This window comes from Trichosurus vulpecula, chromosome 9 (assembly GCF_011100635.1).
Source record: "Trichosurus vulpecula isolate mTriVul1 chromosome 9, mTriVul1.pri, whole genome shotgun sequence".
NCBI classification, from domain to species: Eukaryota; Metazoa; Chordata; class Mammalia; order Diprotodontia; family Phalangeridae; genus Trichosurus; species Trichosurus vulpecula.
The window spans coordinates 14,472,781-14,539,269 of NC_050581.1; the positions used below are offsets into that span (position 1 = coordinate 14,472,781).

The window sequence follows — 66,489 nt, forward strand, 5'->3', positions numbered from 1 at the left end:
TTTTTTTTGCGGGGGTGGGGGTGGGGGGGTGGGGGTGGGGAAGGCAGGGCAATTGAGGTTAAATGACTTGCCCAAGGTCACACGGCTAGTGTGTCCAGTATCTGAGGTCAAATTGGAACTCAGGTCTTCCTGATTCCAGGGCTGGTGCTTCTACTCACTGAGCCACCTAGCTGCCCCTGGGGCCTTTAATTAAAATCATTTCTTGCTATTTCTATGGTTGAGATTAACAGGTACTCTTGCTACAGGTCAATGTCTTCCTTACCCAGTGTGTACTCAGAGAATGAAAGATGATTACTCTAAGTTTAATTAATGCAAAAATTAAATCCAAGAAAGCCCAGAGTTCCCACTAATAGTTTAAAACTAGTAATCAAAGCTTTAGTCCATATTTTTCCCATGTCTACCCTTAAGGGTTCTTTTGAAAAAAGTTTTGCAGGCACATCCTTCTCCAATTTCTCTGAACAAGATCAGATTTTATCTCCATTCTACAGAGGCATGTGTCAGAAGTGTCAGAGCTCTTTTCCCACCCTATGCTGCAGCATAGGGGAAAACCATTTTCAAGCTCAGGGGTGCACAGAGATGAACAATGTTGGGGCACATAGCTGCCCTGTATTGCTGACTTCTCATCAGTGAGGCTCTCTCTTTCAACTACCTCAGTAACCATCTCTTGATTCATTCCTATTTTTCACATCTTTGTTCTTAGTGGTTCACTCTTGTGGTATGACTATACAAGGTCTTCTCCCACACGTGCCTTTTGGCCTCTGTGTCTTCACACTCCCTCTTCATTACTCTAAGGAGAGGGGAGTAAGGTGAGAGCCATCTGGACTGGCTGGAGCTGGGCAGCAGAGCTGTGCTATCTGAAACAGGTTTATAGGGGATGGGGGGCTGCTGAGACATGACTTGCCCAAGGCCATGCCTCTCCATCCGCATGACAGTAAATTGTTAATGGCTACTCCAACAGATTTACTATCTTTTATCTTCAAGGGCTAGAACCTGAAGTAAAGAGACCCACAGATCCTGTTAAGATTTCAGATCAACTAAACTGTCGTGCCCTCATTGACTAAAACTGCAAGCAGTCTGAGCTGGGCCTGTAATTTTTACACTTGTCCCCCTGCAAAACACTCCCAGGGAGGCCCAGCCTATCAGCCACACCGAGCTTGAAGCACACTGCACACACTGGTGGCATTTACAAACACCACAAAAACATTTATTGAAAAAGACCAGTGGAGACTGCAGGGTTCAAACTGATTTGTATTAAGTTATAAAGGTCAAGCTCCATCATCTAAGCTGCATCTGCCCTGAGAGGGGTTTAAGAGCAATAAGGCACTACAGCAAGTCCTCCATTACCTAAGTCAGGGCTGTCCAATGCTGTCCACGGCCCTCCTACTAACACAGAAATTTACATAAATGTTCTAGTAAAGGAAGCCAAGCTACTGCTGCGCTCTCACTAAAGTCACCAAGCAACAGCGGAATGTTGTCATCCCAAGCCTCCCCTGAAAGGGGTGTGGCTGTCTGGCGTTAAGCAGAAGGGCCTTGACTTCATGTTTCTGACTTGAGCAGGCCATTAGTCCAGTTCATTTTGATTCCATAAAGGAGAACAGGGCCAGAGTAAAACACCCAAGAAACCCATTGTTTCCTATTGATGCTGGTGTAAAGAATTTCTGCTGGGTATGTTTTGGAGTTTATGGCACAAGTATCCAATGTGTATGGTTTTAAAACCACCAAATTTTGTGAGCAATCTACCCCATGTCATTCCGTAGTCACACACAGGGACTGATCACCTCCTACTCATCAGAAAGTTGCTGGGAACAGTGTTTTCTCTTTCAAATTACAGCTCCATAGAGCTTCAAACTCCATAGAGTCTGAAGCCCAACTCCTCCCAGGGACTGAGTCCAAGGGGCTCCTGCAGGCCAAAATCTCTACTGGACCAAGCTAAAGAAAGCTTCCTGAATTAGGATTTGGGGGTGGATGAGGTTTTGAGGCAGAGAAGCCAAAGCAGCAGTCACCTGGACACCCCCAGAGTCCAGTGGCAGCCTAGAGAGGAGTACAGTCTAAGCAGCTGCAAGCAGGAGGAAAGGTTAGACCGGCAGTGTCTCTGTTGACATATATTCACTAGAGCTGGATGTGAGGATCTTAATCAAAGAGCTGCTACTATCTGAAGTGTTTCCACAGAAGTTAGGTAAAGCTGGAATACGGACAGTAGACTACCATCTGCTTCAGAATTTTCTGAAAGTGTCGGCATCTCTCACTCAGCTCTCCTTGAGAGAGATAGGAAAATCATGAAGAAAGCATCCCACACCTCCCTCGGCCTAACTCAGCAGTCCCAAACCCCATATGCCTTCAAGGAGGAAATCTCAACAGAATGAGTAAGTTGGCCCTACAGTAAAGTGCATGGCCTCATGCTTAGCCTGGAGGGCTGGGCAAGGCCTAGTAAGGCTGTCTTTAGAGAAGATCTGTCCATGGCTGGGAACACAAAAGAGGGCCAAGGCAGAACCTGTTTGGAGAACTCACGTCCTCGTACTAAGCCTTAAATCAGACTTGCACAAATTGGCAGTAGATGGGGCCAAAATTAAAATAAGCTAAACTTCTTTGGGGCAGCTTAGAGTAGAGACAGATGGTGGTTGGCTGCTACAGGTCATGTGACCAATCCTAGGGACCAAGGAGTGGACCTGTAATTTCGTACAAGGTAGATGGAATTTTCTCCACCAATACAGGTCAGTGCTTTCTCTGAGCTCAGTCTGAGCAAGCTGCCAGAACGCACAGAAGAGTGCACGGTGGCAACCCTACATTTTTCACAGGCTGCCAGAAATCCTTTGGTGGGCCACAAGTGGCCTACAGGCTGTATGTTGTGCAGGCCTGCCTTAGAAAGAATCACAAGGTGAGGCTCCCCTCCCCACTCCCCCTTCCAAGGGCAAAGGAGTGAAGACACACCAAGGAAGTGGGATTAATGCTATCAAAAGTGTAATGAGTTAGGCTTCTCAAGTTCTGGTTCCTAATTGTTCCTTATTTGTAAGGAACACAGAGGATGGCATTTTAATGTCATCTAAACTCTCGAGTCTCAGAACAAGGCACCTGGAGAAAGATTTGGGATGAATTCTGTCTCCACAAGAGGAGGAAACTGCATTTCTGGCCTATGCATAAGTCAGTTTGGAGAACATGTGGAAAAGTAGAGATTTCTCGCATTTTTAATTTCTTCAGTTGGTTTCTTAGGGAGGAAGAAGAAAAACCAGGGAAAAGAAGACACTGTCTGCTGAGGAGTTCATGCTTCCCTCTTGTATCTCAGCTCATAAAACCGGTCCTTAATGGTCTGTTCATTCTCAGGCCTTGCCTGCCCCAGCCAGATCACCTCCGCATCTAGGACATTCTCCTTCACCTTCTGCTTTGATAAAGACACCAGGCCAGGCCAGTCTTGACTCGTGGGCCCAGTCAGCAGCACGTAAGAGGCATGGTGGTTCTGCTCAAACAACACTATGGTGGGGGAGACACAAGGGGTCGAGGGTCTCTCTCGGGTCCCTAGAATACCAGCCCTCCCACCAACCCTGCACCAAAATACCGATGTTTTCACCCTGGAAAGCCCACCATCCTAGGCTGTCACCAATTAAAACCAAAGGGGAGATGAGATGAGCATCCAGGCTCCTCGAGTAAGGGTTTTTACTTACTATTAAAGGCCACAATGTTTTTGGTAACATTGGTAAATTCCAAAAAGATATCAGGAAAAGTGGGGTGGAACATATACAGGTTTTTCCGTGAGTCAACAGTTTCCTACAGAAAACAAAAACCAAAAACCACGGACAGTTAATGAGCTTGGTGTACATCCTAGTAGGCTCTAGACTTCTTGACAACTCTTGTGCCCCGCCCCCACCCCCCAAGAGATTAGATAATTTAGTCAGAAAAAACCTTAAAGATCATCAGCCCTTTGATTTTGCAGAAGAAGAGACAGAGTTGGGACTTGAACCCAGGTCCTCCAACTCCAAAGCTCAGGTTCAGCACAGTCTCTCTTCATACCGTCTGGTTACTACTGCTCCAGAAGAAGAAAGCGGAACGTCGGTCAGCTGTCTTTACCGTAGCTGACTTGGGAGTCCCTGCAAATGCGATCAGGGGGTAGCTCCAGAGGATGGCTCCCGAGGCAGCATCCACAATCAAGATCTGAAGGAAGAGGGAGACATGCTGGGGAAGGGCTCAAGGTGCAGCTGCCGACTGGCTTCTACTTGGGGATTTTACTGGCCTGTCCCACCAACTGCCTGTATGGAGCATGTTAGAGACCGCATTTCCTTTTATCGATTAAGTGTCTACTAAGTGCAGAGCCCTGCAGCAGATAAAACGTTTGGATAATATTTATCTCCATTTTACACAACAATCCTGGGACGGAGGGTGCTATCATCATCATCATCATCATCTCCATTTTACAGTTGAAAAAACTGTGGCAGAAAGAGATGGAGTGACTTGCCCATGGGTAGGAAGTGCCTGAGGCTAGATTTGAACACAAGCCCAGTGCTTTATCCCCGTGCCACTTAGTAGCTAGCTGCCTGCCATTAGTTAAGACACAGCCTCCAGCCCTCATCTGGTTTAACATGTATAAAGAGGATACAACACATTCACAAATAATATTAAATAACATGGTAATTCAAGGAGTGGACCTGTGATTTCATACAAAGTAGATGGAATTTCCTCCACTAATACAGGTCAGTGCCTTCTCTGTGCTTAATCTGAGCAAGCTGCCAGAGGAGCACCGAGATGTTCAACGATTTCTCAAGGTCACACAGTTGTCTATGCCCCAGGTGGGTCCTGAACCAAGGTCCTCCAGGCTTTGAGGCTGCTACTCTGGGATGCCTTTCAGTAAGGCAGTGAATTAGAGAGTTAGGAACAAAGGGACAGAGAAGGAGAAAGGAGAAGAAAGCTTCCTGGAAGAAGCAGCATTTAGAAAAGTGGGCTTTAAATGATGGGCAGAAATTCCACAGGAGAATATGGGGAAGAGGGCTTTCTGCGCAAAGGCCAGGCATGGCAAAGCAAAGGTTATATTTAGAGAAGAGATCATAAAAAGCAATGATCTGAATGCCAGGCTGGGAAGGGCCAGGCCAAGGAGGTTCTATTTTATACAATGAGCAACAGAGAACCACTAATGGTCTTCTGAAGAATTCTCCAGCCTCAGCCCTGCATCACCAATGGCCTACTGGACATTTCAAAGTCAACATGGCCACAACTAACCTGGACCTAGAATCAGGAAGACCAGAGTTTAAATGCCATCTCAGACACAGCCGTATGACCTTGGCCAAGTCACTTAACCTGCCTGCCTGCGATTCCTCATCTGTAAAATGAGGATAAAAATGGCAAACTACCTACCCAAAGTTGTTGTGAGGATAACATGAGATGTTTGTAAAGTGCTTTGCAATTCTTAAAGCATTATATAAATGCTGCTTTGGGGCATTTTCCTCCCTATTATCTCCAGAATCAATTATAAAATCTTTGGGGAGGCTTTTACAGCCCTTGGTAGCCTGGCCCCTTTCCACCTTTCCAGTCTTCCTACACCTCACTACCCCCTCCACATACTCTGTGATTGATGACTCCGGCTACCTTGTCATCATTCCCAGAGCATGCTCCTCTCCCAACTCTGGGCACTTTCAGGGACTGACCCTCTCCCATTCCCAGAATGTTCTCCCCCCTCATCTTCATCTCCCACCTTCCCCGAGGTTTCGGCTAAAGTCCCACCTTCTTCCCCATTTCTGTGGAAGGTACTACAATTCCTCTAGTATCCCAGGTCCATAATCTTGGCGTGACCCATGACTGCTCACTCTCAGTCACTGGACATATCCAATCAGTTGTCTTGTCTTTTCTGCCCCCACACCACCCCTCTGCATCTGGTCCTTCCCTTTATTTATACACCACCCTTACCTAGATGATTATAACAGCTTCCTAGCTGGTCTGCCCAATCCACATATCTCTCTACCCAAGTCTATTTTACATGCTGCTACCAAAATGATGAATTACCCAACTCAACAAATTCCACGGGCCCCCTACTGCTTCTGGAAGCAGACACAAAGTCCTCTGTTCAGCCTGAGAGGCCCTTCACTACCTGGCTTCAATCTATGGACATCACTCCCTCTCCTCTCTCTGTAATGCGGCCAGTGTTCCTTCTCTCGGTCCTTCCCTCCCATGCCATGGATCTCTCCTGCCTCCATGTCTTTGTTCCAGCTCATCCCATGCCTCCATCACCTCAGAGAACCAGGCTCTTCTTCCTTCAAGATGGGTCTGAAGGTGGTTATCCTCTAAACAAAGCCTTTCCTGATTCCCCCAAACTTCTAGTGCCCCCTCCCTTCCAAACAAGCCTGTATTTAATGACTTAGTATTTATTCCATATATATTTATGTATATACACAGAGGCAATGTGCTGTAGTGCATAAAGTACCAACTATGAGGCCAGGAGTACCTTGGAGTTGAATCCCACCTTTGATACATGATGCCCAGGTGACTGTGGGCAAATCACTTAATCTCTTACTTCCCTGGGCACCTCTCTAAGATGGTGAGTTTCAGAGAAGTTCTACCATCTGAAATGGTAGAGAGAGTATCTTATACCAATAAGAACACAGGTCCAATTCCTATATCACTACACTTCCATTTTTTGTTGCTGTTTAGTCATTTTCAGTCATGTCTAACTGTACTGGAGTGATGTGCCATTGCCTTCTCCAGCTCATTTTACATATGAGGAAACTGAGGCAAACAGGGTTAAATGATTTACCCAGGGTCCCACAGCTAGTAAGTGTGTACTTATTATTTCTTCATTAAAAGGACACAGCTTGCTAGTAGATATTGTTTAATTCTTTGCATTTGTAAAGAGAGACCTTATGGTACTTGCCATCCACTCCTGTGTCTTAGTCCTCTGGTTTCTCCAGCTTGGCAGCATGAAAGACAGAAGAATCCCCATACCACCTGACTTCCGTGGATGTGCAAATGCTGATTTGGCAGCACTGACAGTCACTGAGACACATGAGCCAGCCAGAGGAAAGTACTTCTAACAGAGTTGGCTATCTCTCTGCCACTCTTTATGCTCATCCCAAGAGGCAAGGTACCGTAAATCCTATCTTCCCTGACCCTGGCTGGCCAGCTTTTTGCCCTTTCTGCCTGGCACCCTCCTCCCTTCACCACTCAGGCCCCTCTTACCCCAGAAGCAAGTCTCTTACTCCTTATCCAAGGAATATACTGGGTCCCAGCACACTCTGGTTGCCCAAATTTATCTGCCTCAAGCTTCAGAGAAAGACAGGACTGAGCAAGGGAGTTCATTCAAACCTTTCTTTGGACACCGGCTCCATTTTCAAGGACTATAGCAGTTGCACCTGGTTTGTAGTAGCCAAGGACTGGTTTTCTGGAAGATAAGAGAAGATTTCCTAAAGAAAGTCACCAGAGTAACATTCCAGAACAGGCACAGTAGCTGACTCTTACGGCCAGCCTGTACTGTACGCAGACAGCAATTTAAAACAAATTCAATGAAGGTCACAGCTTTCCCTGCAGAGGCAGTTCCCTGGGAAAGGCAGTGCAAGGCTCTTCATCATTCCGAGGCAAATAGTATATCCCTGCGGCGGCAGCAGATTTAATGGACAGTGTTCCTCCTTCCCCACTGTGAGCAGCACAGTCCAATGGAAGAAAGGGCGGTGGTTTAGAAGATCCAGGTTCAATCCCAGCACTGCCACTTCCTAGCTGGGTGATCTGTGGCCTACCACTGAACAAGTCTCCTTTCTCTTCTATAAAATGGAATAATACCTTACAGTCGGACTGTTTGGATAAATTAGCTAAAAATGTTTGTACACAGAAGTGCTGAATAAACAAAAGTTGACACTGTTATTGTATAAGGTCTCCTCTTAATAATCTAAACTGCCCCTCTGTCCAGGATGGAAGAAAATAAGCACACTTATTAAGCGCTTACTATGTATGTGCTTGGCACTGAGCTAAGCTTTAAAATTATCTCATCTGATTCTTGCAATAACCCTAGGAGGTAGGTGCTATTATCCCAGCATCATCATCATCATGCCCACTTTACAGCTGAGGAAATGGAAGCAGACAGAGATCAAGTGGCTTGCCCAGTGTGACCCAGCTAGTAAGCACTGAACTTGGATGTCCCTGTCTCCAAGCCCATCACTCTATCCACTGCACCACCCTGATGCCCTTGTTTCAGAGACCAATGATACCTCACAATTTCAGATACGTTGAGGGTCCACTTCGAAATTAGTTTCTGCCCATCAAGCAGCTCACATGCATCTGATTTCACAAGGAGTATGTCTTCCCCTGTATCTCCAGGTACTTTCATTAGGTAACGGATGGTTTCCATGCTAAGTATAAATGCAGAGAAAAGGACCAATAAGACAACAGAGTGAAGGTTTCTTGGGAGGAAAAATACATTAGTTCTGTAACTAGATCAAAATGTTTCCAATTCTGACAAAACTGAATTATGAAAGGCAAGGGATAAGAGGGACTGGCCAACCAGAGACAAGTCGAAATTTGGCTCTTCTGTGTTTGCTCCTGGAGGTGATTGTCTATATTATCTCTAATCATATAATTACCTACTTATTTTAGTTATTCCTCTTCTAAACCATTTGGAACACTGTCCTCCTTTCTTTAAAAATTTTGTTTTATTCTTAACTTTAGAAATAAATCAAGCATTTCCATAACACAGAATAGAAAAAAAAGATGGTTGCACATGTGTACAACTTACTATTTCTTTTAAATATAAAATAAAATGATTATGTAACTTTTTTCCCCCTTTACCCCCCCCCACCTCCCTTGAGAGGTCACCTGGCCACCATTAGACACAAATACAGGCGCGCGCGCGCGCACACACACACACACACGCACGCACGCACGCACGCATGCAAACCCACACCCACCCCTATTTAGCAGTTCTTTTTCTGGATGCAGATTGTGTCTTCCTTCTTAGGTCCTTTGTAGTTAACTTGGGTATTTACTCAAACAGTCAAATTGGGGTATTTAATCAAAATGACTTAAGTCACTCAAAGCTATTCTTAAAACAACATTACTGTTACTGTATACAACATTCTCTTGGTTCTGCTCATTTTGCTCTTCATTATTTCCTGCAAGTCTATCCATGTTTTCCTAAGATCATCAAGCTTGTCATTTCTTGTAGCACAGTAGTATTCCATCACGATCACATACCACAACTTGTTCAGCCATTCCCCAATGGATAGGCATCCCCGAAATTTCCCGTTCTTTGCCACCACAAAGAGAGCTGTTATAAATACTTTAGAACATATAAGTCCTTTTCCTTTTTCCCTAATCATCTTTGGAAAGAGACCTAGTAGTGGCATTTCTGAGTCAAAAGGTACAGGCCCCAAGAGTTATTAAACTGTGCTCTTTTTTAAAAAAATTAATTTATTACATTGCTACGTATGGGACTCACTATGGGCAGAAGGCTTTCCTCATCCATTGGGAAAATATAGCCAATAGGTAAATGGGCATAGTGAACTTTTTCTCATGAGCACATCTATTCTGTAAAGTAAGGTAGATTTGTGTATTTTTGGTTCCACAAAACAAGTAATTTCTGGATACTTTCTCATTTACTTAGAACACAATAAATGTATTTTAAAATACTTAACATATTAGTTGGAAATTAGATCTTATTTCAATTTCAATTCTTGAAGGATTTAATTTCTCTCTGGATTAAACTCTTTTCTATAAGATGCGGTCAAATTATCCATGCAAAGAGAGATATAACGTTTAATTTGAAATTCTTCTGAGCCGAGATTAACACCTCATAGAATGATTCCAGACAAATCTCTGTTAACTACTTCTTATTAGTATGAGGTAAGGGAAAAGAGTGCTGGATTTGGAGTCAGGAGGAGGATGACCTAGATTTTGAAACCCATACCAATTACCTCTGTGACCCTGGGGAGAAGTTCACCCGACCTTGCTGGGCTGCAGTTCTGACCCGCAAATACTGCCTTGCCAGTTCATTTTGGAAAAGAAAAACAACTTGCTTTTATACAGAAAACAAGGTACTTCTCCCCTTCACTATTCTTCTCTATATTCCTTTCCCTCTTCAACTACTATTTTCAATCAATAAGCATTTATTAAGTACCTACTACATGACAGATCCAGCACAGGATCTGATCACAGAACTCCACATTCCAGACCTTTCCAGGCTCAGCATGGGATTTACCCTGTAGACAAGCTCTGAATGCTGAGGTTGGAGGCTCTTCCCACTTGTTGGGCTTCTCTCCATCCTTCCCTCAACACTGCTTTGCTTCTCATTCTATGTCTCTTCCTTCAGTACTCTCTGCTCATTTTTTCCAAAATCTATAATGCCCTCTGTCTCTGTACCCCACCTCTCCAGCTGGGTGTGACCTTTCACACAATTTCACAGCATTTTACACTCCTCTTATTCATATTAGATTTATACATGATCATGCCTTATCACATCTATGAGGCTGTAAGTTCTTGATCACTGGGAACGCATCTTTTGTATTTTCCTTTGTGCCTAGTACTACGTACACTAGGCATTTAGTATTTACTACCTGGGCAATTCCTCCTTATTCTTGTCTTCTGATTTCTATCACTACTTTTGTTTGTTCTTTATTCCTTAAGCCTTGAATATGAGACATAACACCAAACCTCTTCCCTTTAAACTGCTTCACGGTCTTTCAAGCTTTTACACAGGCCTCCATATACACTGGAATATAGCAACATTTTTTGTGGTAACAAAGAAATGAAAACAAAGGAGATGCCCATCAACTGGGAAATGACTAAACACTCTATGGTACATGGAGATACCATAAAGTAGGAGTTAATCTTTTTTGGGTCATGGACCCTACCCTTTTGGCAATTTAGTGAAGTCTATGGACAACAGCTCAGAATCATGTTTTTAAATGAATAAAATAAACTACAAAGGATTTCAAGGGAAATCAATCATATATGTGTGTGTGTGTGTGTGTATATATACACACACACACACACACACATATATATCTATGCAATCAAAAAATCCAAATTCATGGACCCCCAGGTTAAGAACCCCTAATGTAATGGAATATGATTATGCTGTAAAAAAAATAAATATGATGACTCTAGAAGATTTATTTGAACTGGTAGGAAAAGAGAAAAAAACAACCAAACATTCAAAATTAAATGTTGTGGAATTGTAATGCCCAAGTTTGACCCTCAAGAAGGTCTATGAGAAGGAACTTTCTTTCTTTGAGGAGGGAGAGACTTGGGGTATGGAACACTTTATTATAAGGTCAGACTTTTTTGATGTGCTAGTTAGTTTTGCTGAACTGTTTTTTTTCTTTTAACCAGTCATAACAGATTGCTATTTGGGAATATGAGGGAGAAAATATATTGGGAAATACAGGTGATATAAAATAAAAGCTACCAGCAATAATTTATTTTATAAACATCTGCATGAGTCAATTACTGTTTTCAGCAAGGACTATCAACCATACTATGGAGTGCAAGAAAATGTGACTGTGTACAAAATGAACCTGAGAGAACCTGAGAGAAGGAGGCATTCTGTGGGTAACATTGTCAATCATTATCTTCCAGTAAGGATCTTCCTCAAATATGTTTATTTCTCCAGTCATTTCCTCATAAAGATCCTTCAGAGGATATCCATAGAGGGAAGATGCTGTGTTAAGACAAAAATGAATCAAAAGTCTGGGTGTAAGCAGTGGCTCACAGGATCCGCGGCTAAGGAATGCCAATCTTCTACAAAAGCTCATGTACCAAAATCTTAATGGCCTTTGAGTTGGGAAGCACAACATGTGTTCTAGACAATATGGAACAGTGAGAATAACTCTGGACTTAGGAGTCAGAAGGCCTGGGTTGGAGTCAGGGCTTTTATACTCATTAGAAGTATGATTGTGAGCAATGTATTTTTTCTTCAAGTCAATTTCTTCCTCTATGAAATGGTGATAGTTACCCATTTTGATGGGCTATTGCAAGACAAGTATTTTGTATTAATAGGAACTATTATTATTATCTCTCCAAGCATCTTTAAAAGAATTTTTATAGAACTTGCATCAGAAGAACCCAGCGGATCTTTCTGAGAAATGGTCAGAAGACCAGCAAAGATGGCAGAATAAGAAGTCATATGGCTGAGCTCTCCCTGACAACTGAATGGGAAATCCAGAAAAAACTTAAAAACAAAAATAATTTTAAGTCCCCATTTTTCCAGCCCAGGTTGTCACTCGGAAACAGGCAGAGAAGTCTGCGGATGGGGATGGGGAAGCCAGGAATGGCCAAGGAGTATTACAGCCTAGATCCTGGAGGAAGGCCTGCATGTGACTGTGCACTAGGGCAAGAAGGAATAGAACTAGGATCCAGGGCAGATTGAGGAGAGAACCTATATCCAGGGGTGGCATTCCAGGATAAGCAGTTACAGGATCTAGGCTGTATACTGAGTGTGGAGCAAGTACAAAAAGCAAGGAGTAGCTAAATGACTCTGGATCTTAGATCCAGTGTGAAGCCTTGAATAACGAGGTCAGTAAACCCAAACCAAAGGGGAGTCTGCAGTTCTGTCACTGAACGCAAAGAGGTTTCCAGTTGGCTGATGATACAATTTAGCAGGGAACTCCAACCAAGGCAGGCCCATAGCTGAATGGTTATACTCAAGCCAATGTAAGAATTTGCAGAACTTAGAAAAGGGGCCAAGCATTCAGACTTTACTCTGAATCAGACCATTTTGGGAGTCTCAAAGTTAGATGGTCCCTAGCCTAATCTATTCTTGAGATCCTGGAATAACATAATACCCAATAACCTAAGAAAGCAGCTGTAAGACCAAACAGACACAAAACAGGATTTAGGACAGCCCAGCCATTCCCTTCAGAAGCACAAAGAACCTGGCCCTAAGGCAAACTCCAAAGTTAGACTGGAAGAATAAGCAAACAAAAAAGGGAAATCTCACCATAAAGAACTATCATGGTGACAGGGATGCTGAAGACACAAATCCAGAAGAAGAGTGATTCCAAAACATCTACAAGCAAGTCTCAAAGGAAAACACAGCTTAGATACAAGTTTAGCTAGAATTCCTGGAAGAGATGAAGCAAGAGTTTGAAAAAGACCTAAAAATGATTGTATAAATACAATGAGTATACTAGAGGAAACAACTGGAAAAGAAATGGGAGCTATCGAAGAAATAATCGGAAAGACAATTAGCAGCTTGGCAAAAGAAGTGTAAACCCTTACCCAAACAAGAGACTTCTTGAAAATCAGAATGGACCAAACAGAAGTAAATGACTCCATAAAGCAACAAGAAATATTAAAACAAGGCAAAAAGACTGAAAAAATAGAAGGCATAAAGGTGTCTTATATCAGAAACAACCTGGAAAACAGAACAAGGAGAGGCAATTTAAGAATCACTGGACTGCTTAAAAGCCATGACCACAAAAGACTGCATATCATATTTAAAAGAAAAACAACACAAAAGAAAATTGCTTAGAGCTAGAGAGCAAAGTAAGACCAGAGAGAGAATTCACTGTTCACCTCTTCAGAGAAACATAAAAATGAAAATTCTAAGGAACATCACTGCCAAAATCTAGAGCTTCCAGGTCAAAGAAAAAAATACTGCAAACAGCCAGAAAGAAAGGATTCAAGTATTGTACCAAGGAGCCAACAGTCAGGATCATACAGAATCAGCAGCCCCGCTATGAAGTAACAGAGATTGGAATATTCCAGAAAACAAAGAATCTAGGCTTATAACCAAGAATAATTTACTCAGTAAAACTGAGTATAATCATACAAGGGAAAAAATAGACCATTAATGAAATCGAGCATTCCTGATGAAGAGATCAGAGCTGTGTAGAAATTTTGAAATACACACAGGAGTCAAGAGAAGCATAAAAGGGTAAACACGAACAAGTAATAAAGGACTAAGCAAGGATGAACTGACTACATTCTGTTTAAGGTCACATAGCTAGTACATGTGTCAAGTGTCTGAAGCTGAATTTGAACTCAGGTCCTCCTGACGTGCTCTACTCACTGTGCCACCTAGCTGCCCCGAATTGATTACATTCTAATCAGAGAAGATAGATAAGGTTTTCCTGAGAGCCTTACTGTCATCAGGGATTGTAGACAAAATTTAACAAGACAAGGGCCTGGGAATGGTTTTTGTAATGTTTTAATGATCTTAAAATAAGAAAGGAAAGGGAGGGGAAAAGGAATACACTGAAGGGGAAAAGGGGAGAAAAAAGGTGAGGAAAATTAACTGACATAATTTGGGTGTACAAGTAAAGAGACTATACAAATGAGGAGGATGGGGTGAGGGAAGCCAGTGATACTCAAGCCACATTTTCATCTAAACTGGTCAGAGGAAGGGAAGAGAACACACACAGAGTTGGCTGTTGAAATACATGTCACCCAACATGGAACAGGAAGGAAAGGAGAGAAGGGAGAGGGGAGGGTAAAAAGGAGGACAGATTAAGTGAAGGATTAGTTCTAAGCTAAACAAACTTTAACTAAAGAAGGGTATCTCCAAACTTAGAGGATAGGGTTTTAAAGGGAAAGAAAGAGAAGAACCTGTGACTGCCCTCTGAAAAAGGGAAAAAGAAGAAGGGACCAGGGAGCAAAAGCAGAATGTAACAAACCTAGAACTCTGGCATTGAGAACTTGCCTTCTCTTACTTCTTTATAAAGGGGAAGAGGGAAACCGATCAACGCAACAACTAACCAACCAGAGGAATCAGGATGAAACATCCTACGTCCTGATGGAGAGGTGTTAGATTTAATATACAGAATAAGACACTGCCAATGTGGGAATTTGTTTTGCTCAACTATGCATATTTCCTAAGAGAGATTTCTTTTTCTTTTTCTCAATGGGGAAAGAAGGGAGAGAACATAAATGCTTGTTAATCAAAAAATAAATTTTTAAAGAGAGGTCGAGTAGAAAGAAAAAAAAATACCAGAATGAAAAATAATGTAGTAGGCTCCAGTGTTCGTGATATGCATGATATAACCAACTTCTCCTTCTAGATTTAGGTGGCTTATGGAAGCAACTTGGTCACCAGTAGTGCTTGAATAGAGGCAACTTTTAATCTGGAAAACAAAAGAAGCCCCGCCCCCCCCAAAATATCAAGATGTTGCAATCACTCTTGTGCCACTGAAAACCTCCACAGTGGCTACAGCGCTGGGTCTGGAGTTAGGAAGACCCACGTTCAAATCCAACTTCAGAACTTAGCATTGTGAAATAAACTGCAGGTTTGGAAAACCTTTCTTATTTAAATGAGTTCCACCTTATAATGATTTCCCATAGAGTCCTGAAACAGAAATGGAATTAGGCTAAAAAAAATAAAAACCTTGAAATTAGCCACCTTGGTAGTTGTGTAAATGCTTTGGCAAAGGAAGGGAGCATGTTTCAAAGACAGTTACCCAGCAAAATTTGAAAGAAGAAAGGAAAAAGGACTATCAGTCTTTACCCCCTGCAGAGCCAGACAACCTCCCCCTCCCCCTGCTGTCTATGAGCAAAACCCTGAGCCTTAACTCAACAATCTGTAACTAAAGGAAGACAAAAGAAAGTGGAAGAAAAACACAAATGAGAAAATAAAGGAAGGTGTGTGTGGAGGAATAGAGAAACCAGAAATTTCCAGCTGGTTTTGACTAAAGGCCACAGAAATAGAATAGAAATAATATTTGTAAAGTGCTTAGCACAGCGCCTGACACATACCAAGCACTATATAAATGCCAGCTGTATTATTATTATAATATAAACTTACTCTAGAGCTGTAGGCCTGTGGGTGCCAAACTCAAAGGAGTCAGGACGTAGTTTACTGGTAGAGTAGTAAGAAACAATTACCTCTGGAAAAGGAAGTAGTTAAAGGGAAGGCAAGGGGGGAGCCCCGCAGCATAGAGATAATGTTTTCCATCACAGAAAAAGTATCTCATTGCTTGGAAGACTATCCTTTCTCTCCCACCACAAAGGATGAAAGAAAAAATTTGTACCTTGCTCCCCGATTTGATGAAAAGTAGCAGGTCTTGAATTCCATCACCAGTCACATCAGGTACTTTCAGGAAGGGACTCAGTATTGAGTCATTAACTCCAAAGTGCCAAGGCAGATGCCACAGTATTTCTCCTTAAGAGGAAAAAATGTATTAAAGGTAAGCAATGGCTTTAAAAATCAACTCTTACTTCAAAAATCAATAATCTAAGAGACCCTAAGATTTCTTAGTAGAGACTTCACAGCACTAGTAAATACTTGTTAAATTGAACTTAATTTCAGAACTCACTGGTCCCAATTTCGGTAACAAATGATGCCTTATATTGGTATAGTACTTCACACTTTACAAAAGGGCTTTTGCAAACATTAATTCTCATCTGAAACTTACAACAGTCAGTCAGGTGTTTCTTAAGCACCTACTCTGTGCCAGGCACCGTGCTGGAGCTGGTGATATGAAGGAAAGCAAAACACAGTTATTGCCCTCAAGGAGCTACCAGTCAACTGGGGGAAACAACATGCAAACTGCTATTTACCAACAAGCTAGACAGAAAGGGAAGGCACCAACACAAAGTGGGGTTGGGAAAGCTGCTTGAAGAAGCTGGATTTCAGCTGGCACTTGAAGGAAGTCAAGAAAAGCCAGAAGGCAGAGAAGAGGGAGGAGATTTTCAGGCATGGGGGACAGCCAGTAAAAAGGCTTAGAAAGCCAGGAGGTGGAGCGTTGTGTGTGAGGAACGGCAAGGAGGGCAGTGTTACTGCCTCACAGAAGAATAAGCAAGTGAGCAAGATGTAAGAAGACTGAAAAGGAAGGCACGGTCTAGGATGAATGCCAAATGAGACTTTATATTTGACCCTAGAAGTGATAAGGAGTAGAGAGAGAGAGAGAGACAGAGACAGAGGGAGAGAGAGATGGAGAGAGAGAGAGAGAGAGAGAAAGAGAGAGAGAGCATATGCTCAAGAGCATGTCTGTGTGTGTAGTGTGTGTAGTGAATAGAGAGCCGGCCTTGGACTCCAGAAGAGCACATATTCTGGAAGTGTGACCCCAAACAAGTCATTTACCCTCTCAGTGCCCCAGACCACTCTCAGTTGGAGAGAAGATGCCAATCTGCATTAGGAGACAACGTTTCCTTGCCTTGAATGAAATTTGGTCAGCTGTCCCACAAGTTTTCTAAGTGTTCTTTGTCTTTTAGGGGAGGGGGGAGGGAGAGAGAGAGAGACAGAGTGCATACGCTCAAGAGCATGTCTGTGTGTGTACAAAAGTCAGACTCTACTTTGGGAGGACCACTTTGACAGCTAAATGGAGGATAGACTGCAGTGGGGAGAGACTTGCAACAGGAAGACCAGCCAGAAGCCTCTTGTGCCAGTCTAGGAAGGAGGTTGTGTGGATGGTAACAGTGTCAGAGGAGAGAAGGGTAATAAAGGAGAGACAACACAAAGCACCTGGTAATAGGTGAGGAGGGTGAGGAAAACATCTTGGTTTCTAGCTTAGGTGACTTTGGAGGGAAAGAGAAGAAGTTCTGTTTTGGACATGGGTATAAGATATCTATAGGACACCCACTTCTAGATGTCCAATAGTTAATTGGACATACAAGAATGGAGGTTAATAAAGAGGTTAGGATGGCATAAGTAAATCTGAGAATCATCAGGATGGAGATGACAGAGCTCTGTGGGACACCCAGGGCTGACCTACGGCATGACCTAGATGAAGGTATGCCAAAGGAGACTGAGAAGGAGCATTCAGACAGGGAGAGAAGAAGCAGGAGGGAGTAGTGGCTGATTGGAGATGGTGGAGAGTGGGTATCGGAGAGCTCCTGCCAGATCCTCCATTTAAGGAGGGGGCTCAGGACAGCCATTTCATAACCTCCCAATCATCCTGCCTCTGCCTCAGTACGCTTTCTCTCTCCCTGATCTCGTTTCCCCCATCCCTGCCACTTTTTGCTTCTTTTTTATGTGCTGTCTTCCCCCGTCAGATTGTGAGCTCTTTGAGGACAGGGACTGTTTTTTGCTTTTCTTTGCAAACCCAGAGTTAGCATAGGGCCTAGCACATAGTAGGCCCTCAAATGTTTACTGACTGAGTGTATGATCATCAGATAAACAGGGAAAATAATACACATACTTCTACTTTATACAGTTGTGGAGAAAGTGTTGTGTAAACTCTAAGGAATTATTTAAGTGTGAGCTATAATTATTATTCCTGGTGTTTTGCGGACAAAAAGTTGGAGGTATAACCATTTGGATCTACTGAATTTCTCAGGACAAAAATCCCGACATAAAAACTCTTATTCTAATCCTAAATATCCTTACCCACACACAGCTTCCCTTTCTCACCCCATAAGATTTCTTCATTCCCTGAAATCATTTCTACTTCTTGTTCTTTTCTTCCTTCATATTCGGTAAGCTACAACGAACAGGGGAAGTTCTGAACCAGTTATTCACACATGGAATATTTAGGAGCCTGAAAACATGCTCATCTAACTCTATCCTAAAGGGCCAAGGAGTTTATAACCTCAGCTTTAGGTTTATTTAGCTGACTTCCCCAAAATCAGAATGATAAATGCTCTCCAATACTTTATCAACTGTTGTTTTAAATAGTCAACCTCAAACCATTCTTACTTATTTCACACTTGCTAATAAGCTATTCCTATCCCATATTTTAGAGGTACAAAGTCAATTTCCTTTCCATGTTTTTCTGGACTTAAGTGTCTATTTTATAGGATCCATCCATAATCTGAGGAGGGGGCTCACTCAGCCAAGTTTTAGCATAGGGGTCAGTGGCCTAGCATCCCTGCCAAAGGTGCTTGATGCCTAAGCTTGTATAAAGAAGTACACAATGTCACACATGTGAGAGAAGAGCCTACCTTACTACTCTTTTTCTCCTTCCCACTTCTACCAAAGCTGAGATTTCCTTGGGACTATCTATGATTTATTCTACCAACAGGCATAACCAAGAACTAAGACAACCCAAAAAAATGTCTGCTGTAGAGCTTCACCCTGCAGGCTGGGTAGGATCACTTTGAGGCCATCATGAAAAAGAAAAAAAAAAGAAACCCACTGTGCCAATGGCTTCTCCTTCACAAACCAAGGGCAACTCATCCAGGGAGCAACATCACTCCTTTGCACCTGGGTTTAGATTCTAGAAAGAATATATTCTTGGCATACAACATCTTAAGTTAGGTTGAACAAATGAAGTCATAGCATGCTTCTTTTAAGAGGGCGTTGATTCCTTTTTAGAGATTTAATTACAAATATACAACATTATAAAATCTTTAAGATGAAAATGTTGTCATTTCGGTCTTTTTCTCTCCTCTGATTCTAGATCAGCGTTTCTTAAACTAAACTGGGGGTTGCGATCCCATGTGGGGTTGTGAAAAATTTAGCAACAGTAAAAGGTTTGTGAATGCACAACCACCAAAAATTAATTAAAAATCAAATGCTCTGAGGTGTTTCTGGCAGCGTGTAGCCTTGATTCGGAACACAGAGCATGCTTACTTTGCACTGTGCATGCCCTCAAGCCATACAAACCCTATGAATGCTGCCAGAATGTGAAAAGGGTTTGTGAAAATGTGAACTAGTTTAAGAAGCCCTGGTCTAGAAGATGCCCAACATCGTAGGTACCTAATAAAGTTGATTGAACTGTCAGATTTTGACTCCATTGGATGCAATCCTCTCATGCCATCCTCATACTTCCCTAACAGACTATGAAAATTTAAGAGAAAATATAAATATGCTGTGTTGGTAAGCAAAATGGGCTCTTAGCACTTAGTTGGCTTTGGTCCTTTGAGTAATTCAGTGTATTTCATTGAGCCTTAATAGGTGCTAAGCCCCAGGCCCAAAACTCTATTAGGTGTAAAACCTATGTGGGTGTGGATTGGTAACTAAGGTGGGGCCCAAGGTGGGACTAACTCAGGGGAGGGCCTAGTTTACAAATGAGTTTGAGTGATAGGTTTGGGACATCAGAGGCTCTTAGATCACGTGGGTTTGAGTTACCTCTTTGTGACGATTTTAGATCACATGGGTGAGTCGCATGTGTGACTCACCCCTGACCCTGAAAAAGATATAAAACCAGGGGTTGGTTTCCTCTTCTTTGGAGCTCTTACCCACAGCAATGGTGGCGCAAGTGACTCTGGGCCAGCCCTCGTTATGAGCTCCCAGGCTGAACCTAGATGTTGGTAACTATGAATCTGTATTTGGTCTGTCTGTCGATGTTTGTAATTTGTTTAGGGCTCTTACTCGAGATGGTGTTGATGCGGAGACTCCGGGCAGCTGTAGCTAAGAAGCCCTCCAGCTCGTAAACCTGGATGCTGAGACTTTGTTAAACTCTGGTAACTAAGTATTGGGATTTGAATCAGACAAGTTCTGTCTGTTGATGTTCGTACTTTGTATTTTGCTCTGAAGTTCAGGGTGCTGATCTTTTCCCCTGTACTAAGTGAATGATATTTGTATGCTGGATTAACGTAAGCTTGTCAACCCCTTCACGTAGCTTTCCTTAGTTAAGCAGATTGAAAGAACCTGTGCTTTTGCAGCGTGCTGGTAGCATTCTTGCTGTAGGGGTTGTGTTGGTCTTTCACCCCCACAGCAGCTGCTAGCCAGATTGTTGAAACATGTGCTCCACCTGTTTCTCCTACCTATGGAAGAATCAACTGCAAGGAAAGAATTCTGTTTCCCCACAATGAAGCAGGTTGAGGGTGGCCCATTCCTCATCTGTTGATTAAAACACTCCATGTAGGCAACGTCCTGAGCAACAGGCCTCTCCCAGAGCAGGCTGCCATTGGCACCGGACACAGCAGCAAGAAAGGCACATGGGGAGGAAAAGCCTAGGAGAGAGGAAACCCAAAGTCACTGTTTGCATACACACTCTTGTTTGTTACTTGGTCCATTTGTTAGAAAGAGCAAAATAATCATGTCTTAATATACCCACTCACCCCCACCTCCTTCTGATTGCTCTTTTTAAAGTGGAGTCTTTACAGGATTTAAACTCCCGTCACATTAAACTCATGCATTTTTTTCCCCTTGAGCTTTCATTCATAGGGAACATTCCTAGATTCTGACCTTGCTTCTTTTTTTTCTCTCTGAACCCTGTCCATCAGCAATTTCATCCAAAGGATTTAGAGCTAGAAGGGACTCTAAAAATTAATCTATTCTAGTTCTCTAATTTTACAGGAGGAATCTGAAGTTCAAAGAACACTACATGGCCATCACAAGGTCAACACTGCTGGTGTATATCCAAGCCAGGATTCAAATTCCAGTCTTGTGACTAGAGGAGTTGTGTTCTTTCTATTACACCATGCTGTCTCTGTGTGCCACATGGCTTCACTTCCATGCAAATTACTCCTAAGTCTGTATCTCTGGACCCATGTTATTTCTTGAACACCGGTCACAAATTTCCAACCATACATTTCCACTTAGATATTAAGATTTTGAGGTTCTGACATTTCCATCTTCCCCACGATGGCAGTCACCCAGGCTAATAATATGAATAGTGGCTAACATGTATATAGTGCTTATTATGTGCCAGGCACTGTGCTAAGTGCTTTACAATATATTATATAAGAATACAATATCCCCCCAATTACATGTTAAAACAATTTTTTAACATTTTTAAAAAAAATTTAAAGTTTAAGTTCCAAATTCTATCCTTCCTTTCCTCCCTTCCCTACTCCCTGAGATGGTAAGCAATCAGATATAGGTTATACATGTGCAGTCATGTAAAACATTTCCATATTAATCATTTTGCACAAGAAGATGCAAATAAAACAAAAAGAATGAAAGTAAAAAACAGTGCTTTACAATTATTGTCTCATTTGATGCTCACAACAACCCTTCTTGGGTTTTTTTACATATGAAGAAACTGAGGCAGAGGTGCAGTGACTTCCCCAGGGTCACACAGCTATTGATTGTCTGAGGACAGAATCAGCAGGCACCTTGGACTCCTCCTTTTTCCTTGACACTAATCTTCACCAAGTCCAACAGATTTCTACACAGGCAGCCTGGCCAAGTGGACAGAGAGCTAGCCTCAGAGTAAGGAAGACTCGAGTTCCACTTGCATGGCTGAGGGAGCTTCCTGTCCCAATGAGATCACAGGTGATGTCCCCAGCCCTATCTCTGAATAGATGCCACCTTTCCTTTGTCTTTTCATCTGCCTCATCAACCCCATTCCTATGTCTGTATAACAACAATGTTGCTAGCAGCTGCTGTGGGAGTGTAAGACCAACAAGACCAGCACATAGAAGGGCTGCCAGCACAGATTCTTTGATCTGCTTTTCTAAAGAAAGCAACTTTAAGGGGTTAGCAATCTCACTTTAATTAAACATACATATATACCATTCACTTAAGTTCAGGAGGAAAGCCAGCACCCTGAACTTCAGAGCAAATACAAACAGAAAAACAGATCAACAGACAGATTTCTGTCTGACAAAATGACAATATACATAGATACCAGAGAAGCACCAACATCTGGGTTTTTCAAAGGGGGGAGGGGGCGCTGCTTCAACAGCTTGCTCAGAGTCTTGTCACCAACACTCTTTCAATAAGTGTGCTCCCAAAGGCAAAACACCAACCTCAGATCTTATATCTGAGGGTCTCAGGGTCAAAGGGCATCACAACCACAGGACTCAAACTCAAGTGAACTAGGCCTTCCCTTGACATAAGCATGTCACTGAAGACTTCCTATTCGATCAGATTCCTTAGTGCTGAAAAGCACTTCCAAAACAAAGACAACAAAAAGTTCACTTTGCTTGCCATTACATTTGAAAGGCAAGACTCATCAAAGGTATTTGATTATCTTAACATTCTAAAAGAGAAAACAAAAAAATTCCACCCTAATTACCACAATAGTCTGCCACTCTAGTTCAGGTCTTTGCTCCTTCCAACCTGAGCTGCCACAAAAGCCTCCTAACAGGTCTTCCTACTCCAAATCATGCTATCATTCCAAAATTATATTTTAGGCAATGTCTCTCCTTTATTCAAAAACCTTCAAGGGCTCTTTATACTACATTATGCCCAAATTTAAATCCTGTTACACTTGTGAGAAACACAGTTTTGGGAATCACTGGACTCCCCCAAATTGTGAGAAAATGCGGTTTTGGGGATCACTGGACTTCCTAGGCAGGGCCAAAGTCCTGAGCAAGAACCCTGTGATAATCCCTAAGGAAGGCTGTGCAGATCACAGGACTCCCAGAGGAAGGCCAAGTGGTAGCCCCCTTAATCTGTGGGGATCACAGGGCCTCCTAGGGGTCAGACCCGAAGGAGGACCAAGTGATGGCCCCTTAGAACGTCGGTAAGATCACAAGGCTCCCGAGACAGGGCCGGAAGTCCCAAGTGATGTCCCCTTAAGAAGGCTGTGCAGACCACAGGGTTCCCCACAGAAATCCCGAGTGGCCACCCTCTTAACACCGCAGTTGGGATCACAGAACCCTCCAAGGCAGGAACAGGAAGTAAGCCCAAGATGAGTTTCTGCTGCTCATTGCTTTCCCTTCCTTAACCTTAGGAAAATCCATGTGATTTGCCCATTCTTACCCAAAGAACTCAGGACCAGAGTGGGCAGAGGAAGGTATTTTATTGAGCTCCTCGAGAGAGCGGGTATAGTGCTCACTGAAACACTCACACTTATACAGCTGCAGGAGCAGAGGTAACCATTCCCTCCACTCCTGCTAGAGTTATGGTTAGTTTACAATCTTTATTTTTTACATAGTTCTCCTAGGTTATACAGTTTATGTAGGTACGATAATAAGGAAAAAGTAAAGTTAATTAGATTTTCCTTGCCTTAGTTTAGGATTAAACTACATTCTTTTACTTCCCCTACTTTCCCTCTTTAACATATGCAAATTATGCGAATCAGTAGGCCTGGATTCTTGACCAAGACCAGACCCTAGATAAGCTTGAACTGGTTCAAGCAGTTTGGCCTCTCTAATTCCCCTGACTGCCTTCTCAAAAAAAGCATGCACATGCATACAAGCCTCTGACCTCTCACCTGACCGACCTTGAGGCCTGGTTTCTTCTAAAGCTGGGGTGGGGGTGGGGGGGAAGTACACCTTTAGTTCTGTAGAAACAAAACTCCTCCTCCCATTTCTTACACACTTACACAGTCTAGGATTCCAGCTCCCCCACCCCGTATTTGAACATCAGTATATTTTTCTAGCTCTCCCAAATATATACTTTTGGTTCCAGGCAAACCTTATGTAAAATTGCCCCAACCAAAACAATTTCTCACATTTTTATGATCATAACCAAGCCCCATACTAAAGCTGTAGTTCTTCACTGTAATATCCTTCACCCAATCCCCTGAAACCAGATGACATCAGGCCCGTTCCAGTCTAAACTTATATTCCCTCCATTTCCACATAAAACTGGTCTGGGGGTTCTTAACTTTTTTTGGTAGCCATGGACCCCTTTGGCAGTTTGATGAAGCCTAGCCCCCCCCAACCTTCTCAGAATGTTTTTAAAATTACAAAATAAAATGCATAGGATAACAAAGGAAACCAATTATATTGAAATATAAAATTATCAATTTTTTTGAAGTTTACAGATTCCAGGTTAAGAATTCCTTTACTAAACCAAACTTCTTAAGGTCAGACAAATCTCTCAATTATTTTTATGTCCTCAGCCACAGTACCTAGTATAGTGAAATACACCTAGTACAGGTGTCTAAACTTGTGGCTTGCAAAACTCCCAACTGCAGTGAGAGCTAGGTTAAAATGTAATTGAGTAATACCTAAAAAAGAAATAAAAATAAGCATATACACATAAACATGCATTTTTATTTTACAAATAAATTTTACAAATAAAAATACAACGTAACATAGATAATGTTAATTTGTGATTTTGTAAGTCAATAAGTGGAGCAGCACTCCATTTCTATTTGAGTTTGATATTACTGATCTACACACCTTAGACACTTAACAAACACTTGTCAAATGAACATATCATATATGCCTCCTCATTTTCCAGGCTTATGTCTTCAACTGATCAGCAGAAACTGCCCCAGAATCATTACCTACAAATTCAGCCAACCTATATACTCAGTGCCAAACACTTACTCTCTCAACCAATGTTTCTGCCAGAAAAAGGAAAGGAATTTTTGTATCTGATTATTCAGAATAGTGCCTGAGAAGGCACTGCAGGTTCTCTTCCTTCTTCCTACCAACAAGCAAAATTACCTTCATCTGTGCAGGATATGTTAAAACTGCTGCTGCTGTTGCTGTCTTTATAAAGAAAAAAAATATCTTGAATGGTGTCTTCATTTATATCTTTAAATGCCATGAAGTCATAGGTTACTGAAAAAGAAAAACAAGTATCAACAGCCACTCTTGGGTGAGCAGAGCACTGGTGAGGCCTTCAGTGATCACTGGATTCATCCCCTCTTTATTTTATAGATGAGAACTTGGAAGCCCACCCCAGGGAGCCCAAGTGACTTGCCCACAGCCATCATCTGAGGAGTAAGTAATAAGTCAATTTGAATGAGGACTAGGTAATTATATTCCCCATTAGAATAACTATATGTCCCTTCTAAATGTATTGTTGCCCTTCTGTTTATTTTTTTAACATTTAATTTTTCCCTTTTTTGTCATTTTCATTCCCCATTAACTCTTTCCTTCCCCTGGCCAAACAATTAAGTCTTGCCAAGCAAAACAAATGTGTACGTTAGCTATGCCTGAAAATGTAGGTCTCATTTCACACCTCTAGTCTATCATCCCTCTGCCCAGAGGTGGGAAGAATGCTCCATCATTAGTCTTCTACAGCCATGGCTAGTCATTTGAATTAAGCAGAATTCTTATGTCTTTCAAAGTTTGTTTTTCTTGATAAAAATTGTAGTTATTGTTTTTTAAACAGTATTTTGTTTTTTCCAATGACATGTAAAGACAATTTCTAATATTCATTTTCATAAAATTTTGAGTTCCAAATTTTCTCTCTCCTTCCCCTCCTCCCTTCCCTAGATGGTAAGCAATTTGACTTACATTATTTATGTGCAATCATGTAAAACATATTTCCATATTAGTCATGTTGTGAAAGAGGAAACAGAACAAAAAGAAAAAAACATGGAAAAATAAAGTAAAAATAGTATGCTTCAAAAAATTGTAATTATTGTAAAAATGATTCTCCTGTTTCTGCTGCTCACTTCACTCTGCACTGGTTCATATAAGTCTCCCTATGTTTTTTGAATCCATCCCTTTCATCAGTTTTAACAATACAATAATATTTCACTAATTCACATATCATAATTAGTTCAGTCATTCCCCAACTGATTAGACATCCACTTTGTTTCCAGTTCTTTAACAAAACAAAGAGTTCTGCGACAAATATTTTTGTCCCATTATGGGTCCTTTCTGTTTGCATGCGACTTCCATGGCTACTGCTTTAGCCACATCACATGCAATAACTGGTCAAGGAAAGAACAGTTCTAGTAAGAACATAACAAAGAACTTTTGGTAAATAGGGAATGCCATCACTGCAGCAAAGACTTTTCTCCCTACTGCCAGGCCCCCTTTCTACCCTTTTCATTTCCTTTCACTTTGGGATGGAACATGGAGCAAAGGGGAAGGAAGAAAAGCTCGGAAATGGTAAATCTCTGTGTTAACTATATGAAGGGGGACAGATGACTATAGATGGAATTATTAGTCAGTTCTCTAACTTTTCTGTTCCATATTTAGCACTTCCCCTAGATGAGTAGAGGGCATTTTATTCCTCTTAGGAAAAAAAAATGTAAACTATTTCCTTTCTCTTCTCTTTAACAGAGGGACCCAATGGACACTGGAATGAATTTAAAGGTGAACAAAGCCAGCTCTAATTGTGAAGTACCTAAAACCCCCAAACTGACGAGAGGTTTATTCCTGAAGTTGCTCAGCTCCATTTCTTGACCATGAATGACGATCTTCTAGAGTTCAGTAATAACTCACATTTGTACAGCATGTAAGAAGCCCTCTCAAGACTGAGCACAAAGAAGCATTCTCAAAATTATTCAGATTCATATCCACTCAAATAGTAGCACATGCTCCTGTTTTCCTGAGCATTATGAAAGAAATGGAATGTCCTGAAAAGATCGACTCAGTCGCTGTATTCAATAGTCAATTTAAGGAAGCTGGAAGCTTGCAGTTTCAGTGAGGGAGGAGTAGAACATCATTTATGCTCTCTATATTTGCAGATTTAAGGGCTATTGGTGGCACCTTGGTCAAACAGTTTGTAAAACAAAATTTACTGAGAATCGTTCACTTTTTTCTTTTTCTTAATTTTTATTTCTCAACCTTCACTTTCATAAGATGTTGAGTTCTAAATTTTCTCCCCTCCTTCCCCTACCTCCTCCCCAAGACGGCATGCAATCTGATATAGGCTATACACGTACAATCATATTAAACATATTTCCACATTGGTCAATCATTCATGCTTTTTTTATGGCAGGCTTCATGTCTACTAGCCCATTTGTGAATAAATAAAAGAGGCCAACTGTATTCATCTTAGCACCTGGCTATTTACAAAATGGAGAGCAGACCAGTCAAATTTAGGAGTGGGGTGATTATTTCTCATTTCTTCCTTGCAATGGCTTTTTTTTTTTTTAACAGCTTCTTGCAACTACAAGGAAGCGATAGCAACAACTCAGGACCCATGTTCTGGGCCATTCATTCCTACAAAGAAAAAAAGCGTAATTCCACCAACTCCATATACACAATATAAGATAAGGGGTTGCTTGGCTCTTCATAGTAAAGTCTAGTGGAAGGCAGAGCAAGGCACAAATGAACATACTTACAACCGACTTACCTGCTGTGTTAAAATTTATTTCCCACATTTTTTCTGATATAGGCCGATCTGGACATGGGATGATGAATGAAATGATGAATACCGCAAAAAGGCTGGTAAATAACAGAAAGAAAAAAACAATTGTGCGGCAGTGGGCAAACCGAGAGTGATGAGGCGCTTTCTTAAAAGATCTGTCCTTTTCAGTTCTGTTTTCCAAACTTCCCCGAGGCTTTCTGTCATCATGCTTCAAAGGGTGGATCTCAGCTTCTAATTCTTTGTCCATCATGTGGGCATTATACAGCTCCACTCCTGGTTATGACCATTAATAAATCAGAATTAGTCATATCATCAACCAGCAAAGGGCTTCGCATACAATCTTTTGGATTACTAAGATTTGGGCCCATTTAGGAACAAAGCTCTTTTCTTAGATCCACAAACTCAAAGGTATTAGTTGAAAGAGCATCAGTCCTAAAAGGTTCCATCTGGAAGGTTTTAATATTGATTTCAAATGACACAAAGGCTGGAGCTGAACCAGAGGCTCTAAAAAAACTCTCTGTCACCATTATGACATTTCTGTCCTATTCAACAGATTGAGCAAACTCCACAAAATTAAAAAACAAAAACCAAACCCACCCAAATAATAACAAACTGATCCTAGTCTCATGGTCTTGGCATGTACGCCCAGTAAGGGGATGGCACGGAACGGGTTATTCAAAACCTCCCAGGCACACCTACCAAAACTAAGAACGGGAGAGGAAATGAAACAAAGTTCATCCAATATTTGAGAGAACCAGAAATTTTCAAGCTTAAGGTGCAGGGGATGGGGGTGTGCAAGGGAGGAGTCAAAGAAGAGAGAGAGGAGCAGTGGTTCACATTTATAGCCCTTTACAGTCGTAAGGACATCTAGGTGGCACAATGGATAAAAGCACAGGGCCAGGAGTCAGGAAGACCTCAGTTCAAATATGGCCTCAGACACTAGCTGTGTGACCTTGGGCAAGTCATTTAACCCTGTTTGCTTCAGTATTCTCTTCTGCAAAATGAGCTGGAGAAGGAAATGGCAGACCATTCCAGCATCTCTGCCAAGAAAACCCCAAACGGGGTCGCAAAGAGCTGGACACAACTAAAGTGACTGAACAACAATAAAACAAACTAGAGTTGTGAAGCATTTCATAACATACATTATCTTATTTCGGAGAACTTCAGAAATTGAAAGGTGCTTCACAGTCCACAAATTGTACCCAGAGAGAAATCCCCTTTAACAGCATTGCTGACAAGCTATCATCCAGACTCTGTCTAAAGACTTCCAGTAACAGAAGCCAGAAGTCTACAAGGCAGCTTATTCTAAAACTTTTGGATGGCTCTATTTGGAAGTTTTTCTTAATATTAAATCAAAATTGCCTTCTCTGCAGCTTTCACTAAATGTTGCTCATTTCACTTTCTTCTATCTCAGACTCCTATAACTGCAGTGATATGAAGAATATACATCTAGCTACATTTAGTGAGCATCTCTCCACTCTCTATTAGGTACTCCAAAACTTAAGAGTGTCTCTTATGCTGTGATTCTCAAGACAAGGGAAGTAGGCTGCAAATATACCCCATTTATAGAGAAGGAAACCAAGGTCAAAGAAGCTAACTCCAAGATCATACTAGTAAATGATAGTCAGAACTTGAACATAGGTCTTTTACTCCAAGTACGATGCTCTATCTACCAGACTCCGTTACTGAAAAAACAAAAACCCAAGAACAAATCCCTTTATAAAATTTAATACTAATAATTAATGAATAAATTTAAAACAAGTCAAGTTTTGGAAAAATGGCCATGCAGTGTATCTTCTCGGACATAAGGAATCCAGGAAGTGAACCTAAAAATAAAACATATAGTTTGGTCTTTTATGTTGATTCACTGATGGTGGAGCTGTAAATTAATCTAAATTATTTTGGAAAACAATTATGCAAAAAAAAGTTACAAAGTTGTAACTGTGATCTAGTGATACTATTAATGGGTTTATATCCCAAGAAGGTCATTGACATTAAGAAAAGTCTCATCTGTACAAAAACATTCATAGCAAGGTCTCAGAATAGAAAATGCAACATGCCTCCCTCCTTACAATGGAGTGTTGGGGAAAAAAGAAGGGAGAGTACTGGGGTAGAATGTTACATACATTGTCAGACTGAGTCCTGTAATGAATGTTTTTGCTGAATTGTTTTTCTTTGTCACTATGGAGGATTCAATGTAGTGGAGAAGAGATTTCTTCCTCCCTGATATAAAGACAAACAGCATTGTTACATGTTATTTAAAAGAAGAAAAAAAAATCATAGCAGCATATGCATAAGCAGAAAGTTGGAAATAAGGTATAAATGCCCAAAGACTGGGAAATGGCCAAGTTGTGGCATCTGAGTGTAATGAAAAATCATACTATAAAGAATTAATATTATGAATTAAAAGAATGATGGAAACATTTGTTTGAAATGATGCAGAAGAAAGCACATCCAAAAGAATATATACAATGTCTACAACTATATAAATTAAGACAATTCTACATAGCAATAAAACTCACATCAAAGAGGTAGAGGAGAGCAGATAGAGCTCTGGACTTGGGGAATTGAGGATATCTCTGTGCAAATTCCAACCCAGACACTCATTAGCTGTGTGACCCTTGGCAGTCACGTAAAAAAGGTGCCTCCATTTCCTGTACAATGAGGAAGCTGGACTTGATGGCATCTAAAGCTCCCTCCGCTTCTGAAGCTATGTTCCTATAAAAATGGACTATGTTAGCACTAAGACACTGAAGCTGAAAGGGATGGGTATGCTTTAAGGAACGGTAAACCATTAAATTGAAATGTTCTATCAGTAGGAATCACTCTCAGATGCTGTTTTGCCTAACAGTTTCCCAAGATTGTACTTTACAGAGGATTAACTCGGAGCTTTGTGATGTATGTATGATGTGAGAAACCAAGAAATTTATGAATAAATAAACAAGTTTGGCCTTCTTTTATCCTCTGGTGTTGAAGTTTCATAGAAACATAAGTTTATGGAACAGGCAATGGAATGGAAGAGGCAGATGAGGAGAGGCATTAATGTGATGGAACCAGGGAAATCTTTTGGTGAAGCCAATCCAAGTAGAACTGGAATTAAGCCTAACAGCTCAAAGTATGTGTGTTCAACTGGCCTACTTACCATTCTCATATGTACAGGGCTTCTCTCCTGTCTCTGTACCTTGAAATCCTTCCCTTCCCTTTTACAGACCAGCTCAAATACTTTCTCTGACAGAGGCCTTTCCTCATTTCCCAAATATGCTGCCTCCACATTTACTTTGTACATACTATTTTGCATTTACTTATCTGCATAAGTTATTCCCCTCCCTCCCCCAGAATGCAAGTTCCTTGAGGGCAGGGACTTTTCATTTTTGTCTTTGACATGCCTATTGCTTATTGAATACTAGTTGAACTGAATCAAATACTCTCTACTGTTAAAATGGGCTACAGAATTCTGGGGGGAAGAGAGAAGAATTTCCCAACTATAGGCCAGTGGAACTAAATTTGATTCCTGGCAAAACTCTGGAGCATATTACTAAAGGGATGGTGATGGTCATCATAAAAAGCCAGAAGAGTTTCAGCAAGAACAGACCATCCTAGACTAATACCAGTTCTTTTTTTGACAGTACTCCTAGATTCCTTTTGACAGATCCCCCTAGATCAAGGGACTATACTATATAGTTTACCTCTATTTTGGTAAAATATTTGAGAAGTTTTTCACCCTACTTGCACAGAAAAAATAGAGAAATGTGGGCTAGGCAATATTATGTACAATTAGGTAGAGAGGGAAATTTTTCAACGGCCAGAACCAAAGTACAGTCCTTAATCATCTGCTGTTGTGATGGGTAAAAGATGAAATGACTGAGGAACAAAGTTTGTTTTTCTGAGCATTTCAATTTACTAAGCAATGCTTGCCAACTGCCTAACAAACTATAACCAGACCTCCTAAACTTAGACCCAGGCCTTGAATACAGGGAGAGATAGACTTTAATACATTAAGAATCAAATAATGCCAATTAAAAGAAAATACTAATTGGAGGTGATATTGGGGACTTTCCAAGTGGAGAGGAGGAGAGTGAACAGGTGAACAGGTGAAATTCCCTGAATTCAGAAAAAGAGGTATCCCACTCCCCCCAAGTGTCTGTAAACAAAGGAACATGGAAACAATTGATCAGCACAGGGCCAGTTTTCAGATAAGACATGCAGGTTGCTTGAGATGTACGATTGTGAGAAAACATCTTGCATCATCTTTGGATCTGACTGGGTTTCTGGTCAGCATAACCTAGGTCCTCAGTTAAGGGTCTCTACACAGCAGGTGGAGGTGGTCCAGTTTCCCAGAAACCCAGGACTAGGTTCAAACAACACAATATGGTTTCTTCCCAATTCCCACAATGGAATAGCTATCTCACAAGACAGAAATTGGACTAGACCCGTAAGTGAATAGAAATGAAGCTAGCTCCAGAATTGGGCCATAAGATGGAGTCAGTATAGTTTCCTCAGTTTCCACAATTAACCACTTGCTGTCCTAATCCCCTCAATGTCAACTTGGAAGGAGGTCTCCAATGGAATGCCCAAAGTATCTATGCTTGGCCCATGCTATTTGACATTTTTATCAGTTATCTGGATAGAGGAAGAGATGGCATGCTTATAAAATTTGCAAGTGACACAGAGGAACAGGTAGGATTAAAACAATCTTGATAGGCTCAAATTGGCCTAAGCCTGCTTAAATGAATCTCAGATCTCACTGGTATAAGTACTTTCTCCAGCGAAACAATCTCAACCCATCCATGCCCTTTCTGTGACTAAGGTCAAATTCAATGGGGATAAATGTAAGGTTTTACACGCAAAAAAAAAAAAAAAAACCACCCTAAGTACAAAATAGTGAAAAAGTCTTGCTAAACAGTAGTTTGCTGGAACAGAAATGGAGGAGAAAGTGGGAAAGAGCTTAGCAAACTTCCTGAGTCAACAGTTTGATATGGCAGCTGTGAAAACTAACATCATCTTGGTCTTCATTAATAGAGACATGGTGTCTACCAGAACTATGAAGATGATAGTACTGCTGTACTCTGGCCTAATCAGATCAATGATTGATTTTGTGCATCATATTTTAGAAAGGACAGTGATAGTGCTGATGAATATCCAGGGGAAGGCAAAGAGAGTGGTAAAAGACATGGTTCATGACATAAAAGGGTTGACTGGTTGAAGAAACTAGAGATGTTTAGCCTAGAGAAGAAAAGACTGAGAGAGACAGAACTGCTATCTTCAAGTATTTGAAGGGTCTGTTGCATTGCAAGAGGACTGATTTATTTTGCTTGGCTTTAGTGGACAAAACTAGGAATAGTGGAAGGAATTGCAGGGAGGCAAATATAGACTTGATACATATAAGGAAAATTCTGACAATGAGTGCTATCCACAAGAAGAATGGGAGGTAGGGGGTTCCCCTGTCCCAGAGGTCCTCAAGCTAACGACCACAGGATTTGTCAGGTATGTTGTAGAATAGATTCTTATCAAGTACAGGTTGATCAAAGAGGCCTCTGAAGTCCCTTCCAACTCTTGGATTCTGTCAAATACTTTTGACTACACCAAAGTGAATGAAATGAATGAGAGGAAAATTAAAAAAAAAATGAATCCCCCCACACAATGTACAGAGACCTCATTAACCCTTCCAATCTCACATCTAAGGTGACAACTCTGCAGCAAGACTGTCCAGGAGAAAGTAACTGAAGGAAAAACTACCGACAGTGTTCCAAAACAGAGTGGCCTTTGTGGGGTCTATGGGGGTCAGTGCTTACAAAAGGGCAGGAACCTGGGAAATGTCTGAATTGTGAAAAATAACAAATTTGGGGGGGAGAGGGAAGTCTTTTCAAAATGGAGTGAAAGAAAATGTTCATTTTTTATGTTATCCTTGAGGAATGTCCAGACACACCCTTCCTGTAAGCACACAAACAGTTCAATTCACTCGACATTTATTGGCACCAATGGATGTATGTAAAGTAGTATACTAGAAATACAAAGCAGCGCTGTCCCTTTCCAGTCCTTAAAGAGTTACAGTCAAAAGGAGGAATGACACATACACATGATTCAAACTACAATGTTCCTGAAGTCCAAAGAAGGATACAAAGTACTTCAAGAAAATTTGAGGAAGAGAACACTTTCAGCTGGAGGGATTAGGGGTGAAGGTAAAATCAGGGAAGGTTTTGGGGAAGACAGTGGCCTAGAAGAGAGACTTCAACAGGGGAGGTATAGAATGAATGATCTTAGTGTGGAAAATAGACTGTGCTAATAGCAAAGGTGGGAGAGTGCTGGACAAGGCCAGAGGACAGCTAGAGTCTAGTCTGGCTGGAACATAAAGGTATATGAAGGGCAGCAATGTGAAATAATGTGAGAATTAGGCCATGGAGGATTTTAACTACCAAATGAAGACATCTAAATATTCCAGCAGACGAATGATATAGTAGGAATTATGAATTAAGAACTTTTTACCAGGAGGATTAGAAAGGGAGAGAGTGAAGACAGGGTGACCAGTTAAAAAATTATTACGATAGCCTAGGAGAAGAGAGGGCCTGAATTATGACAATCTGATAGGACAAGAAGACAGATGCTAGTATAAAAGGATTTGTAGAGGACTTGGTAGCTTACTGAATGTGTTTAATGCCACAGCAAGTTTAAAAGGAGGCAATATGGTTTACAAAGGAAATCGAGCTTGATTTGGAATCATAAGACATGAAGTCAAATCCCAGATCTTCTATCCTTACTCCCTTGTATAACACAGTCACTGCACCTCTATGGGCCTTATTTTCCTCATCTGTAAAATGAGTGGTTTGGACTAGATCTAAGCTCTAAATCTGTGATCCTATGGCTTTAAAGTTTCTAATCTGAGTGATTAGGAAGACTGGTGCCATCAGAAATAGACAAGTTAAGAAGGGGGTAGGTTTTGGAGAATATGGTGAATTACAGTTTGGATAGGGTGAATTTAAGGTGCAAAGGGGTCAGATGTTCAACAGGCAGTTGGAGATGTGGAACACTGATCAACGGAGTACATGAGTAGGATACATAGATTTTTGGACTAATAATTGAACTGACAGAAGTGGAGGAAGATCAGGAGAAAAACTGTAGAACAGTACAGAGCTTTAGGAGATGCTCACATCTGGTGGCCAGCACGAAGACAAAGCACTGGCAAATGAAAACAAAGAAAAGAATGGTCAGACAGATAGCAGTTGAACCAGGAGAGAACAGTATCATGGAAGCCAAGGGAGAGGGGAGATATAATGGGTACTACAAAATATCCTTTCTTCCTTGGCCTCACTTATGAGGATCTTTCCTTAAACAGCTCTAAGGTAATTTGAATCATGTAGCCCAGCTGCATCTAGTAGAGGGAGATGGAAATAGAAAAATAGGAAGGAAGGAAGGAAGGAAGGAAGGAAGGAAGGACTGCCTCTATACATTCAGAGACCAAGCTAGGGATTGATGACTGACTATCTGGGAAATTAGAGGAGAGAAAAAGCAAACCACAGTGACTCACTGTAACCCTGTACTGGCTTGAAAATACTCATTTAAACACCGCAATTAGGCATTTTAAAAGCTATTTTATATCAGGTACTCAAGATACAAAGACAAAACAAATAGTTCCTGCCCTCATGAAGGTTACATTCTAAGAGGAGAAAACAATTGCACATGTAGGTTTATACAAGATACATACAAAGTAGATATAAAATATGTTTGTGCATATTATGTATGTATATATGTATGTATCTGTATGTATGTGTGCGTGTATGGAGAAGCCATACCATGTTAAGCCTCTGTTTCCTCATCTGTACAATGAGAATATTATACAGTCTACCCTCCAAAGCCATTGAGAAGAATGCACTTTAAAAAAAAACCATTTAAATGAAACATAAATGTGCACTATTGTTATCCCATTGTCATAAGCAACAGAATGAAGGGCGTTTTAAAAAGACTGTTTTATTGAAATGATTGTGATCCTAAAAAATGAGACAACACTCCTGCCCTTCGAAGCGTTACAACCAAATAGGCTGTATGTGGCTGCACTAGCTACAGCAGTGGATCTTTACTATGAAGTCAAACAAGGTTCTCTTTAGAAATAATACTGAACATTTACTATTTTAAATCCATAAGCACTGGTGTAGGCCGGTGTTGGTGATTATGTAAAATGACAGTAGAGAGTAGTGGGGAAAGCACTGAACTGGCCTTGGAATCATGAAAGCTGGAGTTGAGCACTTGGACAGCAGCCAAATCACTTAACTTTTCTGTGCCTAAGTGAAGTTGTAAAATGGGAAGGATACACACCGTGGCTGATTCTCCCTCCCTCCCAAGGATTGTGAGGAAGTCACATGACAAGTTGCAAAGTACAATAAATGTATTCTATTTGACTAATGACATTCTTGTTGTTAATAAAGCTTTAAATGATACCTCATTTTATCAGTGTAAGTCCTTTTTCCACTGATGGCAGCCTGCTCATTATTACTGACAATAAAAGTCAATATTGTAAACGAGCTATTAAGAAATGTTAAAGGATCATAAGATCAGAAGTAGAAAGGAAGAAAGTCACAACGATAAGGCCAAAAATGAGTGAAAAAACTAGATTTAAATCAGTCAGGAAAAAAGCTTTGCTAGTTTTTTTTAATGCAAATGAAAATAATTTTAAGGCAACATTAAACCTTATTAAAAGTAGGAATACTGAAAACAATGATACCTCATTATTTGGGTGGTGTGGTAATCAGTTACATATGCATTGCTAGGCAGACTGTAAATTTAGTCTTTATGAAGGACATAAAAATTTCTAACAGCAGCTACAAAACTGTTTATACTTTTTATATAACTGTTTATACTATATACTTATATATACCAAGGAAATAACCCAAGGAAGGCTAAATGGCGCAATGGACAGGGTGCCAGGCCTGGAGTCAGGAAGACTCATCTCTCTCAGTTCAATCATGGCCTCAGACACTAACTAAACCTGGTCAAGTCACTAACCCTGTTTGCCTTAGTTCCTCATCTGTAAAATGAGCTGGAGAAGGAAATGAAAAACCATTCCAAGTATCTTTGCCAAGAAAACCCCAAATGGGGTCACGAAGATTTGGACACCACAAACAACTGAACAAAAAACACGTAGCTATTTATAGTATCAAAAAAAGTTGCAAACTCAAATGACTATATTAACTGACTAAGTGAACCACAGTATCTTTTGAAAAAATTATCAGTTATCTTAAGATGATAGAATATCACTGGGCTGGTAAAAATGAAATTTGTGGACTATTGTCTATCCATAGAAATATCTATGTGAACTTATATTTGGCGAAAAACTCAAAATACAATAGTATATATATACAATTCTGATTACAGCTAATGTAAAAATATTTGACTAGACATTAAAAGACTAGAAAAGACTTTGCTTGTAGGATTGTACACCATGTTCAGTATCTAATTAAATTTATAAATAGTATTCACAACTAAAATTACAGCAGTGAAATAACAGAGACTATCTGCCAGCAAAATTAAAATTCTTTACCACTTCCACAACCCATTTCCCAGACATCAGAGTATCTTATATTAATCTATATCCACAGCCACCACCTTAGTCAAGGCCCTCATCACTTCTTATCTGGACTATTTAGTACAATACTTTTTTTTCCTTTCCCTTTAAAAAAAAAGTTTTATTTTGTCTTTTTTTAAATATTATTTCTTCCCTTCCAAGAGAGCCAGCCTCTATAACAATATTTTTTAAAAAAGAAAGAGGAAAAAGATCAGCGTAACTGATCAAAACACTGAAAAAGCCTGAAAACAGGCAATGTGTAACACTTGTGGACTTTCCAACCTCTCTCTGTAGGTAGGAATGCATTCTCACAACTCTTCTGAGCTATGCTGCTTCTTTGCCATTTCTGCAGGAGCCTCTTAACTAGGCATCCCACTCAAAGATGTCAAAATGATTTTCCTACAGTACGAATCTGACCACTTCACTCCCCTACTCAATAAACTTCAAAGTTTGCTATTGCATCTGGGAGATCAAATAGAAGCTTCTATGTTTAACTAAAGTTCTTTACATTCTGGCCCGTATCCAGCTTTTTCCAACCTTAGTAAAACATCATCCCTTTCTTTCCTTCTACAGAACAATCTGGCCTCCTTGCTGTTTCTAACACTGGCTATGGAATGAGACATCACTTCTGAAATGACTACCTATTCATGACCTTGGGCAGCAACTCACTAAACCTCAAAGGAGTTTAGTTTACTTGTCTGTAAAATTATGGGGTTGGAGGTCTGCTTTCTGCTTTGGATCTATGATCCTATGAGCTAGGAGGCTGGTCAGTTCAGATGTTACATAGTGAGTGGTTTGAAGAGAATCATGTTCCTCAATGCTCCCTCAAAAAATATCAAAGAGAAATACCAAAGAAGAAAAAAACTTAACAACACAAGAAAATAAAAATAAATCAGGAGATTAACTAAATGAAATTAGAGCTATAATTCAATTAAACAATACTGTCAAAGGACAGAATCAGATAAAATACCAGAAGTAATGCAAATGCAAAAAGAAATAAGGCCACATATCCCCAAGAGATGTCCTTAACTTCATGGAATGTGTCCTTTAATACCAATAAGGCCAAATAAAACCTTTAAGTAAAATATATATATATATATATGTGTGTACAATATATAAACATAATATAAAAACTGAAAGAATAGAATCAACCAACAATAGACCTGATTATAGCAGAAAAAAATTAAAAGCAAAGATGACCAACTATAGGGACTACAGCCCCACCTCTCCCCGCCCCCCTGCAAATTATCTAAACATGCATAATCGACTGATTGGTCCTAGCTTAGAGGATAGGAAAAGTCGAGATGTAGCAATCTCGGAAAATTTAAAAAAAACAGAAATAGTCTAAAGCCAATATTCTAGGAAATACATACATATAGACATATATATTAAAAACAGTATTGCTACCTTTGGCAAGGGGGGAGATGTCATTTTCTCATAACTTCACTAAGGCTATAACCTTGGTCAACATAAAATTACAGAGGATTCAGGGTCCTGAGCCCCCTACCATTTACACTGAGTAACTCTGTATTTTGTTTTCTTGATCCCATTTACTTAACTTTGTATCAGGTTCATATATGATTTCCCATCCTTTCCTAAATTTTTCATATTATGGTGAAGTATTATTACATGTTCATGTACCACAATTTGTTTTGTTTAGTCATTTCCCAACTGATAAGCATCTATTTTCTTTTTAATTCACCACAAAAAAAAGTGCTATTAGAGAAATCTGCAATTTAAGATTTGAAAACTGATTATGGCAGTCATTTTTTTAAAACTCTAGTACTAACATTTCAGATTCTGATTCATTTAGAAAGTTTCCTATGTATATGTTGAAGAAAACATTAAATAAATGTGTTTCAATAATGAGAAAAACATTTATCAAACAAAAAATTCTGACTTGTAAAATTCAGAAATTAGTTTCATAATTTAGATAACTAGAATGAAAATCTTTTAATCTCATACATTCATAAACAAGATCACTTAGCTATCTTCACTGATGTAGGTCAAATCTAGGTCTTACATTTTAGCAAATCTAGTTTTGGGTCTCTTTTTCCTTTTTTAGATTCAATCTCTTCTCACATTCCATGATGCTAAAGGTTCTAAGCATTGGTACCATAATGCAAGCATTTCATTTGATTAGTATCAATATCTAAGTATCTAGTTTTCTATACTCTGCACACAGTGCCAGTAAGGCCTGAATAACCATTTGTTAATATCTTTCAGAGAAACTCTTTATGAAGCAGAATTCCTATTGAGACTCTACATCAAAGTTATCAGCTTAGGTTTTCTCATAATAGGCTACAGCAAGTTCTTTGGATACTTCACGCCAGATTCTATTGAATTCTTTTTTCTCCCACCAGCCTGTGGCATGGTTATGTTTGGCTCAACTGAAAGCAGCACTGCGAGGTGTAAAATGAACTCTTCTGAAACTATTCTCTATGTACTATACATAATAAGAGAAGAAGTATGAGTACCACAGGACTCCACCCTAATTGTAGTAGTTCTGCTTCCTGAAAGGCACATTTTCCCATAGGCCACACCTTTGAACTCTAGACTAGTATAATCTGTAAACTACTGTCAACAACCCTCAAGTTGGGCAAAGTCTACACTCACAGAATCATATTTTACTGAGACATACAGACGGAACATTAAGACAAAAGTCAATTCTGCTGCTATAAAACACACAAGCTCCTAATCCAAAAACATCTACTAACATTTAAAACTGCCTCCTTACCATCTATTCCTTTTGAGATTTCAGAAAAACCTGGAAAGATTTACATGAACTGATGCTGAGTGAAGTGAGCAGAACCAGGAGAACACTATACATAATAACAGCAACACTGTGCAATGACCAGCTTTGATAGACTTAGCTCTTCTCAGCAATACAATGATTTGAGACAACTCCAAAAGACCCATATTGGAAAATGCTATCCACATCCAGAGAAAGAACTATGGAGTCTGAATGCAGATCAAAGCATACTATTTTCTCTCTCTTTTTTTCCTTTCTCGTGGTTTTTCCCTTTTGTTTTGATTCTTCTTTTACAACATGACTAATTTGGAAATATATTTAGTATTATTGTACTTGTATAGCCTATATCAGATTGTATTCTGTCTAGGGAAGGGGGGGAGAGAGAAAAAAAATTTAGAACTCAAAATCTTATAAAAATGAATGCTGAAAACTATCTTTACATGTAACTGGAAAAAATAAGATGCTATTAAATGGAAAAAAATTAAATGCCCTACTGTCAAATATCAGATACATCATAAAACATATCAAAATATAATTTTTTTTAAAAAGGAAGAAAAAAGCATCGGTCTCCTCTCCGTACTACTCCCACTTTTAAAATACAAATATTCTTGAGAAAGGTGGTAAATTAACATCACAATCAACAGCAGAGATCACTACAGAGTCCTGCCCCCGCCCCGGGCTATTTCCGATACCTGCGCAGTAGGTACTAAAAGTGCATGTTCCTTTAAGAACTAACCACTCCTCAATTCCTCCCTAACCACTCCCAATGCCCACACCATAACATCTAATTGACATGTCCCCCTTTAACTCCTTGTAACCTTCTATAAAAATTCCCCCCTGCCCCCTTTAGGGTCTCAGGTTCCCTCAGAACTTTTGCCCGCTGTGAAAGTGTAATAAAACTTTTGCCAACTTGACTTAAAGATTGCTTGGGTCCTCGAATTCACTCCAGGCAGCCTTGCCTTGGGAATTTTGGTTTGAGATTCCTACATCCCTGGGATTTATTTCTTCCTCTACACAAGTACCATTATTCCCATTTTTCAAATGAGGAGACTGAGGTTCTAAGAGATTAAATGACTTATTCAAGACCACCTACTGGCTAAGTGTCAAGAGCAAGATTTAATCTCAGGTTTCACTTCTCCAAGTTTAACAATTCTACTCACTACAGAACTCAGAACATCAAATCATTAATATAATGAACTTACCATATTTTCTCATTCAGAGAAGACCTGGGCAGGTTAACTGTATTGGGTACTTGAGGAGGGGCAGCTAGGTGGCACAGCGCATAGAGCACACGGCCAGGAGTCAGGAAGATCTGAGCGCAAATGTAGCCTCAGACACACACTTAATAGCTGTGTGACCCTGGGCAAGTCACTTAAGCCTGTTTGCCCCAGTTTCCTCATCTATACAATGAGCTGGAAAAGGAAATGGCAAACCATTCCAGTATCTCTGCCAAGAAAATCCCCAAAAGGTCACGAAGAGTCAGAGACAACCGAACAACAACTTGAGGATACGGAACTTTAAAAAGAGGGAATAGGTTCTAAAACAGCTCGACCTCATAATTATGCCTATGTTCAGTCCTGGTCATAATCCATATAGTTAAATATATCTACAAAGTACTGAAATCCTGTGCATTAATCCCTTTTTTATCATACTTCACTTTTATATCAAAGGACCAAAGATTCAGAGCTGGAAGAGACCTTGGAGTCCCTGAGTCCAATTCCTCCATTCTACAGATGGGGAACCTGGGGCCCAGGAAGGGTAAGTGAACCCAGGGTCACACGACCAGTGTCTCAGTGTTCAAAGCCAGGCGTTTCCCAGTCCAACTCCAGCACTCTCTCTGCTATAAAAATTAGGTCCAAAGAATTTGCAATTCAGTATCGGATATCCTCTGTGTAGCCTATGCAGCCAGTACTAAGTAGAAAATAAAAGCTTGCCAAAGATGCACAAGACACCATCCCTGACCTTATGGAACTCACAGCCTCATAAGACGGGCAAGACCAAGAATCTAGAGATGGTAGAATATCAGGTTGGAATAGGCTCTATTAGGGAGACCTTGCAGATCACTAACCCAAACCTCTCATTTTAGAGCAGAGGAAATGGAAAGCCAGGCCATGGGACCACTGATGGAGCCAAGACCTGTGGCTGGCACACACTGCTGAGAACTGGTTTACCAAGCAATACATAGTTAATAGGGACAATGAGGGCTGCAGGAATTCTGTAAGAAACCTGACAAGAATCACAAAGGAGTCAAGAGAATTTTCTAAGACCAAGTTTCCAAGTGGTTGCTTTCCCTCTGTATTATGCCGATGTGCATGAGCTTCCAGACCTGAAGGAATGGCTGAAATTAGAGTATTTATTACTTGCAGGATACCTTCATTTAGCATGTCCCGATCACATACCCTTAAGAGAACAGAGCAAACACACACAAGCATGTGACTCCCATCAGTCAGTAGCTGCATTACTCTGCTAATTTTTTTTGTTTGTTTCAGATATGACCAGCCACGAAAGACTTTTGTCCCAGTGTGATTAGAGATTAAAAAACAAACACAAAAAACTGCCTAATACAAAACAGAGAAGAGATTAAGTGGCTCACTAATTCTGTAATTCTCAACAGCTTTATGTCCTCTGTGGAAGAGGTTCAAGGCCCCCACACTAAATATCATCAATGTTTCCATACCAAAAACGAGGTACAAATGAAGAATGCTTGATTTTTCCTTGAAGAAAGAGTTTGGTAGGCTAAACCAATGACCAATCTGAAGATGCATTAGTATAAATTAAACTACTTATGCCAAGAGAGGCAGTAAAGAATAAAGACTGAAGGCTTTTATCTCCACAGCCTTGTGAAGTAAGTAGGTAATGAACATATTACTAAAAAGAGAAAGTATTTTGTAAAAGCTGTTTTATTTGAATAATACTAACTTAATGATGAAAGAACTGGAGATTAATTGCAGATAGGAAATCAGGGGCTTTTAAAATAAATCACTGTCTAAATAAGCTACTAAAAGGCTTAGATGGGAAAATTTCAGCTCCAGAAACATTAGTTATGGCAGTTGATAAGCAAATTGACTCAGAATATAAAGGAGGCAAAATTGGGAGTACTAAAGGCATATCATACAGATCCATGGAACACTAAACAGAAGTAGATTAGTGGTGAAAAAAGTTGTGTCTAAAGATGTCCTAAAAAACCCCAACAACAAAAAGAGACATATAACTTATAAAATAATATAAGTACTTAATAAATACTTGTTTATTGATAGTATACCACATAAAGGTCAAAAGCTACCATTAATTCAACAAACATTTATTTAAAAAAAAAAAAGCACTTGCTACACACAGTATGAGGGGGACACAAAGAAGGCATTTCTAGTTTACTGTAGGGGTGAGGAGGTTGGACAGGTTACAGAAGTACAACCCATAGAAGGTATTATGCCCATATTATATAACTTGAAAACCAACTGAAAGAATAGCCAAAAGCCATATATCTGCCCTTCACTATTTCAAAAATCATTACTTGGTGTCTGAAACCACCTATTGCAGTCACTTCCTTCCTGTCATTTTTGGACAAGAGATAGAGGTATTCCACGGTGGTATCACTTATAAAATTACTGAAAACATTTGTAGAAAAAAGACAAAAGGGCAGCTAGGTAGTGCAGTGAGAAGAGCACAGGCCTTGGAGTCAGGAGGACCTGAGTTCAAATTTGGTCTCAGACACTTGACACAAGGTCACTCTGTGACCTTGGGCAAGTCACTTAACCCCAATTGCCCTGCCTTCCCCCCTCAAAAAAAAAATTTAAAAAAACAAAAAAGGCAAAAGGCAAATTGCAGCAAAGATTTGATTTCACCTGATGAGATTACCCTGACATGGAAACTTTTAAGGCTGAACACATGGCACTCTTTTCACAAATTAATACAGAACGCTGAAAGGCTTTTCATTTTCACGTCAAGTGTTTAAAAAAATTATCACAATATATTTGTTGCTCTATTTTATAACTATCAATCGGAAATCCCTCCTGAATGTGTTTACTTTCCATTGGGTATCTCTTGATATCCGAACTCTTAAGGTTACTAATTATCAATAAAGGTTACTAACAAGTTGAAAGGTAAAAAATCAAAGCAAACATCGGTCAGTAACAAAAAAGCTTATTGATTCTTGGCAAAAGCCAACACACGCTTCCTTTTCTTCTGTAGCTAATACCCCAATTTATAAGGTATGGGTCATTAAAAAGACACCAACAAAAATATTTTAAAGGTTTGGGATTTAGAATATTTAGAACATATACTATTATATATAGTCATTATACTATATACATATTATTATATAATATTTAGAATATATACTAGAGGAAAAACAGCAAACAAGCAGCAAAAGACTCCTGCAAATTAGCAAGAGGCTTTGAAGCAAAGTCTTTCTGGTCAAGATCTCACTTCTAAGATACAAAGGAAAGAACTACGTCAAATTTACAAGAACAAGAGCCAGTTTATCCAATTGATAGTCAAAGGACACGAGAGGTGAAACATATATATATAACCACCTATTTGTGTCCTTTGACTATTTCATAGAAAAAAAGCTAAGCTATTAATAACCATATTTAAAATACTCTCAACCATTAACAATTAGGTAAATGAAAATTAAAACAACTCTGGGGTATTATCTCACTCATCAGATTGGCTAAGTTGACAAAAATGGAAAATGACAAGTGCTGCAGGAGCTATGGAAAAATAGGTACTTTTCCCACTGTTGGTGGAACTGTGAACTAGTCCAACTATTCTGGAAAGCAACATGGAACTATACCTGAAGCTATTAAACTGTGCATACTCTTTGGCCTAGATATAGTGCTAGTACTTCTATATCCCCAAAAAGATCAAAAAAAGAGGGAAAGCACCCTTATGTACAAAAATATTTTTAGCAGCATGTTGTGGTGGCAAAAAAATTGGAAAGGAGGAGATGCTTATCAGTTGGAGAATGGCTAAACAATTTATGGTATACGAATGTGATGGAATACTATTATAAGAAATAGTAATGGGGATGGTTTTAGAAAAACCTGGAAAGACCTATGTGAATTGATGCAGTATGAAGTAAACAGAACCAGAAGTACAATGTACACAACAACAACAACATGCTGCAAAGATAATCAACTCTGAAAGACTTAGGGACTCTGATCAATGAAATGGCAAACCACGACTCCAAAAGACTCATGATGAAACATGCTATTCACTCCAGACAGAAAGCTGACAGACTCAGAGTGCAGAAGGATGCATATTTTTTTCCTTTCTTGTTGGACATTGCTAATGCAAGAATTTGTTTTGCATGATTATACATATTTGTAATGGGGGCTGTTTTTCTTGCCCTCTCAATGGGTGAGAGAGAGGGGGGGGAGGAAAGCAGAGAATTCAGAACTGAAAATAAAACTGAACTAAAAGAAACTAATTTTGAACTAAAAATAAAAAGCTGAATGGTAAAATTAAAGCAAAACCAGTCACTTCTTGCTTATATAACAAAAGCAGAACAAAAAGGCTTGTTGGTCTGTGGCTAAACCTGTTTCCTTCTTTTCTGTTGCTAACACTCTAATTTATATGGTGTGGGTTATTAGAAAGACACCAACAAAAACATTTTAAAAGGTTTAGGGTTTAGTTCGTATATTGGCCAAAGAAAAAAAATTCCTTTGCCGCAAGTCTCTCTGATCCAAGATATATGAACAACTGAACCAAAATTATAAGAAGAAGAGCTATTCTGGTTCCAAAGATGAGATACAAGAAGACAGCTCCACCCCTTTACACAGATGAGAGGTCTACAAGTGTGGCCTATTGCAGATATTTTCAGACTTTTCAATGTATTGGTCAGTTTTGTTGATTTTTTTTCTTTCCATTTTATTCTTTAAAAATATTTGCTTTATGGAATGGCTCTCTGGGATACAGAGGAGGAGACACACGGGGGAAAATTTTGGTGATGGAAAAAAACAAAAGATATCAATAAAAATTTATTTTTTTAAATAATAACTATTCTCCAAAAGATAAATGGTCAGAATGCCTCCATTTTTTCTCTGTTTTGCCTAGGTTATGCTGAGCATTTGGGCAGAGCCAAGATGGCAGCTGGAAAGCAAGGACTAGTGTGAGCTCCCTGCCAAGGCCCTCCAAAAACCTATTAAAAAATGGCTCTGAGCCAGGAGAACGTTGTGCACAGCCACAGATATATGGATTCCGTGAGGACCAACCCTGACATACTGCGCTCTTCTCAGCAACCTAAGGTGCAAGGACAACTCCAGGGGACTCACGATGGAGAATGTTATCTTCATCCAGAGAAAGAACTGTGAAGTTTGAATGCAGATCGAGGTACACTACATGCTCGCCTTTTTTGCTTCTCTTTTGTTTTTGTTTTTGGGTTGGTTTTTTTTTTTGGTTCTGTTTCTTCTTTCTCATGATTCATTCCATTGGTCATAATTCTTCTCCACAACTTGACTAGTGCATAAATTAATTCAATGCGAAGTTATACATGATAGTTATATGAGATTCCATGCCGTCTTGGGGAGGGAGGGGAGAAAATCTGGACCTCAAAACTATGTAGAACCGTGTGTGGTAAACTAAAAATAAATAAATAAATTTATTTTAAAAAAAAAATGGCTCTGAACCAATTCTAGAACTGCAGAACCCACAAAACAGCAGAAGGAAGCAGGGCTCCAGCCCAGGACAGCCTGGATGGTAGCTAGGTGAGATCTTTCGCGCACGGACTGGGAGCAGAGCAGAGTCCAGCGTGGGCCATGCAGACCAACCAGACCAGGAGCCGGGCGGAGCGGGACCTAGCACCCTGAATCAGTGAACTGTGGCAGTTGCCAGACTTCTCAACCCACAAACACCAAAGACAACAGAGACGAACTGCAGAACCCACAAAATAGCAGAGGGAAGCAGGGCTCTAGTCCAGGACAGCCTGGATGGTCTCTGGGTAAGGTCTATCCCACACAGAGCTGGGAGCGGAGCACAGCCCAGCGGAGCGCAGCCCAGCATGGGCCACGCGGACAAACCAGACCAGAAGCCAGGCGGAGTGTGCCCTAGCGCCCTGAATCAGTGAGCTGTAGCAGTTACCAGACTTCTCAACCCACAAACACCATAGACAACAGAGTAGGTTAGTGGGAAAAGCTGCAGGGGGGAGGGGGGGAGTTCATGGTTTAGCCACCGCCCCGGGGGGCAGCGGAGGTGGGGCAGCTACAGAACTACAGCTGCTTCTGGCCCCAGGCCCACCTGGTAGGAGGAATTAAGTGGTGGATCAGAGCAAGAGTGAAGAGCCTGCTGAAGATCTAAGTCCAGTCCAGGTTGGGGGTTCTTGGGGAAGGAGAAGTGCTCGTGTGGCAGAGCTGGCGCATCCCCTCAAGCTTGGAACATAGAACTCTTTACCCTACAAGCAGTCATACCCCACTGAAAAACTCAAGGGTCAAGTAAGTTGGCTGGGAACATGGCCAGGCAACAAAAACGCACCCAGATTCAGTCTCAGACTTTGGAATCTTTCTTTGGTGACAAAGAAGACCAAAACATACAGCCAGAAGAAGTCAACAAAGTGCAAGAGCCTACAACAAAAGCCTCCAAGAAAAACATGAACTGGTCTCAGGCCATGGAAGAGCTCAAAAAGGAGATGGAAAAGCAAGTTAGAGAAGTAGAGGAAAAATTGGGAAGAGAAATGAGAAGGATGCGAGAAAACCATGAAAAACAAGTCAATGACTTGCTAAAGGAGACCCAAAAAAATACTGAAAAATATACTGAAGAAAACAACACCTTAAAAAATAGACTAATTCAAATGGCAAAAGAGCTCCAAAAAGCCAATGAGAAGAATGCTTTGAAAGGCAGAATTAGCCAAATGGAAAAGGAGGTCCAAAAGACCACTGAAGAAAATACTACCTTAAAAATGAGACTGGAGCAAGTAGAAGCTAGTGACTTTATGAGAAATCAAGATATTATAAAACAGAACCAAAGGAATGAAAAAATGGAAGACAATGTGAAATCTATCACTGGAAAAACCACTGACCTGGAATATAGATCCAGGAGAGATCATTTAAAAATTATTGGACTACCTGAAAGCCATGATCAAAAAAAGAGCCTAGATATCATCTTTCGAGAAATTATCAAGGAGAACTGCCCTGATATTCTAGAGCCACAGGGCAAAATAGAAATTGAAAAAATCCACAGATCACCTCCTCAAATATGCTGAGCATTGCCAATATCTATGTTCTGGATAATACAAAGCATTATGGGCATTCAACTAATAATGGCATTATTTCTGACAAAAATATGTCCTACTCTTCCAGAAAACTCTAGGGGTATTATTTTTGGCTATCTAGTTTATCAGTTCAGAAATGAAGGTGGTTTATACTACTAGGTCTGTATTTCAAAGAGATCAAAGAAAAGGAAAAATTAACTACATGTGCAAAAAACATTTACAGCAGCTCTTTTTGTGGTGGCAAAGAATTGGAAATTGAGGGAATGCCCATCAATTGGGGAATGGCTGAACAAGTCATGGCATATGAATTATTATGAAATACTATTGTGTTATACACAATGAACAAGCTGATTTCAGAAAAACCTAAAAAGACTTATATGAACAGAAGCAAAATGAAGTAAGCAGAAGCACAACACTGTACTCAGTAACAGCAATATTGTAAGGATGATCAATTGTGACTTAACCAGCCACTCTGATCAAAACATTGATCCAAGACAATTCCAAAGGCCCATGATGGAAAGTGCTATCCCACCTCCAGAGAGAGAACTGATGAACTCTGAATGCAGGCTAAAGCATACTTTAAAAAAAAACTTTCTTTGTTTGTGTTTTCTTTTGCAACATGGCTAATATGAAAATATTTTATATGACTTTAAAAATATAAGCAATATCATATTGCTTGCCTTCTCAAGGGGTGGGGAAGGAAGAAAATTTGGAACTCAAAAATTTTTAAATGAATGTTACAAAATTTTATATGTAATTAAGAAATATTTAACTAGCTAAATAACAATGTTTAAAAAAAAAAGAAGTAATTCAAAGATGTGACCTTCCCTTAACTGCATCTATAAAATTAAATTCCTAAGCTTCTTCCTTAAACATCCATTCAGCACACTTTTGTGTGGCTTCCTTACCATCTGAAGAGGGAATACTTACCACTTCTAAACCTGTTTCTTTGAAAAAGACAGATACTATCACTAGTTATTCAGACATGGAAAAATAAACATTTTTAGAAAGTTTCTGCTCTCTATGCCACAATGAAGCATCTGTAATATATAAACACAAAGAGAAAAAAGCTATTTACATCAGCTCTATGTAGTTCCAATGGGTACTTTGTACTATAAATGTCAGAGGATCAGTAAATCTTAATATTACAAGGGATCTCAGAAGTCAGCTAATGAAATTCAGACTACCCTTTCCAAGCTGCTGTGGTTATTCAATTAGCTGGCTGATCTCTGAATTTGGAGACTAGATTTAAACTCTTCTAGTGGTGGGGAATTGACTGTTTACTTATATTCCACTGTTAAAGGAGGCATAAATATTTAGTAAGAGCTTGCTATGATCAAAGTACTGTGCTCAATACAACATCATCTCTGACTTCAAAGAGCTTTATTATCATCTAATAATTTGGATGTTTCCACTTATATTTAACAGAAATCATCAATCCTCTACAGTTTATTTATTGATTCTCATGCTGTCCCCTAAGTGGAATAAATTCTAATATTATTTCTTTCCAAGTCTGCAGGTGACAGCTGGGTACTTTTATGGTCTAGATAGCAGCAAAACTATATTCTTTATTTTGTAAGTTAAAAAGGTCATTAATTTTGGCAAACATCAAGATAACCCAAGTTTACCAGCTACAGAAAGTGGTTTCCAATTCTCTGTGCTATATGAGCTTAACATTTTCCAAATATTCCCAATGAAGTTCTAAGAATTAATACTCTTTTTGGAAGAAAAATTTAAAGGTTTTTATTAAATTTAAAGAGACATGTATGTAACTAAGGGGAAGAAATGTTATCAAATAGAGCTTTGCATGTTCTACCTAGTTCTTATAAGAGTTGCATTAAATTTCCAAGACTGCGCCATTATTGATGTCTACTGTTAGAATTAATACTCAGGGCAGCTAGGTGACATAGTGGATGGCGCGCTGGAAAACTTGGCCTCAGGTCCAGCCTAGGACACTTGCTAGCTGTGTGATCCTGGGCAGGTCACTTCTTCCTGTCTGCCACAGTCACCTCATCTGTGGAGTGGAGTGGGCTGGAGAAAGAAATGTATTTTTTTTTAATTAAAAAAAAAAAAAGGAATTGATACTAAACACTTTTTTTAACACGGCCATACTTCCTCCCTGCAGTGGTTCAGAAGTTGTTGCTCTCTTGAAAATGACAAGTCACCCTCCCCCAACTCCAGGCACTCTGGGGATGGGCCATCTCTTTTACAAGTTTTTTAGTGGTCACTGTCACCACTGCCATCCTTAAAATTTCTTTTGCCTAAAATAAAATAATTCTTTCCAGTTTGCAAAGGGACAATAGAAAGAATCCTTTTGGTTTTTGGCCCTTTCCATAAATCAGGGGTGGGGAACTTATGGCCTCAAGGCCACATGTGGCCCTCTCGATCCTCAAGTGCAGCCCTTTGACCCAATCCAAACTTCACAGAACAAATCTCCTTAATAAAAGGATTTGTTTTGTAAGACTTGGACTCAGTCAAAAGGCCACACCCAAGGACCTAGAAGGGCACATGTGGCCACAGGTTCCCCACCCCTGCAGCTTAAATCATTATCTTGTTTGGACAGGAATACCAGTAGCCCTACCTAACAGAGATCCCACCCTGGCCCAGCCTGGGAAAGTATTCTTTCATCCTAGATAAGTGAATGCTTCTTGACACATTGCTCTGGCAAACCAGAGACTACTCTTTACAAATTGTTAGCTACAGTCATTCCATTCAGGGTAGTACATCTAATAATTAAGGATAAAGAACAAGTTGAAGAGCTGCAAAATAGTGGTTAAACTGCCAATTAACATTCCAAAGGAAAATAAGGCTGTATATTGCTTGGAACCCAAATAGTACATTCTGTTTTGGTTTAGCAAAAGTCCATCATTACTGTTCATATTTTTCCTCTCATAAATTAAAAGCAGCAGCCTGAGTTTAAGAAAAAAATGATCTATGATGAGATGACTGAGCCCTAAAGATGTCCTCTTAAAATAAACAACAGCTGCCATTTATATAGAACTGTCAAACATTTATTAAGCAACTACTATGTGCCAAGCACTGTGCTAGGTTCTGGGAATACAAAGACGAAAGTCCCTGCCCTCATGTACCTTACATTCTATTAGGGAAGATAACAACACACATGCATAAGAGTATGTTAAATACAATTTGGGGGCAGGGCCAGAAGAGAGGCGATAGCCACTTGGGTTAAGAGATGATAGGAAAGGCCACATAAAGGAACTGAAATAAGGGATCTTAGAGGTAGAGGTGGGACCAATTAGGAGGCTACTGAAATAATTCAAGTAAGATGTCCTAACTAGAAATGGCAGCCATATAAGTAGAAAAGGAGAAAGATGTGATGTTGTGAAGGCAGAATCAAATTAACAAAGATTTGGCAATTGGATGTATGAGGTGAGAGAGGGTGAGAGAGAGAATATACTGAGATCCTGAACCTTGGTGACTAGAAGGATAGTGGTACCTTTCACAGAAATAAGTTCAGAAAAGGAGTAAAGTTTGAAGAGAAAATGAGTTATGCTTTGGATATGCTAATTGTGAGGTGCCTATGGGACATCTCCAATAGGCTCATTTGTGACCGGAACTTAAGGAGACTATAATTTGATACACAAATCTAGGAGTCATTTGCATAGAGATGATAAAAATTCATGGGAGCTTATGAGATCACTAAGTAAGAGAGTCTAGAGAGAGAAGAGCCAGGACAGTCTTGGGGCACACCCACAGGAAGGGGGTACAACATGAATGAGGATCTCCATTAAAGCAGAATCAAGAAAGAGCAGTATTATGAAAACCCAGAGAGTTCTTAGCCCTTCTAAGGAACTTTAGTTCATTTTAGGAGGTTCCCAAAATACTTTACATTCATGATCTCTTGATTCTCACAATTAACAGTATTAGGAAAGGACTCCTGGCATTGTACACTTTATAGCTATAGAAACCAAGACACAGAGAGACTGACTAACTGACTTGCTACATCACCTAACTCGTAAATCTTTGAGGTGGGAAACCAATGAGGGAAATTCCTAACTCCAAGTCTAAAATTCCTTGCTTCTCATTTCTCCACTGCTTGCAAACAGCTTAGTTTTCAGCTCTTCTAATACATCTACCCTTGGCGACTCAATTTTCTGGGGTCGTCACCCCCTTCATACGGTCACAGCTCTAGACAAGGAAGGGGCCTCGGAAGCCATCCATCTTAGTTCCACTCTCCTTTTACAGATGAGGAAACTGAGATCCAGGGGAGTTAGGTGACTTGCCCAAGGCCACAAAGGTAGGATTCAGAGAGGAGATGGGAACTACGGCCCTTTAAACCTAGGGCTAGCACTTCTTCTATTATATCATGCAACCTGCCCTTGAGCAGAGTATCCATCCATTCCTTCTATTTCTCTCAGAAGAAACCTCAAGTGGGTTTTCAAATCAAGTCTCACTTGCACAGGGAAGAAAAGAAGTGCCGACATACAAATAAAAAACAGGTGATGGGTGTTTGGAGGAAGTGCCCTGGTCTTTTTAATGGAGAAAGTCTTCAGGGAAATCCTAAAGTTACAGATTAACAATAAGATCTTGTTTCCCAGTTAGCAAAAGCACTTTGTTAGAGGATAAAAAGGTCACCTAGTAGCTATGGCTCCAAATCGGCTGGCTTTAAAAGTAATGATTAATTATCTAAGTAGGGCTTAAGAAAAGTATTGACATCATCTTTAAGTATTAGGTTTCATTCAGCTACGAAGTCTTGCCCTGCCAAATGTCACTGTTAGTTGGACTACTCTTCTAAGAAAAGGCACACAATTACTTCCAGCAGCACGAACAAGGGTGAAACAGTGGGAAATGGGAGTAAAGATTATAACCTATGAGAAGAAAAAGACAGGAACAGGAACAACAGAAACAGGAACTGTTTAAGAATACATACCTGTCTGGAACAATTTTATGAAGCCAGTCCTAAGGCAGTCAACTGTCTGATACTTTCCCCTCCATTTCAGGCTTATGGTTAAAGCTCTAAGTAATATAATATTACATGGAATAATCTCATAAAAACATCAGGTTCTAAAGCTAAGTGTCTTCTGTACAAAGGTCGTGAAATTAAGGGATCTTGCCATTCCACTCTTTGATCTGTTTACATTGGTTGTTTTCTTCAATTAAATCAATTCAATACACATTTATTAAGCACCTACTTAGTGTAAAGTATGGTGCTAGGCCTTGGGAATACAAACACAAGAAAGTGAAAGAGGCCCTGCCCTGAAGAAGTTAAATTCTAACCTCCTATCTCAAGCTATGTCTCTTGGACAAATCTCTACACACCTGTGAGCTTATCTCTTCCTCTGTAAAATAGAAATAATAATCCTTGTTCTGCTTTCCCCACAGGGATGTTATGAGGAAAGCACTTTAGACCAGCAAAAAATTAATATCATTGACAACAATAATAGCTAACATTTATACAATGTGCCATGCATTGTACTAAGTGCTTTACTATTATTATCTCATTTGAGCTTCACAATAACCCTGGGAGGTAGGTGCTATTATTATCCCATTTTACAGATGAGTAAACTGAGTCAAAGAACAATTAAGTGGTCACACAGCTAGTAATTGTCCGAGGCTGGATTTTTAATTCAAGAGAGGTTATGGGTCTTGTGAGTAGTTTCCGTGACCAAAAAACAAACAAAAAAACCCCAAGAAAAATAAGGTGTTTTTCCCCTCTTTTTATAACCCTGAGAAATTCCCTCCCCCATTACCAACACTTTCCTCTCTCAGCTCCAACATCATGTTTATTAAGCTGATCACTATAATGATAACTTATAAAACCAAACTATTTAATAGTTTAAAAAAAAAAACCTACAAAAATAACTGGGTAGGTTGGGTTGTTGTTGTCATCTGGCCTTCATTCTCAAAGGGGACCAAGACATCAATCAGGGAGGTGATGCCATGACATGCAAGTGAACTGGATTTAAGTGAGGGAGGGCTGTGCAAAGTCACAACCACAACTTTCTCTTCTAGAGGCATCTGGTTACAGTGGTAAGATATAGATCAGGCTGACTGGAGATGGCCCTGGATGCAGTGGGAGAACTAGCTAGGCCTTTTTAATCCTAAACAGGTCTCAGTTTGACTAAGGCAACACACATCAAGGCTAGGTTAAGAAATAAGATACAGAATGGCCTCTTTTACCTAGGTAGGTTGGGATAGTGGAAACAAATAAAAAACCTCCTCCTTTAGTTCAACTGAAAATATCACGAAAGAATACTTCCTTCAATCTAAAACACTTTCCAGACTTTTTCCTTTAGGAAAGTGGGTAGAGACTGAAGAACAATAAGGTTCCAGGAAACGGATTATGACTGGATAACAAACTTCGGACAAAAAGTAACTCCAGTCTAATTAAGATCGTGACTTTCTCCATCCCTAGGAGGGTATAATGGCCCACTTAGGGAAAGTGCCTTCTTCTCTGTTCAAAAAGGACCAAGAGATTGATGGCAAGGAGGAAAAAGTCCTTTCCATCCTAGAAGAGCAGGTAAAGGAAGGAAGTAGTTGTAACTGAAGATTAAGTAACTTGTTTTAGAATGTTGTTCCAAACCCATATTTTAACATGTGACCTTTTCTTTGTTGGAGATTCCTAAAAGGTTACCTCAAATTTTCTTGGGGTAAAGAGATGTCAGAATGTGGGACTACGTCAACTTGGACATTATACTCTAAACTATAAATGCTTCAATTTGATGTTAAATTAATTTTAAAAGTTTCTGTCAGACTTGTGCCTAAAATGCAAAGTAGAATATTAACATTTTTCTTCACCAAGCCTTTTGACTATATATATTTAGTTAGATCTGGGACTCTAACCCTGCTCTTCCTACCCTAAAACATATCACTTCCCTTCTACGTCAAATGGTTTTATTATAGGGATTAAGGGCAAATCCATCTTTCAAATGAGATGTAAAGTTTATTATGTGTAATCTTAATGTAAGTAAAGGTCTTATATATCACTTATTCATGAGTCGCTATTGTAGTAACTATCTGAGACTATTTTTACACGGTACATTTTCATCCCTTATCTTAAAGTCTTTTAAAATAAGAAGTTATAGATGCCTATGGAAAGTAGCAAAGAGCGAAGCTGTTTCACAGAGCCATTTTTACATAAAATAAGTTACTTGATTTACTTAGAAAGGAGCTTGGATTAAGCCTCCTATCCCAAATTTTAAGACATTATTCTTCCTACAACTCCATCTTCATCTATTTTTATTTTAAATTAAAATCAGTCTTCTTCATTCCTGTTTTGACTATTAGGTGTGATGGGAAGAAGAGAAGATTCTTAAAAGAATGTACATATTCTAGTAGAGAGTAAAAAGATTTCTCTCTACAAGCATCTCAAAATCAGCAAATACTTTTTGCTAACAATACTAATGTCTTCGCAGAAGACAAGTTGATAAATATTTAATTCGCTGCAAAGAACTGTCAGTTTTTAAAAAACCTTTTACACAGATATTTCGCATAAAACAATGCTTATAAAACTAGCAGAATACTCATAAACAGGTCCCACCCAGACTAAACGCTCAGAAAGGGCACATGATCAAGTGTCTTCGTAAACATCAAAACCTTCCCTTTAGCAGCTCAAAGAATCCAGCTCAATCTTATAACTAAATTCAGGGGTAGGGAACCCGCGGCGTCGAGGTTACAGATGACCCTCTAGGTCCTCAAGTGCGGCCCTCTGACTGCATCCAAACAATCAAAGGATTTGTTCTGCGAAGTATGGACTCAGTCAAAAGGCAAGGCGGCACCCAAGGATCTAGGTGGCCACATGCGGACTCGAGGCCGCAGGTTTCCCCATCCCTGAAATGCCATACTGCCCAGTTGATCTAGCTTTGGGTTACCCAAATAGTTGCAACAGTGCACATGAATCTAGCTAGGGTAAAATTACAGAGTAAGGGAGGGGGCAGGGAAGAAACATTTCCTAGGGAAGTTACCTCCTACTTATGGAAAGAACACGGGGGATCAACGAGAGATACAATTCTTAAAACGGACCTAGGACACAAAAACCATGTGAATAATTTTTTAAAGAGGAAAATAACGGCCACCCCAGGAAAGGTAGGGCAGTCCCATGCAGAATTCAGGGAGCAAAGGGGTTGGGGTCCGCCGCTGAAGGGTGCAGCGGGAAGGAGGTGCGCAGAGCTCCTCTCTGGGAGATCCCTGGGAGTGGGGGAGAAACCTCCCACCCCCATTTCTTCTTTCCGCCACCCCATCCCTCCATTCCTTCCGAGTCTGGCAGATTTCTTAAGGAGGAAGAGGCGCAGGGAGCTGGAGAGTTAAAGAGCCGGTCTCGGAGAGCTTCCAGGTGGGAGCCCCGGGCGTTCACGCCCGAACCGGACCGCGGCTTGCTCCCCCGGTGGGGGGCACCTGGGAGGATGGAACCTTAGGGATGCAGGGGGCCGGCCGAGGGGAACACGAGGACCCCGGGACCGCAGAGGTCTCGGGGGGAGAAAGGAAACACTCAGGAACCTCGGGAGGGAATGGAGAAGGGACACGGTGCGGGGCGGGGAGAGGGGAGACAGGAGCACACCTGGAGGGGGATTGGGGCAGGGGGCGGGGAAGGGGGCCTAAGGCCGCTGCATCACGGTAAGGACGAGTGAGGCGTAGCTGGCTCACTCACCTGCAGCCACCTCTCGCCAGCCAGTCAGTGCGCCCGAGATCCAAGCCGGTGCAGGTCGTTCCCCCTGCCCCTCCCGGCTTCGCGTCACTTCCGCCCCCGGAGCCCCGCCCTTCAGAAAAAGAGGGAATACGCGGTGGGCCACGCGCGCCCGGCAGGTCTGCGGCGCTGCTTAGCAACGCGGCACCTTTGTGGCTCCGGCGCGACGCCCTCACCACCACCCCACGCTCCCAGCCTGGTTCTCGGGGCGCTGCTGTGGGCGTGGCCTCGCCTCTACCCCCGCCCCCCCGGGGGTGGGTCCAGGGCCAAAGCCGGGGCGGTTTCCCCACTATTTGTAGCTACTGCCCGGGTCAACCGGAGGAGCACGGGCTGGGGCCACGGGAGGGGCAGCGGGAGAAGGTCGTGGCCCCTTTCCTGGAACCTGCGCCTGCCGCGACCGCAAACACCGGGGAAAGGGCACTGAATTTGGAGTCAGAGCACCTGGGATCCAACGCTTACCACCTTTGTCACTATGGGCAAATCTCCTCCCTGCTCTGCATCCCAATCTCCTCCACTATCCAGGAAGGGGGTTGCATGAAATGATTCCCAGTCAGGGCATTTTCCCACCCTCTTGAGACATGCCAAGGTCTGGGCCCAAGAGAGGGAGAATGATGTAGTGAGCGCTGACCTTGGAGTCAGGACGGCTGCACTCTCTTTGCACTTGTGACCTTGGGCACTCCCTGTGGTGTGGATACAATCCGTGCCCTCAGGGTTAAAAAGAATATCGAGAGTTGCTTTCCCAGTACTTTGCGAAGACCCTCCTGAGAATCCTCTAACTTGAGGGCCCCCAAAGTCCTTTTCCGGCCCCCCCCCCTTACCTTGAAATACCATAAAACTTCTTAACCTGTACCAAAAGAATTGTTTTTGTCTCCTTCATCTGTGTTCTCCCGACCTTAAAACTGTGTCCCCCTGCCCTGTCCTTAAATCATAAAGAATTCCCTATGTCTTCTCCCTCATCTTACGTCATGAAATCCTTTCTTGTCCTGTCTTTAATCGTTAACCCCCATAAAGACCTCTAAAACTACATCATCATTCTGAAACTTCTATATAAGCATAACTCCCCCAAATAATCGGGATCTCACTTGCTTTATTGCTAATTGCTTTATTACCTTTCACATAATAAAGCTCCCATTGGCTAAGGAGAAAGTCTAAGTGAACTCTTTCACACTGGAACAGTTCTCTGGAATCTGACCTCAACCCTTTCCCCTTCTCTCAGCCTCATTTTTATCTTTGTAAAATGAGAGGGTTGAAAAAAGCACTGGATTAGGGGGTCCGAGGACCTGGGTTCAATTCCAAACTCTTCTACTTAAGTAGGTCTTCCTGCCAGGTGAAGCCCTTTATTCACTATGCTGTGTGTGGAGTGTCCTCATGTGTCAAATAATGGTTTGGACTAGGTGACCTCTGAGCTCCCAGCCCTTGGTTCTGACCGTAATTCTGTCTTGGTTCATGGCAATGGAAAATCAAGGAAATAAAAGAGACTTCTCTCTCTCTCCTGATTTTGAGGGTATCAAAGGCTAAAACAAGTAGAATTTTTAAGGATATTGTCGAGGCTGTTCCCCAAAACAGTTCCATGTTATCCTACCGGGGGCGGGGAACCTGCAGCCATTCCCCACCCATGGTAGGATGACCACAGGTTCCCCACCCTTGTCCTGGACTCTATTTTTCTCAGGCCTGGATTAGTGAAATTCAGTCATTTTTTCAGTAATCTGACTCTTTGTGACTCCATTTGGGGTTTTCTTGGTATAGATACTGGAGTAGTTTGTCATTTTCTTCTCCAGTTCATTTTACAGATGAGGAAACTGAGGCAAACAGGGTTGAGTGACTTGCTCAGGGTCACATATGAACCAGTGGTGGGATTCAAATGAATTAACAACCAGTTCTCCTGGAAACAGAGCCAAGGCACCACTGATGTGTGGCATGCAGCATGGTTCCCCCCCCCCCCCCACCAGAACCAGTTGGGCAAACTCAACCTAAAATTAGGTATAGGTTCTACCCAACCATTGGGAATCTGCTTAATCCCATAACTGATTTGAACTCAGGAAAATGAGTCTTCCTGACTCCAAGCCTGGTGCTCTATCTGCTGTGCCACCTAGGTACTCTAATTAATGAAATAGTCTTTTAATAAAAAACTAACATTTTCCAGCTTTTCTCCCCATTCTAATCTATCCTGCACCCAAAGACCAGGATAATTTGCCTAAGAACTATGTTCTAACTTCTTTTCTGTAACATTTCTAGTTCTCAAACACACATCCTTAGATGGACTGGCAGATGAAGCGCATTCACAGAAGGCTGACTGGGTTGGTTCTATAGGAACTACTGTATTTTAGGCTTATCTTTTTTTATTTAGAATTGAACCACTGCTATGCAGAAGATATTAGGAACGACCACAAGTATACAAGATACCTTTGGGTTTTAGGGAAGGGGAAATTTAGACATAAATCATTTGGCAATTCTACTGACTTCCTACTTCATCAGCATACACAAATATCTAAAGCGAGGAAAGATTTCTCAGAATACCCGTATAGCTATCCTTGTACTGCAGCTCCCCACTGCACAAAAGGCTCATTTGGGTCAGTTTCTCTACTGCAAAACCAATTCTGCCCAAAAGCAATAGGGTTGTGGCCAGCATTCCATCTGCGAAGACTAGGTTCAACTATGGCTATCGGGTCACTGCAGTATTGTTTTATGTGGGCTCTTACGTCTGAGCAACAGCAGACTTCTCTAAATGAGAGATTACATGGTAATTCAGTGTTTGCATGTGGGTAGAGGAAAAGGAGCGCGACGGATGATCTCTTAAAAAGTGAAGCCTCCTCAAAGGTTAATAATTTCTTGTGCCCCCTGTGACTATGAAAATATACTCTCTCTTACAAAAACAACACCTGCAGCTAGCCAACCTTGTGAAAATGTTTTTCAGCACAGCCTGTATTGTACTGGACCCTCCCCCAGTCACCTGGACCCTGTTTTTGAGCAAAAAACAGAAATAAATTATAGAAAGACTCCCTCATCCCTTGTCTCCTGGCAGAAATCTGTAGTTTTTTGTTTTTTTTTTACCAAACTATGTACCCTATTTCCTTATACGGCAAGCAAACAGCAAAACTTCTGTTGCTGGGTAGATTTCCTTGAACAGATTGTACATCCTGAAGCCCAGCCAATGGGATGAAGGGACAGGAGGTGGGGGGGGAGGGTTGTGTTAGGGATAAAAAGCCGAGGGTACAGCTCCTCATTAGTGAGACAAGGAGCTGTACCCTTTCTTGTGAGAAAGTGATAAACTCCTTTCCGCCTTCAAGGTATCTAAATCTTTGTCTTGATTTTTTGAGTAGTGGTCTCTGTCCCACACAGGAGGAACCTCATATATAAGACTTTATGTGTCTATAGGTCATTTATCGGAGAATGTTCTTTTCGGATGCTGTGTTTCTCCAAATCCAGAGGTGGGGGAAGAGAGGCAGCATCTTCCTTTAAAATTGGTTTCCAATTTTCTCTTTCTGTATAACAAAAATTCCCTCTTTGAGGTTTTGGGGATGCTCCCTCTTCAAGGTTGAGGGGCCTCCAGTGGTGATTGGTAGGGAGACCAAGGATTATCTATTACTTCTGCTTCCAGATCTGTGCTTGGGAGCTATGACCACAGTGATGGGCACAGTTAATTAGCTATATGGATATGTTTCCCCTTCTATTTGCGATTGGTTAAAAGGGGGAATGTGGAAGATTATTTCTGTAATCCCAGGTGCCGTGGTTGGGAAGGTTGGGACCAGACAGACATTTATCTGTGAAGTTATATTTGTTTCCCAAACAGAAGATTGATTTGAGGGGCAAAAACAAAAGAAATGAGAATTAATTAAAACTACATTAAGTTAATCTCCAGTTTTCCCAGCAATTTTTTGTCAAATAACGAGTTTTTCCTAGGACATTTGTGTTGGGGTTTATCAAATATATTTTTAATTTTTCCTTGTCTAGGGTTCTATTGATCTACTCTTTCATTTTTAAACTAGTACTAAGTGGTTCAAAGATTGATGTTGATATTATTTGTTTTGACATCACCATAATTTCCCCCTGTGACTCTCCTCCTCTCACTCTCAGAGAGTCATCCCATATAACAAATATTTTTAAGGACAAAAATAAAAAAATAAAAGATAAGGAAATCAGCATAACTATCAATACCTCAAAAAAGCCTGAAAATACATACAATGTACCACCTACTGGACCTCCTACTTCTGCAAAGGTGAGGTGGAGATATCTTCTCATCATTTTTGATATTTTGTGGATGGTTTTTCCATTTACATTGTTATTTTCACGGTATATGTTATTTCCTTGATTCTGCTTACTTCCATCCTCATCAATTCACCTAGATCTTTCTCTGCTTCTCAATCTTTTTCATTATTTCATACAGCATGGTAATACTGTATTTCATTACATTCAAAAACCCCACTTTGTTCAGCCATTCTCTAATCACTGGACATCTACTTTGTTTCCAATCCGTTGCCCTCACAAAAAGTACTGCTTTAAATATTCTTTATATGGGGACTTTCCTATTATCAATAGCCTCCTTGGGATATTATAGTCACTTTGATCTCTTTAATTGCATAATTCCAAATTGTTTTCCAAAATGGTTAGACATATTCCTAGTTCCACAAACAGTGCATTGGTGTGCATATCTTCCCCCAGCCCTTCCAACGTTTACTATTCCCATTTTCAGACCTCTTTGCCAATTTGCAGGGTATGAGGTAAAATTTCAGCATTGTTTTGATTGGTATTTCTTTTATTTTTAGTGATTTAGACCGAGCACTACTAGATCCAAATATGAATAATACTACCCTGAAGTAATTGCATTATTTGAATTTGCACTGCATGTTTCCATTAGGCTTCAATTAATTACCATTACTAACTTAGAATAGTGCTAATAGGAAGCTATTTCAGGGAATTCATTATTCATTACTAATCAGGTTCTAGCTGCATAATCTCATATTTTTTTTTGAGTACTGCCTTTTCATATCCTTGGGCCATTTATCTACTTGCGAATGGCTTTTGGTCTTTTATGTATATAAACACATATACATGTGTACATATACATGTACATGCTTTGACATCAAACTTTTATCAGAGAAAAAAAACCCTACAGAAATGATAAATAAAATGAAAAGCTGATTCTCTGAAAAAAACAATTAAACTAATAAACCTTTAGCCAATTTGGTTAGATTACCCATTTATGTTAAAAAGAAATAAATAAAACCCTTCCAAGTATAGGCATAGAGGGGCTTTTTCTAATATCATAAAAGTACCTGCCTAAAGCCAAAAGCAAGGGTTATACATACTGAGGTACACTAAAAGTTTCCCCATAAATACGGAAGTAAAGCAAGGATGCCTACTCTCCCCACTATTATTCAATGGAGCCTGCAGGAGAGAGTGTGCTGAGCAGGGATTTAGGATTTGTGAGTGATCTTTTTATAGGAGAGCCCTAGCATTGAGGGGAATCACAAAGTATGCACTGGCTTGCTGCTGTAATATTTTGTTGTAACCTCCTTGTTACTATAGTGAGGTGGGCTTATTGGTTTTGGAATGTTGTTGCCACCATATCGAATAGGGGGCATTGGTCCTTGGGTCTGATCCTTTGGAGTCTAAATAAATGTTATACGTCCTCTGCCTTCTACCTAGAGAATTCATGTGATTCCGAACCATTCAGGCATGCTCGTGGTCCTCTTTGAGGTCATGGATTTTGCCTTAATGATATAAGGATGGTTTCAGAAAAACCTGGAAGAACATATATGAACTGATGCAAAGTGAAGTCAAAAGAATTACTAGAACATTATACACATTACAGTAATGTTGTAGTATGATCAACTATGAATGACTTGGTTATTCTCAGCAATACAGTGATGTGAGATAGTTCTGAAAGATTCATGATGAAAAATGCTATCCACCTTCAGAGGAAGAACTGAAGGAGTCTGAATGCAGATTGAAGCATGTGTTTTTTTAGATATATATTGTTTATTTTATTTTTAGTTTACAACGCTCAGTTCCACAAGCTTTTGAGTTCCAAAATTTCCGCCCACGCCCTTCAAGATGGCATGTGATTTGATATAGGTTCTACATATACCTTCATATTAAACTTATTTTCCCAATACTCGAGCTGTAAAGAAGAATTATAACCAATGAAATGAATCATGAGAAAGATCAAACAAAACCAAAAATAAAATAAAATAAGATAAAAAGAAGGAGCAAATAGTATGCTTCAATCTGCATTCAGACTCCGTAATTCTTTCTCTGGATGTGGATAGTCTTTTCCATAATGAGTCGTTTGGAGCTGTCTTAGAACCTTGAAGCATATGTTTTAAAATTTTCTTTTCTTTTTTTTGGTCTGTCTTTTCTTTCACAACATGACCAATATGGAAATATGCTTTGCATGACAGCACATATATAACCTATATCAAATTGCTTGCCTTCTCAGTGAGGGTGGAGGGGAGGGAGAGAGAGAATTTGAAACTCAAAATTTTGAAAAACGAATGTTAAAAATGTTTTACATGTAATTGGAAAAAAAATTGAAAAAATACTACGTGATCCTAGCTTACTATACTTAACTTGCTAAAGTAAATTAAGCATGTTACTATGTACCAGGTACTGAGTTAAGTAAATACTGGGGATACAAAGTGTGGAAAATATTATACTATTTTATATCATTTTCTAATTTTAACCAGACCCAGAGCCTGAATTAATGAGTAACTGGATGAAGATCCAGGACCTGGGCTTCTTTGTTTTCTCTAAAAGTATGCTCAGGTAATAAATACCCTTACCTCTGTCAACAAGGCCAGATCATTAAGGACATTACCCTAACCCCAAGAGAGATTACCTTGCTTAATATTCTACAGGTATATACTATGTTATGGAATGTAATGAGACACAGAGACGCTGGGCTGTAGTTTCAACTGACTCTTGTCAACATCCTTTACAACTCTATTCCATTAAGGAAAATCCTCTTCTTGTATCATGGTTAAACATACATGAGGGTCATAAAAATGAGGTCATACAGGCTTGCTAGCTCTGCTAAAATAACGTATATAAGTTTTCTCATTGCTTTGTTCAGGCAGCCAGAGTTTATACTCTGACTCCTTGTACGTACAAGTAAGCTAGCTCCGCTATGCTTTAAGGGAAAATAATAAACAACATGTATTTTTCTATCACCAAATTTTCAGGTTTAACAAAAGAAAGGCAAAAACAGCCCCAGATTTTAAAGAGCTCACAGTCTAATTAAGGAGACAACATACAAATTGTTGTACCAACAATTATATGTATCAACAAGGTAGGGATAGGATAAATTGGAGATAATCTTGGAGGGAAAGCACCAAGAATGAGGAGGACAATGACAGATGTTTAGAAGAGATTTTGATTTTAGCCGAGACTTAAAGGAAGCCAGGGAAATCTGGTGAGAGAGATAAAAGAGGGATCATTTCAGGCATAGAGGACACATAATGAAAAGGCACACAGAATGGAGCATATCTTGTGGGAGGAACATGAAAGAGGACAGTGTCACTGGATTCCAAAGTACATATAGAGGCTGGAAAGACAGAATGGGGGCCATGTTAGGAAGGTCTTTAAAAGCCAAAGAGAAGATTTTATATTTGATCCTGGAGGTAATTGTCGTTCGTCCTTCATTCTCGAAGAGGACCATGGCATTAGAAAGGTAATGCCATGACTTGTGAGTGAATTGGATTTAAGTGAGGGAGGGCTGGGAAAAGTCCCCAGCCTCACTTTCTCCTTGGGTGCCTTCTGGGTCCAGTGGCAAGATAAATCAGGATGACTGGAAATGGCCCTGGATGTTGTGGGAAGAGACCTTGGCTTTTTTTAAGCTAAGGTCTTTCCCAGGTTGCAGTTTGACTGAGGCAACTCCCATTTAGTGCTTAAGGCTAGGTAAGAAATGAAGCAAAGAATAGCCTCTTTTACCTAGTCAAAAAAAAAATCAATCTGAGAGGGGAAGACCTTCAGGGTTTCTGGCCAAAACAGAAACAATTGCTCTTTACATTTACTTTGAGCCGATCAGGGACTAAACAATGACCACTAAGTGGGGCTTGGACTGGAACCTATTGTTGGCCAGTCAATGAGAGCCAGAATGAATTGGGTTTAAGGAATGGTCCTTAAGAAAGAAATCTACCCATAAACCCCAAGATATCTTGTGAGGTTTCAGCAGTCAAAATTTATATTCCTTTGGGCAGAGCACCCAAAGGTAAAGGTATGATACCCTATGTGGACAGAGGGAGAAGAAGGAGGAAAGGAAAGGGAAAAGCAAAAGGAAGGAAAGTAAAGGATGTGAGAAACGTGGTTTTGGCGATCACTGGACTTCCTAGGCAGGGCCAAAGTCCTGAAGAAGAACCCTGTGATAATCCCTAGGGAAGGCTGTACAGACCACAGGACTCCCAGAAGAAGACCAAGTGGTAGCCATCCCTTAATCTGTGGGGATCACAGGGCCTCCTAGGGGTCAGATCCTAAGGAAGACCCAAGTGATGGCCCCTTAGGACCTTAGGACGGCAGTAAGATCACAAGGCTCCCGAGACAGGGCCGGAAGTCCCATGTGATGTCCCCTTAAGAAGGCCATGCAGACCCCAGGGTTCCCCAAGGGAATCCAGAGTGGTAGCCCTCTTAACACCGCAGTGGGGATCACAGGACACCCCAAGACAAGATCCAGGAGTAAGCCTGGCGAGCTTCCGCTGCCTGTTGCTTCCCTTCACTTGACCTTAGGAAAATCCATGTGATTTGCCCATTCACACCCAAAGAACTCAGGACCAGAGTGGGCAGAGGAAGGCATTTTATTACGCTCCCCGAGAGAGCGGGTGTAGTGCTCGCGGGAACACTCACACTGATACAGCTGCAGGAGCAGGGGTAACCATTCCCTCCACTCCTGCTAGTCATGGTTAGCCTACAATCTTTGTTTTTTACATAGTTTTCCTAGGTTATATAGTTTATATAAATAGGATAATAAGGATACAGAAGCAAAAGTGAAATTAATTAGATTTTCCTTGTCTTAGTTTAGGATTGAACTATATTCTTTTACTTCCCCTATTTTCCCTCTTTAACATATGCAAATTACGCAAATCAGTAGGCCTGGATTCTTGACCAAGACCAGACCCTAGATAAGCTTGAACAGGTTCAAGTGGGTTTGGCCTCTCTAATTCCCCAGACTGCCTTCTCAAAAAGTATGCACATGCGTACAAGCCTCTGACCTCTCACCTGACTGACCTTGAGGCCTGGTCTCTGCTAAAGCTGGGGTGGGGGAGGGCAGGGAAGCACACTTTTAGTTCTGTGGAAACAAAACTCCTCCTCCCATTTCTTACAAGGAGGATCTGCATCGCCCAGCTGGAACTGGTCAGTTGGGTCCCTAGCAGGGCAGCCCATACTACTCACAGGCTGTTGTTTGTCCTTTGTTCTGGAAGAGAACCATGGCATTAGGAAGGTGATGCTATGAATTGCAAGTGAATTATTAGATTTAAGTGAGGGAATGATGGAGTTTAGATTGTGGGAGCACCCTTGAACTGCCCTTGAATCTTCCCACCAGATGAAGCATTTGCCTAAGGCCATAAGCCTTTCATTATTGCTAGGCCCAAATCTCTAGGCTAGATTAGGCCCTCCATTGTCTGGCTAGTTTCCACACTTGATCCTATCAAAGTGTTAATCT

The 66,489-nt window shown here is 40.5% G+C and overlaps 1 protein-coding gene across 4 annotated transcripts; it reads right to left on the bottom strand.

The window, feature by feature from the left end:
- Positions 1-1,228: 1,228 nt before the first annotated feature.
- Positions 1,229-56,898, bottom strand: FAM234A (family with sequence similarity 234 member A). 4 transcript variants are annotated; one of them, XM_036738723.1, is made up of 13 exons: positions 30,205-30,222; positions 29,809-29,905; positions 27,668-27,955; positions 25,075-25,191; positions 20,545-20,733; positions 15,927-16,057; positions 14,891-15,023; positions 11,488-11,620; positions 8,175-8,315; positions 7,279-7,354; positions 4,003-4,143; positions 3,657-3,759; positions 3,195-3,465 (listed from the first exon to the last, which is right to left on the bottom strand). In XM_036738723.1, exons 3-13 carry the CDS (start codon positions 27,930-27,932, stop codon positions 3,257-3,259), a joined length of 1,638 nt encoding a protein of 545 aa, XP_036594618.1. In that variant the 5' UTR covers positions 27,933-27,955; positions 29,809-29,905; positions 30,205-30,222; the 3' UTR covers positions 3,195-3,256. The 4 variants fall into 4 exon arrangements, 3 of the variants coding, with proteins under 3 accessions (XP_036594616.1, XP_036594617.1, XP_036594618.1); XR_005009142.1 differs by lacking the exons at positions 29,809-29,905; positions 30,205-30,222 and adding an exon at positions 56,799-56,861 and having other exon boundaries at positions 1,229-3,465; positions 3,895-4,143; XM_036738721.1 differs by lacking the exons at positions 29,809-29,905; positions 30,205-30,222 and adding an exon at positions 56,799-56,898 and having other exon boundaries at positions 1,229-3,465.
- Positions 56,899-66,489: the final 9,591 nt, after the last annotated feature.

Excerpts from the sequence above, each read along its gene's own strand:
- FAM234A (XM_036738721.1), bottom strand. The coding sequence starts at position 27,932 with ATGATGGACAAAGAATTAGAAGCTGAGATCCACCCTTTGAAGCATGAT. Across the intron at positions 8,316-11,487 it reads AGAATGCCTCCTTCTCTCAG|CATGGAAACCATCCGTTACC; the intron begins GTTCTCTCAGGT and ends ATTTATACTTAG. Across the intron at positions 4,144-7,278 it reads GAGCCGGTGTCCAAAGAAAG|ATCTTGATTGTGGATGCTGC; the intron begins GTTTGAATGAAC and ends CTCTTCCTTCAG.